General features: G+C 36.5%; 2 protein-coding genes and 2 long non-coding RNA genes across 6 annotated transcripts; 1 reads left to right on the top strand and 3 right to left on the bottom strand.

Annotated features, from left to right (window-relative positions):
• Nucleotides 1-830: 830 nt before the first annotated feature.
• Nucleotides 831-14,025, top strand: LOC127559567 (cytochrome c oxidase assembly protein COX20, mitochondrial). Of its 2 annotated transcripts, none has more exons than XM_051993457.1 (4): nucleotides 831-1,118; nucleotides 11,718-11,832; nucleotides 11,935-11,998; nucleotides 12,857-14,025. In XM_051993457.1, the coding sequence occupies exons 1-4, from the start codon at nucleotides 1,077-1,079 to the stop codon at nucleotides 12,996-12,998; spliced, it is 363 nt and encodes a 120-aa protein (XP_051849417.1). In that variant the 5' UTR covers nucleotides 831-1,076; the 3' UTR covers nucleotides 12,999-14,025. The 2 variants fall into 2 exon arrangements, with proteins under 2 accessions (XP_051849417.1, XP_051849416.1); XM_051993456.1 differs by lacking the exon at nucleotides 831-1,118 and adding an exon at nucleotides 7,177-7,650.
• On the bottom strand, nucleotides 3,006-11,722 carry LOC127559571 (uncharacterized). The gene is made up of 2 exons (XR_007953166.1): nucleotides 9,948-11,722; nucleotides 3,006-7,183 (listed from the first exon to the last, which is right to left on the bottom strand). It is a non-coding gene; the product is annotated as an uncharacterized LOC127559571 (long non-coding RNA).
• Nucleotides 14,026-22,433: 8,408 nt separating the features above from the next.
• Nucleotides 22,434-33,506, bottom strand: HNRNPU (heterogeneous nuclear ribonucleoprotein U). The gene is made up of 14 exons (XM_051993451.1): nucleotides 32,697-33,506; nucleotides 31,488-31,599; nucleotides 31,331-31,404; nucleotides 29,158-29,297; nucleotides 28,649-28,748; nucleotides 28,223-28,335; nucleotides 27,664-27,927; nucleotides 26,908-27,027; nucleotides 26,509-26,637; nucleotides 26,064-26,232; nucleotides 25,486-25,740; nucleotides 24,836-25,020; nucleotides 24,011-24,082; nucleotides 22,434-23,542 (listed from the first exon to the last, which is right to left on the bottom strand). The coding sequence occupies exons 1-14, from the start codon at nucleotides 33,424-33,426 to the stop codon at nucleotides 23,489-23,491; spliced, it is 2,517 nt and encodes an 838-aa protein (XP_051849411.1). The 5' UTR covers nucleotides 33,427-33,506; the 3' UTR covers nucleotides 22,434-23,488.
• A 17,080-nt stretch (nucleotides 33,507-50,586) lies between these two features.
• LOC127559570 (uncharacterized) lies at nucleotides 50,587-71,614 on the bottom strand. 2 transcript variants are annotated; one of them, XR_007953164.1, is made up of 3 exons: nucleotides 71,512-71,614; nucleotides 53,483-53,603; nucleotides 50,587-50,713 (listed from the first exon to the last, which is right to left on the bottom strand). It is a non-coding gene; the product is annotated as an uncharacterized LOC127559570 (long non-coding RNA). The 2 variants fall into 2 exon arrangements; XR_007953165.1 differs by lacking the exon at nucleotides 53,483-53,603.
• Nucleotides 71,615-72,089: the final 475 nt, after the last annotated feature.

Here is a 72,089-nt window from a genome sequence, read left to right as displayed (position 1 = left end):
CTGAACCTGCGGCGCTCTTTATCTCCGCTCAAAGACCATTATACCACCACCATTAGGAGTCGGCCATCTTACAATAATGGGCTCCCTCCTTCGTCAGGCCTGGTCAGGCCGGACCAGGCTCGCCCGCTTCTTCTTTCCTCTGCCCGGTGTTCAGGACCGGTGGACAAGGGCCCTGATGCATCTGGGCTTACAAAACACCAGCCTTCATTTTGTCCCCCAAGTCTCCTTCGCGGGGCCCCCCGCCTCGAGGGACTCGGACGCTTTCTTTTTTTTGTGGCGGAGAAGCTAGACAGAAGTGAGGAGGGAGGGCGTCTGCACCGTTTGGGATTTAATATTAAGCTGGTGCCCCGGGGGAGCATCAGGAAAGGAGGCGTGAAGGGGACCACACCGAGGTCTTGTCAAGGTGGCCCTAGAACACCCCGGGAAGCAGGTGACGTAACACGGGGAGGCGGTGAACCGCCCCTCTGCTGCTGCGGACATAGAGGACGCGGGTCGAGCCTCAGAGGACAATGCGCCATTATCTCTTCCCTCCCCCGCTCCAACCATCCTAGGTCCTTTCGCCGTTTTTCCCGCCCCGCGCGCGCTCCCTCTAACCACCCCCACATTCCTCCAGCACGCGCATACGCGCGCACGACGGTTAGGGAAGGAAGAGGGAGGGGGTAGGGAACTCGGTGGCAGCCTGTAAGACATCTCCTCCCCTGGCGTCTCTCGGGACTCTAATGGCGCGGTCGCTTCGAGACCTATTTCCCCTCCCTAGGCCCTTCCTTATAACGCGAGAAGGCGGAGTTAGAAAGCGTCCTAGGAAAAGGTGTAACCTATTTTAATGAACAAGGGAGTTGTCGGTCGTCTAGGCGGCCACAAATTCGATCACTTTGAGGAGCTCTGCAGCGGGATAGTGCAGCTTCTAAAATGGCGGATGTGGTGTTGGCAAGGGCGGAGGGAGATAAGGGGGGGGAGAGTCGAGGAGGACCCAAAGAGTGAGCTCACGGGGGAGCGCGAGAGCGTCCGTTCTAGGCGGCACTTCCTGTTTGTCTCGGTGGTAGCCAGTGAAGGGCGTGCGGCACGGGCTCGTCAGCATGGCAACTGAGACTGAGGCCGGGGAACCCGGGAAGGGGAAGGTAATGGGAAGGGCTAACCGAGCGGAAGGGGGAGCCCAAGCGCCGGCCCTGGGCCTCCAGAGCCCACACGAGCAGTCGCTTCGATCTTTTCTAGGCCCGAGGCTCGGAACCTCGCGGCCGAGGTAGGGGGAGGGGCGGCAACCGTGCCGGGAAAATGAAACGCCCGGGATCTGGGGTCGTGCAGGACTGCCGGTGCACGCGGAAGGCTAGGCCGTGGCGCTCCCAAGGTTTTAGCCATTCTCTAGGACCAGCCTTGTCTCCATTTTAAGACACTAATCACAATTGTCCGGTCAGAATTAAGACATATTTAAAGGCAACGCGAAACAAAATGGTGAAAATTGCAGGAAGGGCACACTGCTTCCCCACAGGTCTAAATTGTACGTAGTTTTGTGGGGTTTTACACAAGTTGGGGTGTTAGGAAAGGGGAAATGAGTCGTTACAATTTTACTTTTGTGTCTCCGGCCGCAGCATTGTCTTCACCTAGTAAGTACTGTAGGAATGGGGACTGGACGGTTGATTTCAGTGGGTACAAAGCTGGGGTGGTTTTTCTCTTCCCGGTGATCAAATTCCTTGCAGATCGGCATCTTAACAGTGAGCCAGTTAAAAATAAAAGTACATCTTAGGTGGCCTTATGTCTATCACCGCTGACCTAAGACGCTGAAGTTTTTCCACTTTGAAGGCCGGCCCCCAATACGACAGACAAAACTAGCTAGTACCGGCCGGGATCGGTTCTCTTTGGTCAGTAGGGAATGTTGACGGCCGCATGAAACATCCACTGCCGGGGCACGCATTGACCACTGGCCCCTCTGGAGAGCCGGTAGTGAACCCTGGCAGTCTGATGGGCGCCATTGGCTGTGGAACAGTATTTGAGGCTGTTAATTGTCATTCAGGCTGACTGACAGGAGCTGGAACCAGAGGGTGAAGGGCTTTAAACGCCAAAACTATTTGTATTTTGAAATTTGTTGAATGATTTAGAAATGGATAAGGATGCACATGCATGTGATAAGTCACATGCACCCACAGCAATTATTTGTGGACATTTTATCTTAGAGAAATCCGAGCCATATTGTAGGGATTCTTAAGTCCCACTAAATTGGAAATATTAATCTTTAAGGACAGACTGAGGAAATAGGTTCTGAATATAGTAAGCATGCTTTCCCTTATCAAAAATGAATTTTTAAAAAAAGCACACATACACCTTTAGTTTGTATCAAGCAATACAAATTGCATTAAGACAGTCATGTTGAAGAGTAATCTGCTGTGATCATGACCATCATCCAGTTATCTGTTGACTTTTTTTTAAACAGATTTCCTTGTTTTTGAACAGGAGGAATAATCAGGAATATAGACATTAGAAATATCTTTAGTACATTAAAGAACACAATACCAAAGGATCATGCTTTGTATATTTTAATCTTAATTTGATTAATAGGTTAAACATAAACACTAACATTTTACAATGAAATAACTAATATAGAAATGGTAATTTTATTTTTACTGTTTGATCAAATTTTATTATATGCCCCAAAATTTAAATATAGTTATTTAAAATGTGATATTCTTTACTCTGAAGCTTGTATACTTGGAAAGCTCATTGGAAATCTGGCACTTGAAATTCCAGATCCAGTTTTGTTATAACCTTGACTTAAATCAACACAATCTGTTTCCTCAACTCTAGACAGGAGTTAATAATACTGACATATATCCCAGGGGCTGCTGAATAAATTAAATAAGTGTTAAATATTTGGAAAATGTAAAAAGTGTAATTGTTTTAACACCAAACTAGTTGGTTCATTCAGTGCATACACAGATAAAAGCATGATTTAATAGCAATTTTTTTAGGTGGGTTTTCCTTCAGGGTTTTTTTTTTTTTTTTTCCGGGGGGGGGGGGGGTGGGGGTGGTGGTGACTTGTTTTAAATGTTTTTTTGGTAGTTATGTTACCCTTGGAAGTAAAAGTCTCAATCTCATAGTTATATTGAGGATAATCTGCAAAGAAAAAAAAAAAAAATCCAATAGCCATAGACTAGGCTTGGGCTTGTTTACAATTCCAAGGACTTTTTAATAACCAGTATAGGTTAGCTACACAAAAAAATATGTAATCTAGCAGTTATTTTGTCAAGTTCTAACTGATGAACTTTGCCCTACCTCCAAACTAATTAAATTTCTTATCTGTAATTTGCTCGAATATATAGCCCAGCAATACTTTATGCAAGTATCTGTTTTGTATGTAGTTGTTTTGATAAATCAATCCCTGGCTCTGATCACCACTGTTAAAATCAAGTTTTTGAAATGCAGAGCCAAAAAACTTATGATAGTGCACAAAAAATGTTTAATAGACTGCTATGTCCATACAAACCACCCTTTCCACTAGAACATTATCTTATATATACTTGAATTAGATGTGATTTAATTTGAAGATGTCTTTTAGATCTTAAGACCTTATAGCTTGAATAGTTTCATTTAACCAAAAACAAAAAACCCATGTTTGATGTATAAACGTAGTGATTATATGCCTACTGTTTATTTTCTATTAGTTATGTTTTATTCTATTTGCAATTTGAGAAGAATGCTAATTAGCAACCGATATTTTAGAGTATTTAGTTTTTCCTAGTTCCAAACAAGCTGTTTTCATGCGTCTGGGCTGTATTTCTTCAAATTCCACCCATTTCACAATAAAAAAAAATAGTTCATTCCATCAAGTATTTATTAAACATCTACTGTGTTCCATGTAGTTCTCATACACTTGGATACAGAAGCAATTGTGAAAGGGTTCCTGCCCCGCAAGCAGTTGACATTCTGATATGAAAAGCACGTTTGTGACAATTCTCATGTGAGCTGTTTGGAGAAAGCATCAGGGCAGAAATCAGGAAAGACCAGCAGTAGGTGTACAGGAGCCTCGGGAGTCTTGCAAAAAATCAGGGATTCTCCCAGGCAGAAGAGAAGAGGGATGGATTATTCCAGATTGAGTGGACAGCCAGTAAAAAGGCATTAGGAGTTGGTGGCAAGTGAACCAGTATGGCTGAACCCCTCTTTGCAGTAAATTGTGTGGAGGGACTTAATACCACTAGGCCATTTTTTATTCTGGCAAAACAGTAGTCAAATTTTAACATACATAGATTTTTTGACTTTTTACTATAATTACTATATGCAGTAAATTGCTGCCTAGCATGATTTAGGGTTATTTTTCACTTAAGAATATCAATATAAACCTCATAAAATAGCCACATTTTTTTCTTCATAAGGTTGTAGTTACTAAAGAGACCAGGGAAATATTAAACAGCTAGGCATTATAAATAGAAGTAACTCAAAGCAAGCTATTACTGGGTACCCTGTAACTTTGTTAAAAAATATTTAATACTCTTATGCTGAAGCTAGTACTGCTGAATTAGATTAGTCTGCCTTGCTTTAAATTAAGCACACTGATTTAAATGGACCTACAGTCTCAATAGAAGATCAGATGACTTATGAGTATTGACTTTAAGTCATTTCCAGGTGGCATACAAAAAATAGTGGCCAACTGTTTTCTATCTGCAATGACCAACAAAACCTACAAATTTGAAATATCATTGTGCCAGGCACTGGGCTAAGTGCTAGAGATACAAAGAAGCAAACAGCCCCTGCCCTCAAAGAGCTCACAATCTATTGGGAAAGAGACATGCAAGAAGTCATACAAAATAGAAAATAATTAAAAGTTACTAGAATCAAGATATTGGAAAAGATTTTTGTATTTCAACTTGAAGGAAGCCGGGGAAATGAGTATGCGGAGATGAGGGAGCATTCCAGCCTTGTAAATTAGAGAAAGTTTAGGTGAAGGGGTGAGCCTTAGGAAGCTGGCATTTTTATATAGAGCTTAAAGGTTTGCAACGCAAATCTTTACAATTATTTCACTGTATCCTCCTCACAACCTTGTGAGAGTTTACTGCTATGGAAACTTGGGTTGAATAGGTTAAATTATTCCTCTAGGTCACACAGCCAATAAGTATCTGAGACAAAATCTCCCATTTACAGGTCCAGCACCCTATCTACTGTACCATCTAGCTGATCCTAGAGCTGAAATTTCATTATTCTGTGTACAGAAGTAAAGTTTTAGTTTACTTAATCTAAGACCACTTTTTCTCAGTAAAGTCATAATACTCTTTTTAATTGGGGGGGGGGGGAGGAGGGGAGTTGTGGGCTATTAAAACTTCTCTGAAGGTGAGCACTTCTAATCTGCTGAAAGGAAAAATCTGAAACCAGTGAACATTAAGGAAAATACCTTGTCCTATTAGGATTTTTTGATCACCTCTTCGTATCTTTTACCTATTACATACTCAACCTGAAAGTGATTCTGCTAGGATGTAATAGTGAAAGGCAATTAATTATTCTGCCTGGCATATCAGGTTGGGCTAGATATCAATTAAAGTTTCACTGAGCCAAACTGGGAAATTGCCTATTCCTTGTACACACATTGTGTCTCCTATTGCCATCCCTTTATATAAGCACTGATCCTCGTCTTTCCTCACCTTTTCCCTCTCAATCAAAAAGGTTCAAAAGTTAACCTCTCTACAATACTCTTCTAAAAATTACTATGCATTTATCTAGAATTTCTGTATGTTTCCGTCCATGAGAACAGGAACTACTAATCCATAGCGCATAGTGCTTCTCATGTCTGAATATAGGTATGTTATGTTCATGCTAGGCCCTCAGAGGTTACAAGATAAAATATTTTAAGTATTCGTTACTCAAGAACAATGCCATGATAATTATATCATATACTCTTACTCAGTTCTGCCACTTATTAACCATATAACATTAAGTACATCACTTAGATCTCAAATTTTTGGACCAGATAAAGACCTCAAAAGTCCCTTTTACAAAGGTCTGGAGGAGTGGCTTGACTGAATTGGTAGGATTTATTAAAAGGTAAAAAGACAACATTCCAACTGGAAACAGTAAGTAAAGGCTTGGAGTTGAGAATTATTACCAGGATAGGATTATTCAGATTACATAGGCAGGTTAGAACTGGGACAACGAAAATGTGATGTGACAAATTTTCACCTTTATTAATATTCAGGGCTGCCTTCATCAATTGTAAATACAAAACATCTCAAATATATTAGTCTTGTTTTTTAAGGACCAGATAAGTGCTATAGAAATTTGTTTTGGGGAAGTAGGAGAATGTCACTTTAATGTTCTGAGATTGTGATAAGAGAAGCAAACTTTAAAAAATATAGAGTAGCCAGGAACATTTTTGGGGGGATACCAATTTTCCCAATGAAGGCAAGTCGACTATTGAGGTTTCTTTGTGACTTCAAAGGATAGGTGATACAAAATATGAAGGAGGCAGGGAGGAGCAGAGACAGACAATCCAGTGATGCAGGGAGTGGGCCAGTGGCTGGCTGAGGAGAAAAGATGAGCACCAAGAAAACCACTGCAACTTTTCAGAGAAAGGAATTTTCCAAATTCTAATATGCAGATTATGACTATGGAACTTAACGTTTGTAGTAATTAGTATTCCAATCTCCATTTTCCTAGAATATAGATCTGTATGTGTATAATTTATATAATATGCATATTTGGCAAGTATGTATGTATATAGAGAGAAAATGTAGAATACTGTGATATTAAAGTACCATCCTTAACGTGGATTTTGGGATCTTGGTTAAACATGGATGCCATGTTTATTGGGTATCTCTCGTGTAGGAAGAGCTTGCAAAGTAGAAGAGGGCTAGTGACACTGCTAGCTTAAGCTTCCTGGGAACTGCTATTTAACATATTTGTACATTTCTCAACCATTGAGCAGATATAAAATTATGCAACCATTTATAGATTCTTTTTATTGATGTATCACTGACAAAATTTGTAAGTATTGTGTGTCCTTAACCTCATTTCCCTCATAAGTCCTGTGGTTTATAGTTGCAATTTTGCTTTTTGAAAATGCAGGTATCAAATTATGGCAGAATAGATTCAAACAAGATTTTATACACACAACCACACCCGAGTGAATGATGGAAGGCATTCATATTGATGATCAAAGGACTTCTCATAGAGTTTTATCTGGGCCTTGAAGCTTCAAAGCCAGGAGCTAGAACAAGGAGAGGGGAGGCATGAGGAACAGTGAAAATGCCTGGAGTTGGTTAATATTTGAGGAACCACATTTTTCTGTTTGTTTGTTTGGGTCAGGTCTGTGCTTTAGGAAGATTGGGACCTCAGTGAAGAGATTTGAGACTTTTATGGCAGGGAGACCAACCAGCAGTTGGAAAAGTATAGGTGTGAGGTGTAAGGTACTATAGGCCTGCACCAGCATGGTAGCCAAAAGCACCAGATTTTACAAATTGTAAAATGTCAAACCCTGTCATATAGACATACCAAAAACTTTCTCATCTTCCCGCCCTCCTTCCCCTCTCAAATTCTTTCCAACTTTTCTGTTATTGACAGCAATACCATCTTCAGTCATCCAGAATGTATTTCCAACTACCTATCAAATATGTTCAGTTTGGGACTTGGACAAGTTTGATGCATTCTGGAGAATGGGAGATTAGGACTGCTAAGGTATGAGATAAATGAAAGCATGGGAACTGATGAGATAATGTAGAAAATGAATAGAAAGGGATTGTCAGTATCAAAGGCTGCAAAGGTCAAAAAGGATGATTATTTGGAGAAAAGATTAATATTAGGGAGAGCATTGAAATGGGTTGCAGAAGTACATATATCCTAGACAATATTTGGGAAGTTTAGTTAGAAAATTTTGAGACAAAAACTAGTGGGGATGAATGGATTGATCTTGGTCTAAGAGATACTAGAATGTTTGTAGTCTATATATAGGGAAGCATCCAGTAGACAAGTAAAAAGAGGGCAATGATGGAGGGGGAGATTCTTCTGGAGCAAATGGGATGGTTGCCTTTCATGTGTAACAGGGGCAGAGTACACCTGAGTGCTGTACTAATTCTATTCTAATTCACCTGCCCATTATGCTCAGCTTTCATATCACATTTTAGCCTTAGCCAATTCAACCAACTCAGAAAGTGCTCAACATTTTTGACAAGTGGTTATCAGTCTTTGAAACAAGCAGTTTCCTGTAAGATTTTAAGACTTTTAAAGCTTCACAAACATCTGAGTCTCAGAGCAAACTGTGAGGTAAGTGCTACAGTTATGCCCAATTAAGATGAGGAAACTAAACCTGAGGAAATTAAAACTTGCTGAAGAGATTCTAATTGGTCAGCAGAATTCCTTCTGGTCCAGCTATGAACTTGAGCCACCTATGTTGATAACAGGATAAGGGGAAATGCATAGTAGATACTTGACAGCCTTAAGTATTATTTCAATCAATCAGCAAACATTCATTTAAAACTCCTAGAATATTTCCTTTCCCTTAAACCAGGATAAAGATTCCTGATTCCTTAAGGGAATTTCATATGGCATAATCTCAAAGCCTTTTACCATCTTAGTTGGTGTCCTCAGAATGGTTTCAATGTCCTCCTTAAACTGAATGCAGAATTGTTTTAAGGGTAAAAAGTGATAATGGAAGTTAAGCTTTTGAAGTTAATTTAAGGGGGAAAAATTTCTTTTACTTCTTGACTATCCCATTTTTATACATTATACACACACACACACACACACACACACAGCTCATATAGGTTTTCCTTGGAATCTTCATCTAAATAAAAAAAGTTCTTATATCAGGATATTTTGAAATATACATAGCTGACATATTCAGCTATTTTGCTGTGTGGTAAGTCTTTATGCACAGGAAGAGTAATTAAGCCCACCTACAAACGAAAACACAGCTGTTAGGCCTAATTTTAGGACAACTATCCTTGATAGCATCCCTCAAAAGTTTTTATATTGCTATTAACATGAAAAGGTAATAGTATGTAGCTGACTTGAGGAGAGGGAGGGGTTCTCTACTCTGCTCTTTATTCTTCTCACCTATAATCAAATAAACTTGAAAAGATAATCCATTATTGTATTGTCTCATATCACACTTAATAGATTCTTATAGATATAGCCCTAAAAACTGATAGTAAATATTTGGGACTAGAACTTCCTATAATGGGGGCAAGAGAACTTTTTCATTTATTATTTTTTGTAAATGGCAATATCATCTAAAAGCATTGTCAAGTGTCTTAAGTAGAAGTTTCATGCAGTACTTAATTAGTAGTTTTCTATTTTGATCCAGATAATTTGTATTTTAAAGTTATTTGCATATAAATTATTACTGTTAATTTTACCTCAGTTCTCTAAATACAACTTTCGTGGAGGGTATTTCGAGTAGCTATTTCAAGCAATTTGTTAATATAGCAATTCAAAATATACAAGATAAATTAAGAGTGCTATAACTTTTTTAAATTCATGCCTTTCTTCATAACAATCCTGAGATGGACAGAATCCACCCCTCCACCCCCACCCCAGTTTTCTGAATTGCTATAGGGGATTCTAGAAATCACAGTAACTGTTCTAAAACTTAGTCTTAATAGAGTTGTCTGAGAAAATTCATAGGACAGTGACTTCTCCATATTATGGAGCCAGTATGTGTGAAGAGGCAAGACTTCTTTTAACTTCATGTAGACATATTGCCTTAATTGCCCACATTTTACACAAGGCTTAGGTGAAATGATGTGCCCATAGTAACTGATCCAATGCAGAGATAGAACCCAGGCCATTTAAATCCCAGGGCCCCAGTCACTGCACCAAAACATAATATATAATATAATAATACATTTTATCCAGCTCGACATAACTTCTTGTGTGAGTTAGGGCATAGCTCTGGGCTTCATATAGAGCTGAACCCTCATTACAGATTTAAATTAAGACATTAAGTATTTAATAAAATTAAGACACTAACAAACCTCTATTTCTGTGAAGTAAGACGTTTAGACTGGATACTGCCAAAAATCCCTTCTCTGAAATCCCATGATTCTTAAAGAGCACTTCATATGTATGTAGCTTGTGTCCTGTGTGTTTCCCAGCTAAAGATCAGGAACAAGAGGGACATAATAAAACTCATAAAACAATATAGTTAAAATAAAATATATATACTTTTTTCTAAAGTCTTGGTAACCTTGACTTTTTATTTTCCTTTATTCATTAGTGACTCACTCCTCACACAAGTTCTGGCATATTATTGTGGCACTCTGCCACTCACTAGTAAGAGCCCCAACTAGTGTGATACAAACCCTAGATTTTGGAGTCAGAACCTGGATTTTGAATGCTTTTGAGACTTTTTCCATCTGCACAATTAAATATTTCACTAGGTGACTTCTAAGATCCCTTCCAGCTTTAAATTTATGATCCTTTGATCTTTTCATATAGTGCTTCACTTGCATAATCTCATTTGATTTAAATGTCCACATTTTGGGACTTGGACTTTGGATTCCTCAAAAAAAAAAAAAAACTTTTAAGAAATAATCAGCAGTGGCTCTGGGTAAGTCACAACCCCAATTGCCTTACCAACAAAATAAACAGCATTTGTAGTTTTAAGAACATTAATGACCTAGGTCAATTTTTGGGGGTAATCTTCATGTCATTGGGCTGGTTAAGATTCTTAAGTTTGGCTATTCATAAAGGTATCTCAGAGTTAGGATAATCAAACATGCCTGTTTACATAGTTTTGACTACTCACCTGAGACTCAGTAAGTGCAGTCAGCTTTATACTTCTGCTTAGCAAAGCTGGTCACCCTAGTTGCTATATAACTGGTTAACTACAGGTTAAGTTATTTTTAACTTAGGTTAAAAATATTGTGATTTTTCGGAAAGGTGGACATAATCAGCTGCACAAAAACAAGAATAAAACAAACTGGACTATTCAAAAAAAAAAAAAAACTGTCCTTTCAATTTACTTAAATGTTATCCACATTCTAGATCTGCAGAGGTTTCCCAAACTATTCTGGTCCAATAGTGATAATTCAAGTTATTGTTTCTCTTGCAGTTAATCATGTACTGGTTTGTGATTTCTTGTATTTTATTTTTATATGCTTGTAATGTGTACTGCTATTTATTCTATACTGTCAGCAAAACAAAATTTTAAACTCACTGATGAGCATCCTAGAAGTCTGTCTCTTACATATATTAGGTACAAGTCACTTTCTCCGATCTAAGAATCCTCTCTTAAAAATCAGTTTAATAAGGTAAAAACAACTCGTGAGCATTTCAAAAACATGGAGGAACTGCAACCTGTATTGGTAAAGAAAACTAAAGAAAATTATGTCGGAAAAAAAAAATCACGACCTTTGAAAATTGATGTTTTTACTACTCTAACCTATTTTCATACAGAGTTAAGTACTTTTAAAAATCCCCTAATTAACCATTGTTTTGGTAAATCACTAACAAATTTATCTGAACAAGGCTTTCTGATCAAATTTTTCTCAGTGTCACACATTGTGTGCCATAGATTTATGGCTCCAATGATTATGAATAGAAAACCTTGTAGGCTTTTGTTAGCAACCCTTGAAAAACAAATCAAATATATATAGTGGTGGGTGAATTTTTAAAAGGAACAACTTCCTAACCCCCAATTTAAATTCAAAATGTGGAGGAAAGATGTGGTTTTGAATGCCATCTCTATCAAATAAATCTAAAATATGAAATGCTTTCTTTTTCTCTCCCCCTTTAAATCCTAGTCTTTTAAGCTTCTAGGAATTTTGGATGTTCAGAATGTACCCTGTGCAAGACACTCTATACTCTATGGCTCATTAGGATCTGTCATAGCTGCCTTGGGACATTTTCTATTTACTAGTGAGTATTTGCAGTTAAGATTTTATATATCCATATGAAAATTGTTCTAGTTGCAATAGTTTCAAATGACTGAAACTAACATGATTGATGTTTATTTAATAGGTAGAGTTAGAAGATCTTGTGACGTTGCAGTAGGAGTATTTATTTTGGGAACTTTAGGATGCTGGTATGTATGCTTATTTTCTGAACAAATCTATATGCTTTAGGTATTCATTTTTTACATGAAATCTAAGCTACTCTGTCATCCATCTTTAAGAAAATTCAAAAAGTTTAATAATCTGTTCTAGTTATTTTTTTTTAATGTAAATTCTTTTTCCTTATAAGAAAAAATGCAAACTAGCTTATTTTGGTTATTTACATACTTTAATAGACAATTTGAATTTTAAATAAATTGATGGGAAATTTCAATACAAGATTAACAAAATAAGGAACTGAGTGACTAATTTTATAAAATTGGAATTCTTGACATAGAATATGTGATCTGTATGTATCAATATCAGGCACCTCTTGGCAAAATCAAATATAAGAGCCCAGCTGTACTAAACTTTTAAATACCTGTTACAAGAAGAGTTTCAGCAGAATAGTTGGTATAAGAGAATATGGGCTGTGCTATGGGAATCCTCAAACACAGAAACAATTATTCTGTTTAACTAAAATGACAGGGGGCAGGAGAATGGGTAGCAGGATCCACAAAAAGCTTCAGAAGAAAATTAAGCCTATTTTCCCCTTGAAAAAAATATTATACTGCACATGTGGCCTACAGCAAATTGCCTTCTCAATGAAAGGAGGAGGGGAAGGAAAGAAAAGAGGAAACAAACATTAAAAATTGTTTTTACATGTAATTGGGGGAAAAATTAATTGTTAAGTATTTTTAATACATTTGCTATCAGAATTATTTCAATTAGGATTGTAAATCATTTTTTCAAATCATAGTACTGAGTCCAAGCACAAATTGAAAAAGAAATGGTAACTGTTATAAATTACCATTATTTCAGTAAGAATTTTTTATTACTTTTTCTTAAAGGTTTCCTTGTAGATATAATTATGCAAAGCAAAGAATCCAGCAAAGAGTTGTTCAAGAAGGAATAAAGAACAAGATTCTGTTTGAAAGTACCCACCTTGATCCTGAAAGAAAACAAATCAGCACCAAAAGCGACAATTCTTAATCTAGGCCACAAGGTTAAGGAACAGTTTAAAGCTTTCCTTGAAATTGCTTTGAGAATTTAAAGCTTTGACAGGGAAGCTTTAAAAAAATTAGAAAATTTTAAATATCTGCAGTGTGATAAAAGTGATTATTATTTCATTCTCTGTTAAATGTCAATCCTGATTGTGCAACACGGTAAAGAATTTATTAGTGTTGTAATGATGAAATAAATGATAAAATTTAAGTGTTTGGCATACTTGGAAATAAAAGCATGAAATTTTCATCCTTTTAAAAAAATTATGATTCTAAGTTAATGACTTTTCTAGGTTTCTGAATGTAGCTTCTAATAAAAGTCACATTCACTTTTATCTTTTGGAATACCTTAAGTTAATAATAATAGTGTTTCTGGAATTCAAAACTTTACTTCTCATTTTGATTATTCTAAAACAAAAAAAAAAAATCATTCTTTTTATCTTCCCAGTTCATCATCATAAGTAGATTTCATCTTAAGTATGATAATATATATTATTGACCAGAAAAAGATTTTGAGTTTAATGTCAAAATCCATCTTAAGTTGACAAAACTTGACTGCAAAGTTGTTAGATTTTAGAAAAATGGGGGGAGGGAATGTTTAAAGTTACTTACCCTTAGATTTTCACTTAGTCCTCATTTCTTTATCTCATTCAGTAAATGGTCCACCTCTAGCATTCACTAAATGAAGACACAAAGATGCATTTTTAATATAAATGTGAAAGATCATTTCAGGGGGAAAAAAATGACATTTTGCACCTTATTAACTTTTGTCATTCAACCAAAATGGTTTGAAAATATTAAGATGGTCTATCAAATTATTTCTCATATAATCAGCTATGACAATGTTCTTACAGAGATTTAACCTCTACCTAAATTCTACATTCATATCAGCAAATTTTTATTTTCTGGGGTATTGGGATATTGTCTACATCATTTATGTGTATGTGCTTATGCATATATAAAATATCTATCATGGATATATAAAATAAAGGACAAATGTATTTACATATACTGGATATAGAGTATTCCCATATTTTTTTTATTTTTTTATTGCGATCACAAGCAAGACCTCTCATCAAGAAAAAAAATCCTAGTTGGAACAGAATATTTTGCAAGGGTCAATGTTGAAAAATTACCCATGCATATATCTAGTTAAAAAAAAATCCTTATGCCTTCCCCTCGATCTTAATAATTGGGAGACTAGAAAAAACTTTAGGCATCATAGGAGTCCCAAACATGCTCATTTTGAAGATGAGGTATATTGTGATTTGCCTAAAGTAAGAAAAGAGTAAAAGGGGCAGAACTGGGACCAGATCTAGGCCAGGTTCATCCAAGTCCCCCCTCCCAATGCTCTTCTCATCCCACTTTCTTGAAGCTAGTTTTATTTTTAATGAAGCAAACCCCAATTTCCCTCTCCTTTTCTTTTTCCAAAGATTTCTGAGATTAGGCCATATTGGTTAAAATAAACGTAAATAGTATTTCCTGGCAGAGATAAGCCATCAATTGGTAGCAGTAAAAAACTGTAAAGTTTAAAAAAAAAAAAAAACAGTAGTTGATATCAATTTTTTTCCCTTGAGGTTGTAGAGGAATTTCCAAAACTGTTTGGTAGCCAAAGAAATTAAGGTAAGAAAGGGAAGAAATGAGTAACACATTTGTCTTAAAAAGTATACAACATCAAGGAAGGAGAAAATGGGATAGCACTTGAGGGGTAGAATAAAAATTTTAATAAATGCTTGAACAAATGGTTTTTTTTTTTCCCCTCTAAACAAATGTTTCATATCTTTCAAGTTTTCTGAAAGATTATTTCTATTGATGTTTCTGCTTGGCAACCAGATTAGGGAAAGGGTGAAAACAGCAAGTGTTCTAAAGAATACATTTGTAAGCACATTTGACTTTCTGGATTGGCCTACTTCACTCAAAATCAGAACCAGAACAATTCAGATACATGAAAGTGCAGATTTTAGTAGTGTATAGTAGAAAGAAAACTAAACTGGAAGTCAGGATCACTTGGGGTTTTGTTTCCAAATGTTGAATTAGATGATCTAAGCAAGGTAATCCAAGGAAATTGGGATGGAGAAGTCACCTTGCAAAAACTATCATAAGTTGGACATCAAAGTTGCACAATATGCACATATTTTACGAATAGGATTTCTTCTAAGTCTATTTTGAAAACGTGCACTAAAATGAGATTTTGATACCAATTTTGGACAATTATAACATTTCAGAATGAAAATAGCTACACAGCTATATATATATATAGCTAAGTATTATATATTTTGGACACACCTGCCAGAGTAGCTGTGATTTCTTGGGATTTTTAAGCCACTCTTTTTTTTCTAATAATGGCTTTAATTTAAAAAAAAAAAAAAAAAAACACCTACCTTTTAGAACTAAAAGGCCACCTGGGGCCATCAGCAGCACAATTTCCTCCACATTCCATTAATTCAGAATTCAGTCTAGGTGAAATGGCAGTAGGTACCAGCTAAACAGCTGATGAAATAGAATGGTGGCAATTAGAAGTTTCACTGCAAACTGTGGCTCATTATCTGCTAAATGTACACAAGTTGTGCTCAGTGCTCTTTGATGCTTGTTTCCTTTACCATCCCACTACTCAAAGTAGTATCTGCTTTTAAAACCTCAGAAATAGGACCAGATCACCCAAGGGAATTAAAACTAGAAAGCTTTTCGGACTGTTGGTTCTAAATAGGCAAAGGATGTGGCGATGTTTGTGATTTGAGTGGATGAGATCCTGTCAATTTTAAAGAGCTGGCCCCTTTCCATCTAATAAGGGAAGTTTTTTAATTAAAATACTCAGCAAATTTGGCATTAATATCTGAGTTAAGAATAGTAAGTTTACCACTATTTCTATTTTCTTAAATTGGTAACAACTGAGTTCTTTTTTTCATTTTGCGGCATTTCAGATGTTGTTATATGCATTATGGCCAAGATATAACATATACTGAGTACTAATCATCACATGGAAAGTCACTTCTCTTGGTTTATTGCATTATTTTTTTTAAAACATTTTTCCCTTAACATACTTTTAGAAATTACTCATTTTAGTGACACCTAATGTTGTGCTAGGGAGAAAATTATTCTACCTCATTGGATTACTTTAGATTTCATAGTAATCTATAATTTGATCTGACTTCTTCACATAAATACCCAAACTTAAAAATGTCACAAAAAATATTCAAAATCTCCTTTAAAATTGCTTCAGATGTAAAATAGCCTGTCACATGTTTGAAAAAGCCTTGGACAAAATTTTCAGATTTTCATTACCAAATAATTAATTTAACTTGTAAATTAATCTGAGATGTTCCTAAATGAAACTTAAAATTTCATATTTTGCTTTAAATGTGATCATTTAAAGATTTTTGATGAGCACAAATCTTTTTAAAAACATTTGGCAATATTAAAATGTTAACTGGTATATTAAAATAAAACATGGTATATTTTGATTTTTTTTTTCTATTTTTAGGAAGCATTTGTTTTTCATATGGTTTTCCCCAACGAACAACTGGTCAATAGTATGTGCAAATGTAATCAGGAGCCAATGGAACTTGATGTTCTAGGCTTGGCCAACTATTATTTTGCTTCATTATGGTTGGTTGACTAGATGATTTTCTAAAGTTCCTAAACCTTCTGGTTCCAAAGTTCTGACCTAACAAAGGAACAGCACAGCACTTCATTTTAGAATCATGTGCTCAAATGACTGCCAAGATACTTCCTCCCCCATCCCTCCCCATCTTGATATGACAATTTACGCTCACTTGCTTTGTAGTAAAAGTTATCAAACTATTTCTTTACCTGGATGATGGAATGTGAATTATTGTCAACTTTTAGCACTCTTAAAATACTAATAGGCATTCATTATGTATAATAAGTAACATTTTTAATTTCATATTTCAAAACAAACTTTTGAAATAAAAGGTTTTGCTAAAAAATTCTTCAGCTGTAGTATTTTACTTTGGAACCAAAAAGGTGTGTTTGTCATTTTTAAAATGTCAATTACCTTATCTTGGAAGAAAGGCTGCTTCATCCAGGAATATGTGAAAGTTACATGTGGAATCAGCACTGATTGCTAACTTATTCAAAAGATCCATGATTTCCTCCATGTGGATATTCCCTCTACCAAAGGAGATCACCCAACTCAGTGCCTCAGTAGATGGTGTTCATTAACTGTGGGCAAAGTATCACCTTTCGGACAAACTTCCGGTGAACAATCTCTCGTTTTAGCTAAGCTGGTCCTCATATAATAGTTTTCCTAGCTTGGTAGGGCCTGCTAGAGCATGTACCCTAGTGGCATAGCTTTCAAGGACCCAGCTTCATCTTCATGCCAGGATTAGGCTTCAGCATAAAACCTTTTTTGGGAAAACTAAGAAGAAAAAGGCCTGGAATAAATGCAGTTAGCCACTGTTTACAAATTCCTCACCTGATTTCAAAGATTACCACCTCCCATTACAGAACCCAGTAATAAAGCCTAGCATCAAATACAGCCAAATTTAACATCTAGCTAAAATTCTTAGTTTTTATTGCTAGTAAGCCAGGTTTCCTTAACTATTCTTTAACTATTTGTAGGCTTTTAAAATTTAGCTCTATTCAATGGAAACCCCTTAAGTATGAACACTATTTTTATACAAGACAGAGGAAAATAAACAAGTTAGAATTCTACTGCTGCTAATCAAAACAGACTATCTCCAACATGTTCAACAATTCTATCAAAAAAAAATTCCAACTGCTGACTGAAAACAAAACATTTTATGTTAAATCTTTAGATTGCATTTTAGTTACTAAATTGTTAAATAAACTGAGAAATGTACCTGAAATCCAGTATTCAATGGCAATTTCTTCAGTATCCTCATTCATAAAATGAGGTTGGAGCAGCTTATCTCTAAAATCCTATGTTGTGTTCTGATGCACCATTGACACTTGATGATTGAGAAGTGCTTATACATGGGCCCTTTAGGTAGATGCCTTCAAAAAAAACTAGGCCATTTGCCTGACATTTGCTTTTTGATTTATAAGTGCCAAGTTCTCCAATTGATGGTGTAATGTTTGGATTCTAGGTGAAAACATTTAAGACCTTTCCTTAACTGTTGCTTCTTAATTATCTGTTGTCTAATTATCAAGGTTTGTTGTTTGTTTTTATTTTATTTTATTTGAAGCCAGCATATTTTACATATATCCTGAAACAATTTAAAACTTAACATGACTTAAAAGTCCATTTAATTAAAAATTGTGTCAATCAAGTCACCTAATCAAGCAGTGACTATTTAGTTGCAAAATCCTATAAACTTATTTTATGATACATCTCAACCCAAAACAACGCTGGTGTTTCCTCCCTTCCCCCAACCCTCCCCCCCACATTTATTCCCCTCTGGGGAATGAAGTGTCCCACATAAATGAACTCTTCAGATGACTGAAGTTTACCCTCTTAAAAAGTATCAAACCTTAAACATGCTTTGATGAAAATTCAAAACATAATTTCCCTATCTCAATTAACAGGGTATATTTAGTATTTTAAAAACTTGGCCCACTGTTATGACTTAAGCCATATTTAACAATAGTGCTCTCAAAAGCTAATGAGCTAAGCTTAAAAGGCTGTTTGCCTTTTCCTGTATTTCTCCAATTTTTTTAATCATTCTTGTGCCTTTGATGTCAGGTGTTACTTCTCAATGAGTTTCTAGTATTCTCTCATAACTATGACCTATGAGAGTTGAAATTTGTGAGAGAAAAATCAAAAGACCAAGTTTGGAAAACTTGTTAACCCTATTTTTACATTTGATTATGTCAATATATTTGTTTTTTCCCCTACTTTTGACAAAAACTTCGTCACTTACATAAAACTAAAAGGATATGTTTAGTCCCATAATAAACAGATTCTGTTGAGTAAAACCAATTCAGGGAAGGCAATAGCTAGAACCAATAGACTAATTTTGATACAGAAAACTGCAAAGCTGCAGCCTGAATTTATTACTGGGTCCTATTTGCAAAACCCATTATGCCTCAAAGCGCTTGACACATTGACAATTGTCATCTTTATTTAAAGAGTATGAGAATGCTTAATAACTCAAATTCTTGAAATTTGCTGCCTTTAATAAAACTTATAATTTTTGGATATAAAAGCATGACAGATGTGTCCAGAAAAGTACCTAGAGAGAACTAAACCTTCACTTGGTCAGAATAGTTGAACACATCCACATTTTCTCTCCGCCACCCACCAAAAAAAAAAAAAACCTACAATCTAAAGCAAAAGTTTTAAAAATAGGACAGCAATTGGGATATTTTCAGTGTACTTTAGTTTTTCTATTACTACTTTCTAAGCACTGATTGTGTTATGTAGCTTATTGAAGGATCCTGGGTCTGAATAGTGGAGGAACTACTTTTAAGTTCCATCAGACTGTAGACAAGTAGAATGGCTCAGGAGTAAAATCAAAGGCCCCAAACCAAAAGCTATTCCTTGCTGAGTCATTAGCTCATTTTGACCTTGGAAAGCACTCCCAACGGCATTGTTTCCTTTAATTAATACTTTGAAGAGAATTTTTAAAAGACGGGATAACAAAGGCCTTAAGAAATATCATCTTGATTTGGTGTTGAGCCAGAGTCTACATGTTTTGAGGATGTGATTATTTAACTAGAACTAAAATAAATGGGAATCCAGTAATTTGTGTTTTACCATTGAAACTATGTCAAGTATACAACCCATTATGTTCATCAATTCCCACAACACAAAGGTAGGAATGAGTCATCTACCCAAGATTTTATATGTTAGGGATACAGAACCCTATTCTCTAACAAAACTATAGTGCCTTTATAACAAGGTATTCACAATTTTCATATTTAAACAGGGTAGCACAGTGGAAAGGTATGTATTGGTATTAAATTAGAATCCTGACTGGTCCTTGGTATGTTTAACTTGGGCTTATCGTTAAACCTCTCCAGCTTTCCAAAAACCTGAATAAAGGGATGTAAATCAGCTCTAAAGTTAGGATACTAAACTCCTTTTTAAAAATTACTCTTCAGATAAACTTTTAAATAATGCAGCCCACAAATTTTGTTAGGAACTACTTAAGCACTGTTTTTTACTTTTCTATGGCCTAATAATTTAGAAGCATAAACTCTTTTCTGATCAGTTCAGATAATAGCACTGATAATACTTTCTGATCACTTCACACTAGTCAGAATAGGAACTGCTTTCCAGAGCAAAACCTCAAAATTAAGATACCAGTATGCTCAAAAATATTTAAGGTTTTCTGACACCTTTTCTAAAATAAGCACAAAATATTGCAAAGAAAGACCAATCAACTTTCCACAAATAGGCTTGTACTTGGTGCAAAGAACTTCAGGACCAATTAAACCATTCCAGGAAAATAAACCTAGATGCTTTATGAAAAGCTCCTAATTTTCCTAGATCACTGAAACTTTCATGATCAATCTTTCTGGGATTTTTCAAGGTATCATGTTCACTTTAAATCCCTTTCTTCTATTATCCTTAACATATAAGTAGCTAAATAGTCCTTTGGTTAAGTGTTCCTTAACATATCTAAACATTTCTTCCTGTTCTTTAAAAAGAAATCATAGATGACAAAGCTGCTTGTTGAAGTTCTGAAAAATATTATGTAAATTGATGATCATTCTGATCAGATAGTTTCTTTAGGTATTTTCTTAGGTGTACTGCTAAGTTAAAACTATTTTATTTTCAACTTTTCTTGTCATATTTACTATCCTTTTTAAATTCTACACAGTCCTTAATATAAGCTCATTGATTGACAATTTAATCTCATTAAAAGTTTAAAATAATTGCCTCCAACCTACTTTACTGAACATTTTTAAGATTAGTAACTACATTGGTTTGCTATTCTATTTATCACTTTGCTTAAGAGTAGAAAACTCTCATCACAAACTTGACTTATTTTGATATAATTTGTCCTCTATTGGGAGGGAAAAAGAGAAAAGCCATACTTAAATTCTCAACATTTACAAAATCACTTTCAGGGTTTCTAATATTACTTTGATTAAATGTCAGATTATAAATCCTTAATTCTTATCCAAGTAGGATTCTTACTGTAAAAGACGCAAACCAAAGTTATAGGTTTTTCTGTTTGGCAGTTGCCTATTGCTCCTATTTGTGAATAGCATATTATCAAGCACTAATTAGCACCAAAGTTTCAAGTCAGAAGGCCCTATTCCGTGGCTATTATTTGGGCAATTTCCTCTTTCCTCCAAGTCAGATTCCTAAGTGTTTTGAGGATAATAGTTCCACTAGCTATTTTAAAACATTAGTCACCTGGTAAACTGGAATTCATAGAAATCTGTCTATGATCCGTTTCTGAAAAGAAAATGGGACAATAATGTTCGATGACCTGATTGGTACTGTGATGTCTTCTAATTGTGATTAAGTACTTTGTGAAAATCTGATTTGCAACTATCAAATCTTGGTTAAGACATCACATATCTATTAACAAAAGGACACATAAGTCATTGGGCTTTTTACTAAATGGGGAAAATACTAAGAATTTTAAGCCCTCCTCCCCCAAAAATTTAGACAGTAAATTAACAGTGAACCAATTCCTCTTTATCTATATATAGCAATATCCCATTCTTTCATTAGCTTATTCCCCTTACCATTACACCACATTTAACTATTAGCTGGGGTCTTATCTCAACTACAACATTTGATTATAGAATTGTTTTTCTTCTTAACTAATTTTGAATAAACCCTAATCACCACTTAGCTTAAAAGAATTCTAAAAGGGATTCCTAGCCTTGGAAAATGCAAAAGCTTAAAGTTTTATATAAAACAACTAATACCAAAAAGCTAATAATTAGAAAATCCATTAAAGTAATGCTGATTAACAACCTAACCTGGGAAAGAAAAACTTGAAGTCAAGTTTTAGTTCTACAGTTTGACTCCTATTTCCTCACTTCATAGTGAGAGTCCTTTAAAATTTGTGTTCTGTGCAAACCCAATAAAATTACAATTAGGGGATCTAATTATCACATAGCTGTAATATTAAGTTAGCAGTGTTGTGTAGTAGTGAATCAATGAAGACTGGCTCATATGATCAATAGCTTCTAAAAGCAATTGTTCCCATACAGCGGGTTACATGTACTATAAATACATTTGTGGACAGCAATTTTAACATCTTTTAATATGTAATGATAAAACAGTATTAACTTCTCCCAGCCAGTACCCTTTCCCCTCCTAACATTTTAAAGTCTTGGGGGCGGGGGGAAAATACAACTTTACATCAGTATCTCTAAATAAATCAGTTGCCAGTACACATTTAAGTTTTTAAAACCTAAATGTTCCAAGTGCAGAGAAATGAAGCTGTCCAGAAAGCACACACTTATAAATTCTCCCCCTTTGGGGAGATTTAAAGGGATTTTGGACCTTGATGGCGAGAATCCCAAACAAGAGTAAAATGAATTCATTTTATTGCAAACAAAACGTCTAAATTAATTTCTCCACCCACTTTCTTTAGAAAGAAAAAGAAATCAGCAGGCTAAGGAGATACCCATTCAAGAACTGACATGATTAAAAATTAGATATAAATGGGTGACTCACAATTTCATTAGCTTACAAAGATGGTGGAGTTAACTACTACAAGCACACTAGGTATACAGTATTTTGTGGGAGAAGGGGTATACAGACATAGCTAACTTCATATAGATCCCATTAGACAACTGGATTTACAACAAGTTTTGTTTAATAAGAAATGGGCAAAGCCAGCTTTCTTTTCAGAATCAAAATGCAGAACAAATGGAAAAAAATTATGGTGTTGTACCTTCACAAGTTTGAGCCTCCACAGATAATGCAACCGAGTTTTACATTTTAAAGAGCCCTTCTACATACACTCCATCTTCCCTATTTGGCTCCAATTTTTACCTTCAATTCCCCAGCTATGCCAATTCCATCGTTATAAAAACCCATCCCAGTTATTGCCAGGAACTACTGCTTAGTTTACCCCCTCCTCTACCCACCAAACTACAGAGAGGATGGAGTGTAATGTGAGCAGTACAAAGTCGTGAAATTCATGAGGACCACTAAAGCCCTTACATGAATCTGGTTGCTAACATTTCTATTGTATTGTGACATATGACTCCCGACTGTTATTCTCGGTGAGAAATGGGGGGAGTAAATCTTAATAAAAGACACCAGGTACAAAGCAACATTTTACTTTTGTTGTGGTAAAAAAAAAAGTCACATTTTACAGATAAAATGTAGAACCCTGAAATACTGACACATTCTCTTATCGTGCACAATGCTGAGGTTCTCTTACGATTCACTTTAAAACTGCAATTAAAAATGTACAAAAAAGAAAAGAAAAAAATCAACCCACAAAGCTTCTAAAAAAGGAACCCGCAGGCACTTCCTCTTGTGGAATGTTTAAAAAGTTAGCCTACTAAAGAAAACAGTCGACTTCTTGTGAAGGTTTTGGAGAAATATGTATCAGTTCGTTTTTATTTGGGTATTCAATAATATCCTTGGTGATAATGCTGACTCCATGGCTTCTGACCCCAGAATTGCTGCAAGAGAAAATTTGTTTTTTTTAAAGAAAAAACACATCAATAAGCCACTCAAGTTGCTTTTAGGATATGACATTGAATCTAACGCAGAGCAATGTGTCTGCTAGAACAGTTTAGACCTGTCTTACCTCTGATTTCATTAAAGCACCATATTTAATTATAACATTAATATCCCCAAAATGATCAACACATTACAAAAGGGCACACCAGGACCTGATTAGCTAAAACTAAATACCATATATTACATAGTAATTTGTTAACTATCAAATTAAGCTATCATTTGTTGTACCTGGAGATGAATTTTGGGCAGGAAGAACTTCCACAAAACACTGGCTAGTGCCAGTTTGGGACACTTCACCATTTCATTTTAACATTTTGTAACCAGTGGAAGAGTTTTCAGGACTGATTTCTTGTTTCCAACTCAAGATACAAATAAATCTGAAGTGTAAAGTGCATAAAATTACTTACACCCTGCTGCCACTGGTTGTAGCCCTGAGATTGATTTTTGTAGCCACGATTGTTTCCTCGGCCTCTGAAGTTCTACAGGAGAAAAAAATATAATCTAAGTACTGCTAACAAATAACAGCAATTTGTCCTTGTACAATTTGTTCCATTCTCTAAAATGGGTGGAAGGATGTCACTAGATATTAAAAAATATTATATTAACATCTTAGAAGACAAGGCCTGGGAGGGGCAGTCAGAGAGATAGGTCACCTAACCAGTCTTCCTTATTAACTAAAGAAGCTTTTTCCCTACTAGCATCTCCTACTAGGTATCTCAAATGATTATCAAAAATTGGGCAATCTGATAACCTTTTAAAGATGTAAAATTGGCCTCAATTGCCAACTGTTTATAACTTATATAGAAGATATTTAATGATTCCATTTTGTAATTACAACTTTCAGAAATTATCTCAAAAAATTTGAGATTTTAGAAACACTGGATTTTAGAAGGGTAAAAATTATCTTTGCATATTATTTTGAAAATTAAGACTATTTTTAAAAATTATCTCAAAGATCCTAATAGGAAATTAAGTTCCTTTAACATCTAACATTTTTATATTCTGAAGAAATTCAAACACAAATCTCTTATTTATGTGAACGCTGGATTGCAAGAGTTTCTTAAAGATAAATTTAAGTTTAGAATACCTGTACCAACAGAAACAAAAATCTCAAATATACTACTTTCAACCTTCATTGATGCATTTTGAAAGTTCCAACTATCCTACGAAAATACCATATAACAGTATCAAAAAAAGCCAGTGTAGTGCCTCTAGTTCTTAGTAAAGATTACCTGGTTGTAGTTCCCCCTGTTGGGCATTCCACCTCTGTTGTAGTTGCCTCTGTTTGAATAACCACCTCTGCTGGGAAAGACAGGGCCACGAGGGTATGGGTAACCAATTCCTCCACTTCCTCCACCACCACCACCACGCTGTGGCATATTTCCCCTCCTATTATAACCACCACGATTTCCAGGAGCTAAAAAGAAAAGGCTTATTTTAACATCTTTGTAACATCCACACAGAGCAAACTAAAAATTTATCACAATTTAAATAGAACCTGAACATTGATCATATTTTAAAACTAGACCACACAGATTAAGGTTCAAATAAGCTTACTCATTTATTTACCCATTATTTCTATAAATTTTAAATTTAACGTCAAATCACAAATGATCAGAAATTCCATCTTCCAATTCCCAATAGGGATACAGACAAAATTTCAACATGACAACTTTATTAAATACTTAATCTATATTCAATTGATTGAAAATTAATGTTACACGCACTTTGATCTATTTTGTAGTTAGCATAAATGCCCATTTAATTTCTGTAGTTTAGCTCAAAATGAAAACAAATTTCTCTTTCAATTTGCATTACTGAAACATTTCATTTAACCCTATTTAGAAATGCTATGAAAATAAATCAAAAAATTCCAACTTACCACCACCTCTAAAGTTTCCACCACGCATGTTAAATCCTCCACGACCTCTATGTCCTCCACCTCTATTAAACTGGTTTTTGCCACTCTTATTCTTATTGCTCTTCTTTGAGCCAGTATTTTGTTTCTTTTCTGGAGGAAGAGATTTTTTACTTTCTTCCTTATACTGCTCCAAAAGCTTTTGGGCTTCTTCTTTTTGCAGCTCTACATAGGTTATCTCATCAAAACACTCGGCTACCTCTGGCAGTGTAAAGTTCCCTATGAGCAAAGAAAATAAATTGTATTAAGTATACAAAATAAATTGTATTAAGTATACAAGAAGTATACTTCTAGGCTTTGACTAGAAATAAGTGATTTCTTAATTTCTATGGTTTTATCCTCTTTAAATAACACCCCCTTCTTCTAGGTTATATTCCTAAAAAGACAAAATGCTACCAGAATGCACACCAGGAGTCAATACTATATTAATAACTGAAAGTAAACAATTTAAAATGTGTTCTGGCTTTGAAGATTCTGAACAAACTTGTAAAGACCTAAGCTTCTGAAATGGCCTTTAAAAGATAGCAAAATGAGTTTCATGCCTTTCATTTTGAGAACTGCATGTTCTGGAAGATCCTTCCCCTCCACCTCTGCCTTCTTCTGTGTTCTTTGCTTGTAGTCTTCATCTTTTGGGCAAACTACGACAGCTTTGCGCTGAAAGCCTGCAAACAGGCACATTTTTCTCCTCTGGGCAGCTGCAGACACATTTGTCTAGAACAGAAATTATATAATAATTTGATAGATATGGTCAGCTGCAAAGAAAAAAAATCATTTGTTGTGAACATAGTGTCTATCAAGCGATTGTGCAGTTATGAGTCAAGTACCTTAGAAGATTAAAATAACTTTTACCAAAATATCACTAAAAGAAAAAAGTATGCCCCCCTCAACTATTCCAATTTAGACTGCTAAACAATATATATGAAAAAAACCAAACCTTCATGGTACTATGTTTTATGAACAAGTACACTAAAACAAGACACACCATACCTGATCCAAAATAAAATTCCGCTTCTTACGAGCAGCTATCTCAATGAATTTTCCAAGACATTGTGGGGCTCTCTGCAACAGTGTGTTCAATTTTCCAGTATCAGCCATCTGTCTCTTAAAGCCTGCCACCTGTAAGGAGACGTTTTCTTATAAGTATGTGACAAGAACAAGATTAACTTTAAAGATGAATATAGTTTTAAAATTATAAGCATCAACTTCATCTTTTAGGGTACTTTCCCTTTAAAGGACTTACAATTATGTAATTTAGAACTAAAATCGAAATAATGCAACTAAGATAAACCCACATCAACCAACAGATTTCAAGTGAATCGATCAGAACCAAAAAAGTCAAAGATTTAAAATGAACAAGTCAGACTTTCCAAATTCTAGATATATTACCATCATTTTATCCATAATAGTGTTTGTTCCAAGAATGTTGTATTTCCCAGGATTTTCTGCTGCATGCTTAGTAACCCAGGTGGTTTTTCCAGCTCCTGGCAAGCCAATCATCATCACAACCTGCAATCAAAAGAACCATTTTATTTTGCTGTCCAACCATGCCCCAGTTAAACTGACTACTTAATATTAAGTTGTTTTCAAGAAATTAGTACACTATCAATTCTCCATGCCCAAATACATGGCAAAGGATTGTATGCATTACTCCAATGCCAGCCAGTACTACATATAAAAGGATTTTTGACTATTTGGGTTTATGGGACTTCTTTTATGAAGTACACTAAAAATAAAATAAAATAAATTCCTAATATTTTTCAGCACCCTGCCATGGAAAAACTGTTATACTAGTACACGCCAAGTTCAAAACTGACATTAAAACTATGTTCTTGGACAATCTATTTATCCTGTTTCATCTATAAATTGATTAATACTTGTCAAAACTTTTTAGTTTCAGCATCAGGACCTAAGGAAAATGATTACCAAATGATGAAAACTTTTTAAGGCTTTTCAACAATGAAATAAACAAAGCTAAAAGAAGCAAAAAGGCCAAAAAGCATGTCAGAAATACTCCTTTGCCCTTGAAACGCAAAATCGCTCACACCCATATACATTACTACCTAAACAAAGATGAATATCCCATAAGAGATTAGAGCAACAGCTGCACTTGGAGTTCAGAAATAACCTGATTCCAAAACTTACTTCACAATCTTTCTTCTCATCTGGTCCTTTTGGCCCTCTCACTCGATCATCTAAGGAGACATTCTGGATGAAAGTATATTCTTCAGGTATTGGGAAATATGGCTCTTCCTTCTGACCAAAATTAAATTCAACTGCACAGTTATGGCAGAGAACATGAGGGAAAAGAGGTCGTCCAGCAAGAACCTCCTTGTTGATTTTGAAAGCAACACCAAGATCTTGACCATTCTTTGCATAGGAAAGCTCCACTTCTTCACCCTCAAAGTTCTGTTAAACAAAGATTTCAGTGACAAGTCTATTTGACATTTTTCAAAATCCAATGTAGTTTCAAAAGTAAAATTTTTAATAGTGTACTAACAATTTAATGAAACTGATAATCAGCAGTTTTATTAGCTCATTATTTTACTGATTTCCCATTTCTGAAAAATGTCTAAAAGTTACTTTTTATAAAATTACTTATCTCAAAGTGTTAACTCACTTGTTTAGTATTAATCCTGAAAGGTCACACATTCTGAGCACTTTTTTACTAATTCTAAAAATTATGTTTATAGTTAAAACTTACTGCAAAACATGAAATGACATCGTTTTCATCAAACTTTTCCCCATAGTCTTCAGTCTCACAGTTGCATGTTTTTATTCCTTTTAGAGAATATCCATAAGAAAATTCTTCTTCACCTAAAAGTAGAAAACTTTAATTAGCTTGCAGTTGATAGAAGGAAATTCATTAAAAATCCAATAAACTTTCGTTTTAATTGATTTAGGTAGCTCTTTCAAGGTTTGTGTACTCTAGAACTTTGCTTTATATTAATTCTAGACAGTTCTCTATGAATAATTTCCTCAAAGCAGACAAAAAACTGAGTAAACAAGAATATTGTTGTAGAAAGCTATTCTTGTTGTATGAATTCAAATTTTAGCTATAAACGTAAGCTAACTTGTGGTGAGATATATCTTAGTTATTATCTTAAGAAACCACAGATGATGGTCTTACCAAGTAACATTCCACTTGTTGTAAGTGACCAGCCAATCCGAACTTCATGTATATCAATATCTTTTGTATATAAATGTCTTACTGGGATCTTCTCTGTAACCTGAAGGGGAGACAAATCACCAAGTCTGTTTTATAGACTAGGAGTGAGAAATTTCTGATTCTGCTAGTCACTGCTGACTATTGATGTGATGCAGAGACTTTTCCCTAACTTTTCCAAAACAGCCAACTGTGGATGATAGGCAATTGCAATGTGGCTGTGGCTTTCATTTTCTTTTTAATCAACCTAACTTTTAACTTAAATATTTTATGTTCTCCATTCCTATTGTAAAAAACTAAACTTGGTCCAATTCTAGTCCCACCAAAATGATTCCCCCCCGCCCCCTCAAATCTGAGTTTATACTCATTTAATTAATAATGATTTTATAGTACATTTCTTTAATGGCCCAAAGAGGGGGAAAAAAATGTCAAAAATTGGGAGCAAGCACATTTATCACAAAATGTGGTCTAACCTTCATCTCAAAGCAAACTTTGCCTTTTGAAACTCCATAAGAAGCTCTTCCTCCAGCCCAAAGAAAAGCAAAACTCTCCATAGTAAGTGAAGAAGCACTGAGACGATCTCTTGAGATTTTAAAATGTAGATCACAATTATCTGCAAGTATAACAAATATCTATTATTTTCTTTTGCCCTATTTTTCAAGTCTAAGGACCATAAGCAAACCCCCCCCAAATATTATAACTTCGTTGATGCTGCATAAAAGACTTTATACTGGGATGAATCATTACTCTATCTGAACTACTTAAGAGATTAAATATAAGCCCCACTCCCACCAAAAAACTCGTGCCAAATTCTGAATCGGAAGGCGGCAAATCAGACAAAAAAAAAAAGATAAATCTCCATGGTTTTATATATGTACACTTTAAAAAAAAAACCACTTAAGACAGGTAATGAAGACAATGTGATGTTCATACATACCTGCTCTGCTCTTTACCTTGATTTAGAGCCAAGCAGCAGAGGATAGCAGGAAATCACAAAGTGAAGCATGCCAGAATCAGGTAGAATATACCAGTGCCACAACACAATTGAAGGTAGGGAAGGCCATGACCAACTGGTTTAATATAGGGTGTGAGTTGTGGGTCTCAGCCGTTGGTAAATATTAAAGACTACCTCCTAAGTTTTCTTCAAAGATTTGTGAATGAAATCTCAATATGGTCAAGGTATTTATAAAAAGTCACTAAGTACCTCCCCCTCAAGATCATAAGGATATAGCTACCTCTCCAGTTATTATGCAGGACCAATTTTTTTCATGCAATTTTTTGTTTCAGAGTATTTACTGCTTATTATCACTTTCGAACTAGTCTTAGAATAAATTCCTCTCAAGGTAAAGAAACTCAAGTTATTGGATAATATAAGTCCTTAAATTTAATTTTTGTACATATTATTCCTCTATACTTTTATACCAGTGGTATAAGATGGCTTTTCCAACTGACCTGTTTTACCTGAACTTTTTTCTTTACAAAAAGGCATAAAAAGTAATTAATGTGGTCTTAGTAATCCTAATCTTTTTAACTTTTTATTTCATATCATAGTTTTCTAAGGACCATTTTGGGCCCAATATTTAAAAGAAACCAAAATTCTGAATACATCAGCTTTAAAATGGAAGACTGTCATTAGTAATGTTCTAGGCAACCTAAATCCCAATCCCCTTTCACTGCCTTCTACTAAAAATTTGCCTTTGAGGGCAAAAACAACCCCAGATTTAAAAAGATTTACAGAACACACCTTACCTGCTTAATACCAGTTCCTATTTCTACCCTTTGTTTCAATTAGACGACCTACATTAGCAAATTTTGACCAAATAATTTATATCAGGTATTTCTTAGACACACAACCACTAAAATTTAACTGAACAGACAGCCAAGGCCCACTTCTAGGTTTGGAATGCTTTCACATAATGAATTACAACCCAGCTGGGTAAAAGTAGCAGCATTACAGCGCTGCCCTTGATACCATTCGCTGCTGAAGAAAGCTAGTGGCCCAGAGATAGCCACTGCTGCTGCCCCAGGTCTTTGGAAGACACCAACTTATGTTAAAGCAGCAGCTACTGAACTGCAATTGAGAACAAAACAGCAGTTATTGAGAAAGTAATGTTACAGTTTAATTGTTAGAAAAAGGGAATATACTTGTGAACTAAAGGGAAAGTTATTAGTAAAGATAAATCTGGTAATTCCCAGTACGAAAAATTGAACAATGGTCCAAATTAATGAAAATTTAAGAGTTTACAAATAAATACTAGTACCAATAGGTCAACTATTAAATTTCCCACCATGAATAATTATTACATTTCCTTATAAACCTCTAAGTATATTTTATAAATTACCTTTTCTATTCAAAATTATTCACCTAAATATTCCATACTTCAAGGGAAAAAAGCACCTCACGTTGCTATAGGTTGCCAGACCAGAGCATATGACTAAATTTTAAATTAACATTGTTTATTGTGCCTTACCTAGTAATTTCCAAGTGGACTGCGGTAGCCTTTATTTTTAAAAAACCGGCATATAAGTTATTAATCAGGTTATTTCTACACTTGTACAAGCTATTTTACCAAATTGCAAAATTTCCCAAAGCAGTAAATTTTTGGTCCTATGCAAAATTGAGAAGATTGGAGGATATCCACTTACAAGTATCAAGACAAACCACTGTGTCATCAAAATGTTCATCTTCCTCTTCAACCGGTGGCTGAGGAGATTTAGCTCTGAAAAAAGAGAATATCTCCTGATATAGCTTCCTCATTATTTATGATTCATTTGTTAGCGAAGATCTGATAAACTTCCCTACCTGCTGTACTTGTTTTCTTCAATGTACTCAAAATAGCCCCGGCCATGATCTTCACGAGGTCTTTTAACACCTCTCTTTTTGTCTCCACCTTTCTGTTCTGTTTTGCCATCTCCTACAAAGGTTAGGACATATTTTTAAATTAAAAGAAAAAAATAACCCGCTGACCCAAAAAAATAATCGTTTCATTCGTAATCTGGAAAGCCTAAAAAGCTTGCCGTTTTAACCTGCCATTTTCTCCCGGTTTCAATAATCCCTTAATTGGCCAACCATTTATTAATTGCAGGAGCAGTAGGGTTGGAAAAGGATTGTAGTTCGTGACGCAGCGTAAAGATAGCACAAATCTCCCAGGCTACTCGATGGTTCCAGCGAGCGCCACATAGAATAGCGCGGAATAAGCAGAGCCCACGTGTATCCCAATGAGAGCACAGAGAAGAGAGGAGGAGGGGCTCCGAGCTTTTTCTCTCTCTCTCCCCTCCCCCCACTCCGGCTGGGCCCGCGCTCCCCGCGGCCGCATTGTACGGATCGTCGTTCTAACTCTCCCCTTACCCCACCCCTACCCCCCTCCCCGCCGGGACCGCCAACCGGAAGTGACGTCACGCCAGAGCCCCAGCGCTCCTTGCACAATACGGCGGCAACGTGAGAGCTCGAGCCGCCACCGCGCGCCGCCCCGGGACCTCGATCTCCACCCCCCCCCCTCCCATCGTCCTCCCTTTTCCCTCCCCTCCCCCCAGTGCGGAGACATGTGCCCGCACCGCGCGCACGCAGCAGCGCGGAGGACAGGGGGGCCTTCTCCCGCCGCCAGCGGCCGCTCCTCCCCCTCCAGCGGCAGCTGCAGCTCCCCCTGCCTCTCGAGCCAGATAATGGTGGCGCCGCCGTCACACACATACACACACACACACATACACACACACACATACATACATAGCCCGAGACCTCACGGCTAATCTGGGATTCCCCCGCAACCGCCCCCCCATTTCCCCCTCCCCCAACCACGACATCGGCCACCGGGAAAAGCACTGGGGCCTCCGCCCTTTCCTCGCCCATCGACTATAGTGCCCCTACTCCTTTCCTCGCCGCTTTTCCACACCCCACACATCCCCATCGTCGGGGTACGGGTGGAGGTCCCGGGGCACGATGCCCACCCCACCCCGAGCCCGCGGCTTTCGCTCTCCCCCCCCCCCCACTTTCAATTCACAAAACACGACTCACCCGCCGCCGGAGCCCCGGGGCGGCCGCCGCCTCCGCCGCCTTCCGCCTTCTTCTTGCCTCCCGCCTGCTGCTGGGCCTGCCTCGCTGCCGAGGGAGGCGCCACCGTCACGGCGAACAGTGAGGTGGGGCCGCCGCTCTTCCCCGCGGTCTCCTTGGCCGCCCCGCGCTGCTGCTGAGGCTGCTGTTGCTGCGGCGTAGTCGGCGGTTGAGACTGCTGCTCCCCGTGTCCGTTCTCGTCTCCCGCGCCCGCTTCCTCCTCCTCGTCCCCGAGCTCGTCCTCCCCTTCCTGGAAACCCTGGTCGTCGCCGTTTTCGTCCTCCGAGGAGCCGCCCGCCTCCTCCTCCTCCATTGGGCCCGAATCCGCCGCCCCCGCGGCCCCGTTTTCTTCCCCTAGCTCCATCTGGTCGCCATCCAGAGCCGCGATCCCTTCCTCTTCCTCTTCTTCCTCCTCCTCCTCTTCCTCGTCGGCCGTGGTCGCGGCCTCCTGCTCGAGGCCTGCTCCCGAGGGCTGCGTGTGCGAGCGCCCGGCGGAATCCCCGCCCAGGTCCAGGCTGCCGTTCCCGGGCTCCAAGGTGGGGCGGCCTCCGGAGGCCTCTTCGTCGTCTAGCGCGGCCTGGAGCCGTTCCATGAGCTCGGCCTTGAGGCCCTTGTCAGAGAGGCGCCGCTTCTTGAGCTCCTCCTTTAGCTCCGACACCTTCAGCTTCTTCACGTTCACTGGCGAGGAACTCATCGTGAGGGCCCCAATTCACCGCTCGGCGCTGACTGCGACTCGGCTCCGCTCACACGGCCACTGGCGGCGGCTGCTGCGGCTGCTCCTCGGCCCCGGGCGGCGGCTGCGGCTGCGGCTGGAGGGGGGTTCGTGCTGCAGAGCGGACCCGCCTGGAGTCGAACGGCGCCAATTCCTTTCACCGAGTTCGCGAGGGAGACGCGGAGACTCGCCTGGCGCGAGCGAGCACGCAACGTCCTCTCGTCGGGGCGGCGTCGCGCACGTAATATACCCGCCCCTCCTCCTCCCCTACGGTAGTTGCTGCGCAGTGGAAAAGCCCGCGCGGTCGCTGCTGCTGCTGCTGCTGCTGCTTCTGCTGCTGGTGCTGCGCAGGGGGCTGGCCCAGGCCTCCTCCTGCCTCATTACCGTAGTTATCCCCCACACTACCTTTCGGGAGCCGAGCGCCAAAGGCCAGAGTGCCCTTCCAAGCGGGACTGGGCAAATGGAGGCCGGGCAGAAGGCTTGCAGTGAAAGAGACTCGGCCACTCAGTGCCACCCTTGGAGTTTCACCTCTTCCCCCCCTTCCTAGCTTGAAGCTCACTTAGATTCAAAAGCATCCATCGCTGCAGACATGTCACATCCTTTTCTACCCCAACTAAATGCATCGGTATTTTTCCTATTTTCTTTTCATGCATCGTGCCTATCATGAATTACTGTGCGTTTTTGGTCTGTGCCTTGTAATCCATCGGCTAAACAATTTCTTTTCTAATTATCCAATCTTAGATATTCTGACTTCCCCCTTAGATTTTTTAAGTTTTTCTAGGATGGACAATGTCTTTCTTTACCCCACAAGGCCCAGCACAGTGCTTGATATCCACTGAGCTTGAATCAAAATGTTAGGCCTGCAAATCCAGAAAGGTGCCTCTCCAGGCTCTCCTTTTTACTAAAGGAAACTCCACTGGGGCGTTTTAGAATCCTGCCCATTTAATAGGTTTGATCTTTTAAGTTTTTTTAATCATCACAACAGTGGCTTAATTGACATGAAATTTCCCATCTGGAGAAATAGTCCAGAATGATTTTCCTGCACCCAGTGTGATGCCCTCGGATTCTGCTTCTTAGAACACTTAAGTCCAGTCGAAAGCTACAAGTAAAAAACATAGTCCTACCTACTCTTGTGAAAAGGAAAACAGTTATGAATTGGTCGGCATTAGAGCTCTAAATACCATTTTAGAAATCCCTTCTTAGTAGGCCTGGCCTGCTGCTTAATAAGAATCCAGTCTCAATATCCTTTTTTTTTCTTTTAGTGTGAGCTTTTCAGAAAGGAGTATCCATTTTAGGTGAATGTTTTAGAGCTTAAATTTAAACTTATATGTACACACTCCTTCTTATCCTTGCAGATCACAGCCTATGTCCTCTCATCTGTCAAATTTCTCATCAGAGTTCTACTTGAGATCCTTCACAGAATCTCTGCCCATTATCCTGGATCAAGGCCTCTAGGCCTTTTTACTTTTTGTGGAAACCAATTGTTAGTGCCCACCTCCTTTTTTTTAAAACCATATATTCTCTCCATAATATTTCTTGTAGCATCTAGGTGAACAAGATGCTGCTCGTACACCATGCATGTCTCTTTTGTCCTTTTGGGTCACCTGCAACTGATGCTTTGGAAGCAGTTGTTCATAGGGAAATGTAAAGATAACATGTTTAACATTTGTAAAATGACCTGAGCTTCATGAAGGTCAAATTGTCTCAACTACATGTGGGGAGGAGTAGCCTGGATAATAAAAGCCAAAAGAAATTTTTTGGAAACATTTTAGCCATTAATTTTCATTTATATAATGGTTGCTAACAAGTAGTAAAACTGGAGCAGGAGCTCTTTTTGCTTTTACATTGCATCTGATGGTGGGGGGGGGTCTTAAAATATAAAAACTAAAGGAATGGTTGGTCAGGAATGGAAATAGAATAAAGTCCCTACTTGAATAATCAGTCCTTGGAAAATCCATATTTGATTTTGAATATTTATAATTTTCCTTAAATGTTATTCATGGTCTTTGTATTATTAAAAAATAATATAGTTCCTTACTATGTAACTGGAAATATAAAATTAAAGCTTATGTGTCTAATATGTTAAATGCTTAACTGGAAAAACAATAACAAAAATACAAATATTTCAAAATGTGCTTAAAAGACTTTGGAAAATATTGAGGTAAGGGGATTTGTAAATAATTAAAGCATAGATTATATCTTTATAGATTCCTTTTGATAAAGGAATCAGGAGTAGGAATCATTCCCATAATCTTGTAATTTTTGGTCTGAGCTATATGATTTACTATACACACACACACACAGAGTTTTGAGTTTTTAAAAAACACAAAGGAAACAAACACTTATGCAAATTTTAGTAGTTGTGATGATTCTACATATTATAGCCCTTATGTGTGAGGCATCATGGCATTTATTGAAAAGAACTTTTGAATTAAATCAGAAGACCAAATTTTTAAACCATAACCCTGCCATATCCTATGACAGAGCTAGGTCAAATCATTTTACCTTGTAATCTTATTTCCTTACCCAAATAGTGAGGGTAATAACATCATTATCTATCTCACAAACTTATTAAAGATCAAACAGGATGAAAGATAAATATATACAAATATTATCATATATAGACATTTCTCATATATATCATATATACACATAAATTGTATACAAACTTGCAAAATATAGTAAGGATATATTTGAGTATGCATATATGTGTACATGTGTGCATATATACATATGCAAATATCTCTCACACTTTTTAAGTACAGTTCCTTCACTTTACAATGAGGAAACAGAAGCCTGTTTCTCAATAACAGGTTATTTAAAAATCAGGACAATTCTGAGTCTTTTGCTAATATAAGGTCAGTGCTAAGGTTCTAAATCTTGCCCGAGTTCATACATGTAGGAAATTTCAGAGCCAAGATATAATGAAACCTATTCCTACTACACTTTCAGGAAGATCTATTGTGTTGTAAAAGCAAAAGCTCAAATAACTCCCTCTGAAGAAGGGATACATAAGGAACTTGAATTGCTTGCTCACTGATTCTAAAGCCTACTAAAGACTATTTGCAGGGGGAGGGGGAAGGGAACACGAAGGAAAAGCAACTTAAAATTAAGTAACAAAGGAAGAATATTAACAAATTATTTACAACTGATATCTCCGTGGCAGATTATTAAAAACTATTCTGAATGTCTTGCTAACCTGAGGTCAATGCTAAAAAGACAATTATGTTTTTCCATTTGAATGCCTGTTCATGCCACTATCAGAATACAGTATTGGATTAACTCAATCATAGCATCTATTAAATTCATTCATTTGTCCTTTTAATGTAATACAACCCATCGTTTTAGCCAAATACCAGCAACGGGGAATGAGAAAGAAATTTAAACTAGCCTATACTCAAAATATGCTTCATGATTTCCAAGTTAATATTTTAATATTACTAAAACCCAGTATGGCAGACTTGTAAAAAAAATGGAATTATACAGGAAAGTTTCAGCATGACTCAGTGATTCAACTATCTAGACAGGTAGTCACATAGAACATTAAAAGGTTAAATGATATGCCCTTACTCTCACAGCCAAAGATAGGATATGAACCAAGGACTTCCTGACAGCTAAAATTAGCTGTTTTTAGTCACTGTACTATACTGCTTCATGAAGTGAATATTTCAGGAATTTTATAGGGTGAAGTGACATGCTCAGGGTCACATAGCTAATGAGAGTGTGAAAATCAACTCCTGAAATCCTTCTGACTTTAGGGCCTGTGCCCTATCTACTGCCATCTAGCTGCCCCAGGAATTATAAAAGGGAAATTTAAAGTATTCAAGCAAAAAACCCTTGATTATATTGTAAAGAAATTGTAAATAGCTGTTGGTAGACTCCAAAGACTGTTACATTAAAATAATTCTCATTCCATGCCAAACTGTTATTATCTATAGAAACTTCAAAAAGCTCAACAAGCATGACAAATACCATTGCTCTCTGTCCAAAATGGCATTTTGGCTTCAGTGCTGTAGGTATGGGGTTTTTAAACATCTTAAAATGCTGTAATTTCCTTGAAATGTGCATAGCATGATGTCCTTCAAGTTTTAATATAAATGACACCTTTCTGGAAACATGTTATTCTAAAGGATGATATCAGTCTTTCCTTTCTATAATTAGATTCAACTAGGTAAATTTTGTCTCTTTGGGAAAAGATGAAGTATTAGATTTTAAATGATTTACAAAGTAAGTACTTAATAATGCTTGTTGACTGATTTAAATTTAAGTAAATCTACATAAGTCTGAAATGATTATTTTAGTCAATGATACCTCAAAATTATAATCTAGGATATCAAAGCATCTCTGATAGCTAAAAAATGCCTGCCAGGAAAAAGATGATATTCACCCCAAACTACTTGACATTAAGAAAATAATATAGCATGGAACAAGAACATTCTAGTCTTATTCATTCACCATTGTGGTAAAAGTGTTATTCTAACTAGGAGACAGTCTCAAAGTGATTTATCACCCCCTACCTACAGCAAATATATATGTGTGTGTGTGTGTGTGTGTGTGTGTGTGTGTGTGTGTGTGTGTCTATGTAGCAAAATTGAAAAGCAGAAAAATTGTAGTCCTTGGTTTCCTAATCTGTAAAATGAGATCATACTAAATGACCTCTGAGGTTCCTTTCAATTATAAATCTCTGATCCTCTTGATAGAGGCTATGAAATAATAATTCAGAAAAAGGGTTGCTCACTTGTACAAAATAGCTAATATTAATATAAGACTTATTTTGTGCCAGGGATTGTGCTAAACACTTTATATTATTTCATCAAATCATCCCAACAATCCAAAGAGGAAAGAGCTATTATCCTTGTTTTACAGATGAGGAAAATGAAGTTGACTTGCCTAGAGTCCAATAAAGTATCCTAATGCTGAATTTGAACTCAGGTTTTTCTGGCTATAATCACCCTATCCACTGAGCCACCTAGCTATCTAATGAAACTTTTAAGTTCAGAAATATCAAAATACATAAAAGGGACAAATCATTTGCAAACCCAAACATCTAAGAACTTAACATTAGAAGAAACAATATTTAAAAAAAACTTTATTGAGTTAAAGGAACTGAATTTAAAAACGATAAGAATTGTTTTTAATTCTATTATGTATATGTAAGTGTATATATGTATATGTAAGTTTCTATATGTGCATAAATACATCTATGTATATTTTAGAGTCTATGGGTGTATATGCACATATATGTGTTTGTGTATGTGTGTATGATATTTATACTGAGAATTCAGTAAGGAGGACTTGATAATTATCCAAAAATAAATATACAATAAATGTGGACTTTTAGTGATGGCCAGGCTACATAAGAAGGGCCCATTCTTAGAATAATGTTGAATGATTACAGTCATATTTGATATGAAACACCAGGTCTCCCAAAAATCTTGTTGCTTTAAAAACTTAAAACTCTAAAACTTTTGGAATACCCTGTAATAGACCGATCATAGAAATAATTAACACTTTACATATTCCTTAGCAGAGTTCAAAGCACCTATCTGGCAAAACCTCATATTTCAGGAAATTGCAAACCCAAGAATTGTATGACAACTCAATGAGGTGGGGGGGGGGGGGGTTTGAGCACTGGATCCCCAGCTATAAATAATCCTGGGAACACTGAGTTGACAACCTTTTTTTAAAAAAGTCTACCATGCAGTAATTAATATCATTGATGCCCATTAGTAAATTCTGTCAGGATTAATTTATGAAATTCTATAGTCACCAAACAGGTTATACAGCTCAAGGAAACTCACAAAGATCCTTGGATGCAATTGTATCTTTGTTTTTTGTTTTTTTTTTTTTAATTGATGGAATATTTTGTTTGAACTGATGGGATTTCCTATAATCCCTAAATTTATTTACACTTAAGATCATTGCAGCTAGGAAATTTTTCCTTTATTGATTTTCTATCCCATTTCCCCCCAAAATTATTCCAAAGTAGCTGTCCTTTTCTCAAATCTCTCATAGCTCTCCCTTACCCTATCTTCTCAGCAGAAGGATCTTACCTTGTATTTTACTGAGAAAACAGAGGTCATTCATAACCAGTTTCTTTTTACTCCTGTTATGCGCCAGAATTTGAAACAAGGTGCCAACTTACTGGAATTGATAGAAACAATGCTTATGTACTTAAGTTCGTACCTTTAAGAGTTCACACCTTAGTGTTGGAGATTCACAAGTCAGGAACCCACAATCCCACTCTCTTGAAGGAGTCAGCCTTTGAGTTCACACCTTTAAGAGATCATATATAAAAAGCTCTTGGAAATGGGTCCATGATCTAGGCATAAAGAACAAGATTATAAATAAATTAGAGGAACATAGGATAGTTTATCTCTCAGACTTGTGGAGGAGAAAGAAATTTGTGACCAAAGATGAACTAGAAACCATTACTGATCACAAAATAGAAAATTTTGATTATATCAAATTAAAAAGCCTTTGTACAAACAGAACGAATGCAAACAAGATTAGTAGGGAAGCAACAAACTGGGAAAACATCTTTACAATTAAAGGTTCTGATAAAGGCCTCATTTCCAAAATATATAGAGAACTGACTCAAATTTATAAAAAATCAAGCCATTCTCCAATTGATAAATGGTCAAAGGATATGAACAGACAATTTTCAGATGATGAAATTGAAACTATTACCACTCGCATGAAAGAGTGTTCCAAATCACTATTGATCAGAGAAATGCAAATTAAGACAACTCTGAGATACCACTACATACCTGTCAGATTGGCTAAGATGACAGGAAAAAATAATGATGAATGTTGGAGGGGATGCGGGAAAACGGGGACACTGATGCATTGTTGGTGGAGTTGTGAACGAATCCAACCATTCTGAAGAGCAATCTGGAATTATGCCCAAAAAATTATCAAACTGTGCATACCCTTTGATCCAGCAGTGTTTCTATTGGGCTTATACCCCAAAGAGATACTAAAAAAGGGAAAGGGACCTGTATGTGCCAAAATGTTTGTGGCAGCCCTGTTTGTAGTGACTAGAAACTGGAAATTGAATGGATGCCCATCAATTGGAGAATGGCTGGGTAAATTGTGGTATATGAATGTTATGGAATATTATTGCTCTGTAAGGAATGACCAGCAGGATGAATACAGAGAGGCTTGGAGAGACTTACATGGACTGAAGCTAAGTGAGATGAGTAGAACCAGGAGATCATTATACACTTCGACAACGATATTGTATGAGGATGTATTCTGATGGAAGTGGATTTCTATGACAAAGAGACCTAACTGAGTTTCAATGGATAAATGATGGACAGAAACAGCTACACCCAAAGAAGGAATACTGGGAAATGAATGTGAACTATTTGCATTTTTGATTTTCTTCCCGAGTTTTTTTTACCTTCTGAATCCAATTCTCCCTGTGCAACAGGAGAACTGTTCGGTTCTGCAAATATGTATTGTATCTAGGATATACTGCAACATATTTAACATGTAAAGGACTGCTTGCCATCTTGGGGGGGGGGGTGGAGTGAGGGAGGGGAAAAAAACGAAACATAAGCGAGTGCAAGAGATAATGTTGTAAAAAATTACCCTGGCATGGATTCTGTCAATACAAAGTCATTATTAAAAAAAATAAAATTTAAATTAAAAAAAAAAAAAAAAAGCTCTTGAAGCCTCAGCCAGGAGTCAGTTGAAGAGATTGAGAAAGCCAGAATTCAGTTGGGAGATTCAGAGCCAGGATTCAGAGAGAGCTGGAGGCTGAAGCTGACAGAGGCAAAGGACTAGCAACAAGAGCTCTCAGAACCAAGGAAAGCTAACTGAGCTATTTTGGAAGAGACAATAAAGGACTGGACTTTAACTCCTGGCTGCATTTGGGGTGATTATTACTCTGAACTAAAACGAAGGCTGCCTCCAGAAGCTCCCCAAAAAATCTGCTCCCAAAGAACGATCATATTTGAGAAAAGAGAACACTACGTCATCATTCCCTCCTCTCTTCTCCCTTAATCTAGCCTCAGATGATTTTTCTTGATAAAGCTATGAACTCAAATGTCCCATTTTCCCTATTTCTCCAACAAATTACCTTCACTTTCACCACTTCATCCAATCTAAGATACAATATCTATTAGTTCTTTCTTTGTGACCTACACATATACCTAAGCCTTGCTTCCATTAGAAACCCTAACTAGACCCTATCATTCTCTCAAGCTATTTGTCTTATACTTTTCTCTATCAGGCAAATTCCTAGGAGGAAAAAAACCCACAACTTTATATAGTCATCACTTCTACTTCCTCTCACTCACTTCTCAATCTTTACCAACTTAACTTTCTGACCTCAAAATCGAATATGAAATCCATGACTTTTCCTTGATTTTTTAATCCTTAACCTTTCTGCAACATTTGCACTGTGGACCATCCTAAACACTCTCTCCCTTCTGAGTTTTTATTTTCTCTCCTGATTCTCCTTCTCCCAGTCTAGCCTCATCATGCATGTCATGTCCTTTAGATTCCTAAGCATCTTCTATATTCTCTCACTTAAAGAACTCCATCTTCTCCAATGGGTTTATAATAATCTCTATGCAAATGAAAATGCCTCCAAGATCCAAATATCCAGCTTCAGTTTCCCTTCTGAATTCCAGGCCGTTAACACTAATTGCCCATTGTACTTTGCCAACTGAATGACCCATAGATGTCTCAAACTCAATCTGTCTAAAATAAAACTGCATGTTTTCCCCCCAAAAAAGCCCCCTTTTCAAAACTTTTCTGTTGGAATCTTTACAAACTGCTAACTCATTAGAGTTGATAGATTATTGATCTGATCTTATAAGAAGATGTTTTGGGCCAGAACCTGAAACAAGGTACTAAGTAGAACTAATTGATACAATGCTTGTGTTCACACCTTTATTCATTGGAGTTCACAAGTGTGGGAGATTCACACCTCCCTTGAAGCTCTTAGGGCCAGAGCACACTATGGGAGGTGTGAATTCAGATATCTCATACTAAAACCTGAAATTTCCCAAAGATGTGAACTCCAATGAGTAAAGGTGCAAACACAAGCATTGTATCAATTAGTTCTACTTAGTACCTTGTTTCAAGTTCTGGCCCAAAACATCTTGTAAGATCAGATCAATAATCTATCAACTCTAATGAGTTAGCAGTTTGTAAAGATTCCAACACTTTTCTATTTTATTCTTGGCAGCACCACCCTTTCCAGTCTCCCAGCTTTACAAACTCAATATTATCCTGTATTTTTCACTTTCCCTCAGCCCTCACCAATTACTTGCCAAATTTTGCCATTTCTCACTTGAAATCTCTTAATCTATTCTCATTACTCATACTCTATTGTATGGCTTTTAAAGTTTTTTACAATGTGACCTCACCTTCTCTTCCTCACCTTTCTTATTATTCTTCCTCTATGATCTAGCTAAACTGGCCTTCTAAATGTTCTTCATACATGACACTCCATCTCTAAACTCTGCTTTTCACTAATTGGTCCTCATTCCTGGAATTTACTACCTTATTTCACTTCTAACTCTATAGAATCTTCTTTCAAGACTCAGTTTGAATATCACCTTCTACCTAAAGACCTTCCTGATTTGCCCTTGTACTTACTAGGTGCCAAGCACCCTGCTAACCCCCTGAGGGGACAAATAGGGGCAAAAAATAGTTCCTGTTCTTCAGCAGTTTATAGTCTAATGGAGACAAAGGTAAACTGCTATGTAAAAACAGAATCTATATAGGATAAATCGTTAGCTCCCTGTTTCATCTTTGCAATGAGATTATAGTATTCACATCAAAGGCAGAAGAGGTCTTCTACGAGTAGATAATTTCTAGTAGTATTGGTCATAGATGAAGCAGGCATTTTTAAATACTTGTTTACCCAGCTTAGACTACATTTTCAGAACTCTAGGGTAGACTTCCAACTTAACAAGATTTGCCATTTTGAAAAGTGGTCATGGTAATCTCTGCTACAGGAGAAGCTAAGGCTGGTGGATTGCTTGAATTTTAGAGTTCTGACCTGGGGTTTGGGGAGGACCCTGGGAGGCCTAAGGAATTAACTGGACCAGGTCAGAAACAGAGATAGTTACAGCTACTCTATCCAAAAGTGAGATCAGAATTAAGAGTGGAAATCAGGCCTATGCAAGCGGGCTTTGGACTTCAAGTTGAGATGGAGAAATTCAGCTTCCAAAATAATAACAGAATTGTCAGATGACTTTGAGATGCTTACAGAATAAAGATCAGACTCCATAGTCCATTAAAGTCTCTTTCAAGCCAGAACCAACCTACCTTTGTAGTCCTGGCTCCCATAATTCTACTTTATGTTTCAGACAAACTGAATTACTCCCTGTTCCAGGAATGTCCTATACTTTCTCAATTATATAACTTGGCAGATGTCTTTCCTTACTTCGGGAATGTAGCTCTTCCTACCCTCTCTGTTTCTCCCTTCCTCCTCCTCCTTCTTCTTCCCCATCTTTTGACAGTGCAGAGACAGCTAGTTAACAGAGTTCTGGACATGAAATTAGGAAGATTTGGGATGCATCATTTACTTTCCCTAGTCAATTTCTTCATCTGTAAAATAGCACACAATGCACAAAGATGTGTTGTATTATTCAGATAGTATAAGAAAAGGATTTGTAGACCCTAAAGTTCTATATAAACGCAAGTTACTTTGGCTTTTGTTTTTAAATACCATCTTGTTCATGAAACTGTCCCAATTCTCTCAAAAAAAAGCCCCCCCCCAATTTTTTCTTGCTCTTAAAGTACTTTATATTTTTCTTGTACACTTAGGTTCTACTTTATATTATAGATATTTTACACGTCATTATTTTCACATTCCATTGTAAGCACCTTAAAAATCAGAGATCTATTATTTACATTTGTATCTCTCCTGACTCCCAACAGTTTTTTGCTTATAGTAGGTTCTTAAGAACATATAGTTAAAAGATATCTAAAAGATCATGAACCAGTCTATAAGTCAAGAAGACTGGAAATTGATAATATGCTAAAAGATTATGGAAGGCCTACCTGAACTTACACTGTGGAAATCCTAGACAAAATGGTTTGGCAGCTGAGTAGTCAGTGTATATATACACACATTTACAATCTAATCCTAGTTTTTTTGGATGTGGTCCAGAAATATTTCCCCTTTACCTCAAGGGATACCATGGAACTTCAGCCCCTCTACTACAGGAGCTGTAATCACTGCTGCCCAGTTGATTAGTTATTACATATGTATTTCCTGGTTGCAGGTCTACATGTAAACACACACACATTTGTGAAAATACAAAAAAAAAAAAAAAGGAAATAGATGATGTCTGTAAAAGTTATTTTGCTAAGTTTATTTTATATCACTTATTTCATAGATTTAGTATAGAAAATTCCATAGACTATAGAGTGTGTGTGTGTGTTTGTGTACATATATACGTGTGTGTATGTATATGTATAGTATAGGATGGTAGTATAGTATAGAAATATCTCTTACAGCAAAGCTCAGGATAAGTCTTATTTAAAAGTCCCTCCTGATTTGTGCCCAAGGAAGGCCAAAGCATTCCAACATTCTCCCCAGGCCTAAGGCACTTTAAAAAAATTGTCTCCTCCCTTCACTTTGTTCTCTCCAGACACATGGTCAATCAGTTATCTTTCTGTTCCTCCTTCCTCACACTTCATGTATTTTTCCACTCTGATTCCTCCTATGTATGTTATGCTATTTCATCACATTCATTCTATGTCAAGTTAAGGCACTTGACTTAATGCTTTAACTAAGTCAGTTAAACTGAGGCAAAAATTATAGGGACCATACAGAGGGAAAGGAAAACTTCTTAAAACTCATCCATCTTAAAACTGATTACTAGTTAATATATTTTTTCTCTTTCCTTATACCATTTCCCTTCTTGAAAAAAACAAAAAACAAATTTCTTCCTTCTCCTTTCCCTATTCCTTATCATTATTCCACTTCTAAACTCAAAACTACTATATCTTGCCTACTTTCTTTAGGTTCTACCTTTTCCTTTTAACAAATTTCCCTCAAGACACCTAGGCCTCTCAGTAAAAAGAAAAGTAGAATCTGAGGAATAATTAACTCTTTAATGTGAATTACTTTATTGTGTTAGGCTTCTTAGAAATGTTTATACTTTAAAGACCAAACGAAATTAACCTCTAATGTTAGAATTCTTGTATTATGGCACCTTAGGGAGGGGAATTTGGTGGGGTGGAGTAGAAACAAGTTTTCCAATTAACCCCAAAACCACATCACACTCTTGGCCCTACAATACTACACGACTTCAGATTCTAGCTCTCAAGCAACTGAAGTTTAAAAAAAAATTATTTGATCTTCTTGGTTAAATCTAGAGTTAGAATTGATAGAAAAATACAAAGTAATCTTATTCCCCTGAAGCAAACAAACAAAATAACTTCCCAAAAGGGCTTAGTGTAAAGATACTTGGCAAAATTAATTGAGTCTGTTATCGGTGGAGGCAAAAAAAAATACAAACCTCACTGGACAGTCTAAATTGAACCCTATTTCCTAAAAAAAGAAATCTTAATTCTTTTGAACTTGGAAGGATGCAATCAACCTACCTTTGTAGGTATAAGAAAGAGAGATTCTTAACTTTGCCCCTCCCCTGGAATCTGGTACTGTGCTATAGGCCAAGACTTTTAAAAGGTCTGAGGAAAACTAGTCCACAGATATTTGTGTAATGAGAGAAAATGGAGCTAGAGAATATTAAAGAAATACTGCTAAAGCTACATTTTCCTTAATTGACCATTTCTACTCTTCCCAAGGAGAAACACCACCAAATACACAAAATGGTCTGTAAAACTTGAGAAACAAATTAGAAATAGAGTATCTTCTGAGTCTAGAGTAAATGCTTCTGTGTAAAATCAAGATGGGGGGTGGGGAGGACAGTCTCCTTTCAAGTGCACCCCGCAGAGAGCCCTAGGGATTAAGCCCTTGGCTTTGTGTTGGGCTGTTAGCCTTGGAATCCAAGAGGGGCCAATCAATCTGCAATTTTAGTGAATCTATTTCCCTTATATATAAAAGCAAACTTTTAAAGCTTGAATCTGAAACACTGGTCATCCAGGAAGAAAAAAAATGCCTAAAAAGTAGTTCTATCTTACAGAAATCTAAGTTTGTTTAACAAAACAGAGCTCTAGTTCAGTTTGGGAAGGCTAATAAAAATAAATCCAATTAACTCTTCAACCGTAAGTGAATCCTAAGGTCAGGGGAAAGAGGGGGAGGGGGAATCCTGGAAATTAATTCAAAGTTGCAGGATTGGCCAACAAACAGCTAAAGGGATGTCTCCACATCTGACTCCTGGATCTTTTTCTTTCTCTGAATAGCAAAGGGAATATGGACTTGGATTGCCTAAGATTCCTAAAGTCTTCTTGAGTTTCACTGGTATTTATATGTCTTCTGTCACCGCTAGCTAGTCTTGGCAAACCATCTTAGTTAATTTTATGAACTGTATTGCCTTTAGTGAAGAGATGTAATATTTTATGGAAGCAAGAGCATTTTTTTATAGTAGAAAACACAAAAGATTGTGTTATGTCTGTAGCACATTGATGGTTGCAGAGTAATAGATCTGGCATCAGATTTGGGCCCTGGGTTTGAATTAAAGCCATAACTAGGTCAGGACGACAACAGTTTGATCCAAGGTGCCAAAATTTACAGAGTGCTGACAGCATTGTGATTCTTTTAGCTTCATAAAAGTAATTGAACTTAGCATCTACTTAGCAGGAATAATCAGTTAAAATAAGAAGCTACCAGATAGCATGCTGCTATGTCTCTCTTTTTTTTTTTTAATTAGTCATTCAAAACATTTAGAATCTCAGAATTAAAAGTACAACAATCAGCCTTTAGAGTTCACAGCTCATATCATCCCATATCCACCGATGGGCACTGTGGTCCCAAGTTTTTTGTCTCTCCTAAAGTAATGTAATAGGATGTTGTTATAGGGTCTTCTCTGACCCCAGTCCAAAGTGAGTTTCCTTTGTAAGTTGATTTAAGGGCTATTTGCACCAGACTTGCTTTATGTTGCTTGGGCTGGATGGCAAACTTATTAGCTATATCTCTGATTTTTAAAATTGCTTTGGTAGTTACTACCTATATGTTGTTGATCAAGTCACTTAAGCTCTCCACATCTTAGTTCCCTCATGTATAAAACGACAAGATTGGACTAGATAATTTCTCATTTGGCTCCAAACTATGACATTGTAATATCCTTCCTTTAAAAAACAAAAACAAAAATCTTGGCCAGCTATAGATTAAATAATACACAAACTGGATAATGAAGTCAAGACCATTGTAAAATCCTTGAAGGGTTGAGGGCAAATCATTATGTAATCTTTATTCTTATGTTAAAATCAGGCTAAAATGAACACCTATGTTTTGCAAGACTTCACATGTATGATGGAAATCATATATTGCTTGCCTTCTCAATATTGGGAGGAGGGATAGAAGAGAGAGAATTTGGAATCCAAAAAAAAAAAAAAGAATGTTAAAAAATAAGCATTTTTTTAAAAAAACAAAAACTAAAATAAACATTAAAAAATTAGTTACAGAAGGAAAGAACACTCCAGTGATAATAAAAGTGGAACTATGATGAGTAGTACTTTTCTTTAGCATTAGAATATAGAACTTTCCAGCTGGCTCTGCAGGTATCCCCAAAACATGGATCAAAAAAATTGTTCTAATCCATTAAATAATTCAAATGGTGCTAAATTAATTTTTGTAAGATAACTTTTTTTTCCAGATCTCTAGAAACCCTTGCAGGAATATCTTCCTTGGTCATAAAGGCAACACTATGACAGGTATATTAATTATGACTAGGTATCACTGTGAAAATCATCAATTTGTTTATTGAAATGAAGGGAGAAGTATGCCTATCTTAAGTAATAATATATTTATTTAAAAAAACTTTCCGGTGTGTCATTCTATTACTAAAAATTAGAGAGAGCCAAGAAAAAGAAATAGTCAGAAAGAGAAATTATTGTGAAACCAAGACATCGTTCTTCCTGTTAAAACAAAAATTGAAAAGACTAGTTTGATGATAAAAGTACAAACTGGCAATAATTGCTTCTTAATAAGCTGCCTTCTTTGATTCTTTTGAGAGCCCATTATAGGTTGTTCTCAGGAAGGCAATTCATAAATCTTTTAAGTGCCAGATAAATGTGAGTTATCATTATCTATTGTTAACTTATATATAATTAAATGAGGAACTCTTGAATAGATACATCTGTATATAACTTCCATACTTGCTAAAAGAAAAATATAATCTGATCTCTCATTCTGGTTGCTGGTATTTGACTAGTAATATTATTATTAGTATTAGCAATGACAAAAACAATAACACATTTACATAGCACTCTAAGGTTTGCAAAATGCTTTACAAATATCTCCTTTTTTCACAATAACTCTCTGGAAGTAGGTGCTTTTATTATCCCCATTTTATAAATGAAGAAACTGAGGCATACTGACATTAAATGATTTGTCCAGGATCATACAGCTAGTGTCTGATGTCAGATTTGAAATTAAGACTTTATGACTCCAATTCAAATCATTATCTATTTGACCATTAGCTGACTACCAGAAAGCTAAAAGTATTCATATATGAAGATAATGTTATTGACCTGTTCCCAATAGGACATTTATTGGAAGTGGTCTTCTAAGTAGTGGAAGTCGATTTTTTAATTGTCATCCATAATCTCACCTGTGCTCCCTTAACCATTTCATTTGACATCCTGTGGATCAAAATCTGGGCAGCCTTTCTTGTAGTGGCAAGAACTGGAAACGGAGTGGATGCCCATCAGTTGGGGAATGGGTGAATAAGTTATGGAATATGAATGTTATGGAATATTGTTTTGTAAGAAATGACCAGCAGCAGGATGATTCTAGACAGGCCTGGAGAGACAAGAACTGATGCTGAGTGAAATGAGCAGAATCAGATCATTGTACATGGCAACAACAATAAGATTATACTATGACCAATTCTGATGAACTTGGCTCTTTTCAACAGTGAGGTGATTCAGGTCAGTTCTAATAGACTTTTGATGGAGGGAGCCATCTGCATCCAAAGAAAGGATTATGGGGATTTTTTTGTTTGCTCTTTGTTTTCTTATTTTTTCTTTTTTGATTTGATTTTTCTTATGCAGCATGATAATTGGAAATATATATAGAAGAGCACATGTTTAACATATATTGGCTTATTTGCTGTCTAGGAGGGATGGAGGCAAGGGAAGGAGAAAAATTTGGAGTACAAGGTTTTGCAAGAGTGAAAGTTGAAAACTATCTTTGCATATATTTTGAAAATAAAAAGCTATTTAAAAAGAAAAATCTGGGCATAGTCCATCCAGGTTTCAAATTACTTATCATTACTTTATCATTAATCACAATGGTTTTTAATTTTATCACAGTCACCTGCTAATCAAATGAGCTAACAATTCAGAGCTAACCATTTAGTACTACAAAGAAAATGTATCTAAGGGGTAACATCAATTAAGTAAAATGTTCCTCTCATTTTCTCATTCATACTGTTTGTGATTTAGTTAGATTACTCGGTATAGTGGGAAAAGGCAGGATTTGGAATCAGGAGAGACCTGGATTTAACTCTTGACAATTACATTTGCTATCTAAGTGACAATGTGCAAATTATATTTTATCTCTTTAAGACTCAGTTTCCTCATCTGTAAGTTGGAGATAATATGTAAAGTACCTACTTTACCTAGACTTCTATTTAAAAAAAAAAAAAAAGTGTTTTGCAAATCTTAAAGCAAGAAATATAAGTTTTTTGTTTTCATAAATAGGATCTTTATTTGCTCTAGTTAAGCAGGACCTAAAAGACGTTCTTTATCCTAGGCCTTGACTCTCGGGAAGGCAAGAACCAGCAAGTTCAAAGAAAGAAGCCAGCTATGCCTTAGGCTTATGCTTTTTATCAGACGGGGGATATCATACTCTATTACTAACCTATGAGGAATTGAGCACGGAATTAGGCTGGAAAAATAGGAACAATTTCTTGGTTTTTTTCTCTGTCAAGCTGGTTTTACAATTTTGTTTGAAGTTTCTGTGAATTTCCAGAAAGAATTACTCATTTTCAAATATAAGGGAGGCAATCAACACAGTGAAAAGAACATTGGAGACAGCAGTATTGAGTCTGAATCCCAACTCCCAATATATCATTTATTGTGTCTGGAACTCAGTTTCTTTATTTGGAAGATGAGAGGTTTAGATTGAATGATCAGGAAGTTCTCTTCTGACTCCACATGTTATAATCTGAAATTAAAAAAAAAAAAATTCTGAAATGAACTCTATGAGCAGAACCAGGAGAACATTATGCACACTAACAGCAGATTGTGTGATGATGGTCAATTATAATAGACTTAGGTCTTCTCAGAAATACAGTGATCCAAAACAATTCCACTAAATTTAGGAGGGAAAATGATATTCACATCCAGAAAGATAACTAAGGACACTGAATGTAGATTGTTATTTTCACCTTTGTTTTTTTCTTTCTAGTGGTTTTCTTCCCCCTTTTTGTCCTAATTTTTCTTGTACAACACAACTAATATGAAAATATGTTTAAAAGAATTGTACATGTATGACATGAGAATGCTTGTTGTCTTGGGGAAGGGGAAGGTAAAGCAGAGGAAGAGAAAAAGGATTCAGAACACAAAATCTTACAAAACTGAATGTTGAAAACTCTCTTTAAAAACACTTGGAAATTAAAATACTATTGGAATAAAAATATAGAAACAAAAAACCCCCAATAAATTGTACACACACACAAAATGTGAATTCCAACTAATTTTTGAATTATATCATTTTTATCTTATTGGCAGAACAGCTTTCTAAAAGTGATAATAAATAATTAGTAACATTTATTAAGTGTGTATAAATAATTTTATATTAATAACCTTTTATGCATGTATATCTACATAACTATATGTTAGCTGCCATAATGAAAATTAACTAGTTCCTGTTAAGAGTGCTATATATGTACACACATATGTATGTATTATATAAGATAAATATATTTGTACAATACATATCTATTTCTATATCTCTATCTATTAGTATCTACTTCTCAGGAAAGGGATTAGGATCAAATGAGATAATTGTAAAATATTTAGTACTTTAGTGGTACATTGTCTGTACAATTCTAAGTGCAATATAAATGTTAAGTACATGCACATATAAATAAACAATTATACATTACATGTAGTAATAAGTATTTATTATGCATAATAATTCTCCTGATTTTCTCTCTATATATATATGTTATATATGTGTTGCAAATGTATCAGTTAATCTTCATAAAAAACACTGAAATGTAAGTACCTATAATGATCTCCATTTTATTGTTGAGGAAACTGAGGCAGAGGGAAGTGAAATGCCCAATATCACATAGCTAGTAAGTGTCTCAAGTGTTTAAGTCTAAGACCAATTTTGAAATCAGATTTACTCCAGGACCAGCACCTATATACTGCTCAATCTAATTAATCTACTTTTAATTTTTGGAAATCATAAGTAGTTCAATTTTAGTTATCTTTTTTGTGACATATAATCCAAATAATAGGCCACTGATTATGTAGAAGTACTCTTTAGTCCATTTCTCACTCCATGGTTCTGTTGGCTTCTATTTTCCTTTTCCCTTTCTTTTCTTTCACTTCAATGCTTAGTAGCCTTCCTCCATTTTTAACAGCCTTTACTCAGCTCCAGGGGCACCACAATTTTTTGAGTTTTCTTTTTCCTTGTCCAATTGGTCATTTTCAACTGTTCTAATCCAGTTGGTGCCTGGCAGGTGTTAAGTTGTATTTGACTCTTCAGGAGCCTATATACTTTTTATTCTATGGTATTTTCTTGGCAAAAATACCGGAATGGTTTGTCATGTCCTCTCCAGTGGATCATTTTTTTTTTTTTTGGCAGGGGGGTCAGAGCTCTTCATTCTGACCAGTTCATCTTGGCCTGACATACTTTATAACTTAAATAAACTATACAAAGCCTTCTGTCACAATAAGACAGTGATCCAGGAGGGGATTTTTAGGCAAATGGGTTGAGCAACCTGCCCAGAGTCACACAGCTAGCAGGTTTCTGGGGCTGGATATGAACTCAGGACTTCCTAGGAGCAGGGCTCTATTCACTTTGCCTTCTTGCCATCCCTAGCACTAACAGGTGCTTTATAAATGTTTATTGATTGATGGATTATTCTAAGTGCCATTTCATACCTCCTCCTTCCCAATGTTTAATTCCCAAATAATAGTTTAGGAATATAATTGGTAAAAAGCTTCATTTTCTCTTTATTTCTTGGAGTGGGAAGACATCTACCTAAGAAGAACTATCTCAAGCAGACCTGTGGAAGATGGCTTTCAATACTTTAATGTTTAGAATACCCCCACAATGCCATATAACCTTCTAGGCCTTCCCAATTCCAATGTCTACTGTCTTATGTTTAAAGTAAATCTTACATTGTTCTTCCATCTCCTCTACCTTGATCTGGGGTCATGTCTCACTCTCTTGAGACCCTTTCCCTCTGCATCAGATTTTATTTGCTAAAGCTGTGGTTTAATAGCCATCCCATGAAAGAGTTCTTCCTAGTTAGACTTCACCTTGTAAAGTATAAGCCCTTCTGTGAAATGGGTGAGAAATATAAAATATTAAGTCATTGATTTGTGTTTGAAAAAGACAAGAAAATAATTGATCATCTCATAGCCCATGAGTTGTGTCTATATGCTTTCCCCCGTTTGAGACAGGATTAAAAAGCAAAAAAACAAAACTGGAGAGACTTAATAGTCTGGGGAAACTGGAAATCTGATGATTAAGCAAATGGTCATAGCATAATTACGACCTACTCTGCAGAATGAAGACTTGTGGAAATGTCCTGGATCATCAGTGCAACTAGGTAGCCCAGTGGATGGGATCAAGAAAACTCATCTTCCTGAGTTCAAGGCAGGCCTCAGACACTTACTAGCTAGGCAAGGCACTTAACCCTGTGTGCCTCAGTTTCCTCATCTGTAAAATGAGCAGGAGAAGGAAATGACAAACCACTTCAGTGTCCTTGCCAAGAAAACCTTCTATGGAGTCTTGAAGTGTTGGACACAACTGAACAACAACTTGGATCATCACCGGATCTTAGGATGTCATCTCCTATTGGAGGGACCCAGACCTGTACCAGAAAGAGTAAACAAAAGGCAAGGCCAGTCCTAAAGGATGACCCTAATTACCCAACTTCTGCCTGTCTCAGAGACAAGATCCTAAGGAAGTAAAAATTAGAAGGGTTCTGCAAATTCTGTGATAAAAGACCCAAGAGCACAGTCCAACACTAGAACTAGTTGAGTCTGAAGTTAAATAAAAAACATATATTTCCAATAAAGCACTTTAAATAAGCTCAGGATTGAGGAGGAACCCAATCTGTATCTATTTTCATCCCTTGGGATGTCCAATGAGGAACTGAAATATTTTTCTCTAGGACTATTGAAAGTCTGTTTATTTTTCTATATTTAAAATGTTTACTTGGTCTTTATAAACAACATTAACCACAGACCTGCATACAGTCAGGAAGAGGCGATTGAGAAGGGAGAATCCTCCCCATAAGATTTAATTGCTGAATTGTTTTGACAGAGCTCTGTCTTTAACTAGGGGCTCAGAACTAAAAAATAAAGATAATTATAAATACTTTTGATAGAACTTCCCAGAGAAGAGAGAACATTTATAATAGGAAATGTATCTAAGCAATGAATCAGTAGTAGAATGAGAGGGCATATAGGAATGGCTGAACTCAGATTATCACTGCATCTTATCATTGCTACACTCATATTATCATATAATATTACAATTAGACAGAACCTTAGAGGACATCCAGCCCAAATCCAGAAAGTGAGGGATAGAAAGGGAAAGACAAGGTAGGTACTAGGAAATGATTTAAGGGAAAGAAATTTTTAATCCAAATACTTCAAGAAATGGTAGTCCAATCAGAAGTCTTCTCCCTCTACCCCACTCCATAAATATATCTCTTCAAAGAAATGCTAATTTATAGTTCATCCATCCACTTCATCCATCATTCAGTTATCAATTATTTCCTTTAAGCACAGGGCTGAACCATACCACCACCACCACCACCATCACCCCATCATTCAAGAAACTCTGATGATTTTTCTTTTACCTCCAGGATAAAATATAAGATCCTACGTTTGGCTTTTAGAGTCCCCTTATAACCTGGTTCTCTCCTACCTTTCCAGTCTTATACCTTACTCACCCTTCTTTATTCTGCCATTCAGTGACACTGACCTTACTATTCCTTCCTCAAGATTTTCCACATATGAATCCCATGCATTTTCCTGCCTAGAATACTAAGTTTTTGCTTCTTGACTTCCCTGGCATTCTTTTCAAGTGCCAGCTAAAATCATGATTTCTACAAGCTAATTTCCTAATCTCCCTTAACCTTAGTGCTTTCCCTGAGATTACCTCCAAGTAATCCTGTATCTATCTTATTTGCATGTTATCTCCCTTCTTTGACTGTGAATTCTTTGAAAACAGGGACTGTTTTCACTTTTCTTTGTATCCTCGGCTTTTACCTTGGCACATAGTTACATGTTTAATAAATGTGGATTTAACTATCCAGGGTGTCCCAAAAAGTCTTAGTACAGTTTTAAGCAGTAGCCTAAAATTTTGGGTACACTTTTGGGACAATTTGTACAAGTTTGAGCTTTTGTTATCTTCATAGAATAGTTAAATTTTCCTCCCCATCAGCAATTTTATTCGAAAGATGAACTCTTGGGGAGAAAACTTCTACCAATGTACATCTGCAACTATTTTGCAATTTATATAGTCTTTGAGAGTTGAGAAACTGAGAGGTTAAATGATTTTGCCAAGCTCACACAGCCCAGAGAACAAAATTTTAAATTAAATCTTAATTTAAAGGATGGTTATCTACTTATCCATGTAACCTCTCAGTACAACACACAAGTACCTAAATATTATTTGAGGATGATAATGATCAGAATTACTTTCTACTGAAAATTTAAGCACAATAATCTCACCAATGATTTGGCACATGGCATTCCCAATCTCTTCATTTTCTACTTCCTTTGACAAGTCTATCTCTATTGGTCTATTGGTCTCTATTGTAATTTAAATCCCTTTATGAAAACTAATTCTAAGAAATGATGTACAATATAAACTATATAAGTAGTAACTAATACTGATCCCAACATCCACAGATTAGAAGTTAATGTGTCATTAACCCAGAGGGAAATCCTCTATTGGTTTGCATAAGAAGAGAAGAATTCAGTTTTCCTCCAGATCAGAAACCACAGAAAAGGTGTATTCTTACCTCTGCAGCTGCAGAGGGAGCATTGCACTTTGTCTGAATCTGTGTGATTCATTTCTAGATTATATGTAAAGAATAAATAAGACACTTTCTTTTTCTGCTGGATATTTTATTTTAAAATTAAAACTTCATTCATTTAAATTCATAATTTTTATGTATCTAAGATTGGTCAGGAAGTTTTAACACACTAGGGAAAGAGGAAAGAAGGAGAAGGTATAAGAAAGGAGAGAGTAATAATAGTAATCAAAGTAACAGAAAAAAATCAAGGTTTTACTACTCACGACCTCCCTGACATTAGGCAAGTCACTTAATCTTTTGGGGCTTCAAAAAGATGTCTTCATATATATATATATATAACAACCAGCTTCCCACTCCCATCCCCAAGGTACCATTTCCTAATAGCTCTCTAATCAGTGGTCTGTGGTTCTTTGGGGACATTACAGACTTAAAGAAAACTAAAAATATTAAAAAGCAGGAATTGTCAATAATAAACATCTATTGAGCACCTACTATGTGCCAGGCACTGTGCTAAGCACTGGGGACACGCAAAAAAGGCAAAAGACAAGTCTCTGCCCTTGTGGAGCCCATGAGCTGTTAGGATAAACAAACAATATGTCCAAACAAGTTACATGCGGGATAAATATTAGGATATAGTTAAGAGAAAAGCACACTGGATTAAAAAGAGTTGGGAGAATCTTTCTGGAGAAGATAGAATTTTATCTGAGACTTAGGAAAAAAGAGTATATTCCAGACACAGGGAAGAGAAAGGTGGAAGACAAAATGCTGAGTTCAGTGAAAGCTAATAAGCCATTTTAGTGAAGGAGAATAATATTAAATAAATCTAACAGGTATATTGGAGCTAAGTTGTAAAGAGTCTAGCTGAAGAGTTTTTATTTTAGTCTAGAGGTAATAAGAAATCACTGATGATTTCTGAGCTCTGGAGAGTAAAGCAGTCAAACCTGAGCTTTAAGAAATTTATTGTGGCAATTGTGGGTAGGATCAATTGGAAAAGATTGAGACTGGAAAAAGGGAAAACAAATAGTAGGTTATCATAATAGTCCAAAGAAGAAATAACAAGGGCCTGAACTAAGGTAATTATGTGATTGTAGAGAAGAGAATGGGATTCAAGGGATATTGAGGGACATTTTATAAGACATGACACCTATTGGATTTAGATTGGGAGAAACAGAGCAGGAAAGAGGACTCAAATGACTCCAAAGTTGTAAAACTGCCCAAAAGGAGGGTGGTGATTTCAACAGAAATATGGAAGTTGGGGCATAGGATCAGGTTTGGATTAGAAAATGAGTTCTGGGGACAGCTAGATGGTACAGTAGATGGAGAAAATAATGAATTCTGTTTTAGATGTGTTGAGTTTGAGATTCCAGTGGAACATTCAAATGGAGATGTCCAATATCTAATGTGATCCCTTTTGAAGTTCAAGAAAGACATAAAGACCATGGGACGACTCCCATATTTCAGGAACAGCATTATAGATTTAGAACTAAAAAAGAACTTGGAGATCTTTTAGCTTATCCCTCACCACCACCCCTTTAAAGTGACCCAACACATTAGCTGTGTGACAGCTAATAGGTTCCAGAGGCAAAATTTAAACCCAGGTTCAAAACCAGCATTGAAGATTGAGGAGAGTTAGGTAGAAGAACCAGGTGAGAGCGAACCTTTGTTCACAGAAGCAGGTAGAAGAGAGAGTATCAGGAAGAAGAGATGGTTGACATCGTCAGAAGCTAGAGACAAGGCCTGAGAAAGGATTATCAGATTGAAGCGGTTAAGAGATTGCTTATAACCAGTCAGTTTTGGGGAGGAGTGTGGCTGTGGAAAAAGAAAAAGAAAATAAAGAGACTATGGCAAGGTTAACTGTTTTAAGGCTGGGGGAGACATGATGTGCTTGAAGGTAGCAAGAAAAAAGCAAGCACATATGGAAAAACTGAAAATGAAGATAAAGTGATTGTTGGGCCAAGTTCTGTAAGCAGAAGAATAGGATAGCTTGCCACGGCTAAGAGAAGGGCTTCCTCTTCCTCTGAGACTGTAGCAAAGGAGAAGAGAATGGAGACCAAATGGATAGATTTTGAGCTGTAGAATAATGGGAAATGGCTTCAATTTTCTCAGCAAAATAGGTAAGGTGCTCTGAAGGGAGGGAGGAGGTGCAATAGAAACATTAAGCAGAGAAGGAAGTGTGGAAGTGTGGAACAGGCAGGGTAAGCAACAAGATTAAAGAGATAACAGGGGAGAATTAAAGGACTCCCAAAGTAGTGGGAGCCCAAATAAGACCAGACAAAATTAATTTATAATGGATCCACAGCATTGCATAACTTCCTCCAGCACTGCTCAGTGACACAGGCATGGGGCAGTTGTGTTGGGAATTGGGAAATTGAAAAAGAGAAAGACAAAGGACCAGGAATTCAAGAGTAGAGAAGGAGATATATTTGGTTTTTTCTTAAAGCTTTTTATTTTTCAAAACATATTCATGGACAATTCTTAAATATTAGCCCTTACAAAACCTTGTGTTCCAGTTTCCCCCCTCCTTCTTCCACCCCTCCCCTAGATGGCAAGTAGTCCAATATATGTTAAACATGATAGAAATATATGTTAAATCTAATATGTGCATACATATTTATATAATTATCTTGCCACACAAGTAAAATTAAATCAAATGAAAAAAAAAATGAGAAGCAAAATAAAATGAAGCAAACAACAACAAAGACAGTGAAAATGCTATGTTGTGAACCATACTCAGTTCCCATAGGAGGTGGGAGTATATTTGAAGTAGTCATCTATAGAGTTAATATTATGAATGTAGAGACTGGAGCATGGATTATTGACAAGAAGGGCAAAGAAATTTAAAATGAAGAGCAAAAAATAAGTTTAAGCAATGTCATGCAAAGTAAGATGCAAAGTGAAGGACTGAAGATCCATTAGGGGAATTTCAGAACTCAAAATCATGAAAGTAGTATAATGATGGGTAATATGGATCCAGATCCCTATGGCAACTGAAGTGAAACTATAAATCATGGGAATTGAAATTGATGTATTAAGGGACCAAGACATTTTAGAGGGTATCAATTAGTGTATTAAATGACAGCGAGTTTCTGATTAGTACCAATAAGAAATACTCTTTCTGCCTTTGCACAAGCTATCTGTTCATTCTGCCTGGAATGCTCTCCCTCCTCATTTCTAACTTTTAGGAATCCCTACCTTTCTTCAAGACTCAGAGTAAGTAGAACCTCTGATAAAATGGCTTTCCTGATTCCTCTCTTCTTCCTGTAATTGATGCTTTCCATTTTCCATCCCTCCCTCACACAATCTTGCATTTAAGTTCTATACATTTTGTATTTATTTCTGGGTGTTTTTCTGTTTCCCTATTCCCCCATCCAACAGAAAGGTAAGCTCCTTGAGGGCATGGACTGTTATGTGTTTTTTTGTCTTTCTCTCTCTTGAACCAGCAAATACTTCTTAAATTTTTATCAAATGGACTTGACTTGGAATGAATCATCTGGATCCCTCTTTTGCTCCTTTCTCAGTCTACTTTGTATCTGATTTAGCTCAGGTACATATCTTGTTCTACTCCATACCCCTCTTAAGAGAGGGATGGATATAATTTTTCATCTGTATCTCTCTTGCAATTTAGCTCAGTGCTTTCCACATAGAGGGTCTGTGATTAATATTTGTTGAGTTCAATGGGATTGAATTATAATAATTTCTCTTGATATTTAGATCTCTGTGAAACATTCTGCTGCACAGCATTAAACTAAAAACAGATATGTTGCTTTGATAAAAAGTGAGGGCTATTTAGAAACAGGTAAGTTTACAGGTTATCGTAAGTTATCACCCTTAGCTTCAGAGTGTTATGTGGATCTCAGTGGAGGTGGATGGTGCCTGAGAATTGACAGCCATGATAAATGGATTCCTAGGTTCCTGATACAATAACTTAACATAAGTTCTATCAATCATTAAGCTGTTCTACATAAGTGAATTTTCCACATAATTATAGCAATTAAAAAAAAAAAACTCAACCACTCTGTATAAGTAACAGAAGTACCAGACAATTCCCAACAAAAGTTTTTTTTCCCCCATATTTAGAATAGGTAGTAGGGGACTGTAGATTATGGAATTAGAGGACCTTAATTCCTGTTCTGGCTTTAACACTAACTTGTATGACTGTGGGCAAGTCATTTCATCTCCTTTCATCTCTCAAGGTCTCAATTTCTTACCTGTATTGTACTTAGAAAGTTGGTATGATAATGCTTACATTGCCTACCTCATAGAGTCATTTTGAGGAAAATATAAACTTTATAGTGATATAAAACTGTGATTATTATGCTAAACAATCTCAAAAAGCTATGCTTTTTGAGTTTTTGTTATTATTTTTAATAATTTTTCTGCCTCTTTACTCTCTAAGTGGTTATTACTTATGATTTTTATCAACATCTCTGCCTCTAATGAATCCCTCCATTTCACTCTTTCTGATTTGCTACTTTTGGTCAGCTGTGGGCTTGTTTTCATGGGAAATAAAATTAAAATCAAGTCAATGAACTTTTTTAAAAATGACATTTTGTTTTTACTTTATCTAAATTCTCTCTGCTTCCAAACTCACAGAGAACCATCACCTCTATCAAATGATATTTTTTAAAATAAAAGAAGTGTTTATATTTAAAAGGGAAAAATATTAACTCTGGAAAAATCATCTTTCAACTTATTTGTAGCTATGGAGAAGGGAACCAGATGGTAAAAGTGCCTGAATTCTTTTTTTAAGAGTAGGGGGGATGCTGGGCAACACTAGACTTGGGGGAGTGGGCTGGAGGTGGGACAATTAGACAGAGAAGTGGATAAAGCACTGGGTCTGAAGTCATGGAGCTACTTCCTAGCTATGTGATGCTAAATAGGTCATTTATCTTCTGCCACAGTTTTATCAAATAGGGATATAAAATGAGAACAATAATAGCACGCACTTCCCAGGATTGATATGATATGAGGATCATAAAAAATAATAATTACAAAGTGCTTAGCACAAGCCTATTACATAGTAAATACTCTGTAAATATCAGTTATTATTATTATACTTGTACATATAGCTGCCTATTCCCAATGGGACTATCACCACAATATGAAAGAGCAAGAGACCCTAGACCTGGTATTCTACTATTACAGTGAATTATTTGGAAGGTGTAGATCTGATATGAAATATATTGTCTGTCTTTCGGCAGCCCCAAGTGTATATCCCTTCTAAGGGGACTTCCACCAGTAACTTAATGCTAAAAGTCTAGAGAATTACTAGAGTCCCCATGGAATATAGGACTCAATGGAATGCTGGGAAAGAGCATCATTCTGCTGGCAACCTCAAATTTATTTCACTACCCAGAGAAATCCAAACCACAATGTAGTGTTATATCTGGAGGACTTTAGATCTCTGAGAAAAATGAGACCAATGTAGCAGATGGAGAATTGTATTATTTATGCGCCACTCTGATAGGATCACTATCTACCAGGGTTCCCCTTCTGCCTTGTGTGTCCTTTTAGGTATTTTTTTCAATTTTCTGAGGGGTGGAATAAAGCCTATCTGGTATCTGATATATAGTAATGACTACCCTGAGTGGTTATGTGGGGTAGATCTAGAAATCCCTTAATCACATATAGGGAGACCTAGATATAAATTAAGCTTGAAATTTCCAAAAGCAAATTCTGAGAGGGGGTTATAACCCTCCAAATTTCTCATTTCTTTGGATGTTCCCCCAAATCAGAACTGAAAGCCTAAGACCTATGATTTTCTTATAATAATAGAATCTTAGCTATCCATCTTGTTCAGTCTTCTTATATATAAGTGATTTGTCCAAGGTCACATAGCTAGTTAAAGACAGTGGAAAAAACATTGAATTTTAAGTCAGAAGAACTGATTTCAAATCATAGAATCATATATTTTAGAGCTAAAAGGGACATAAGAGATCATTTCAGCTCTTCTATTAACTCAGTTGCATTGTCTGTAAAATGAGGGATTTAGATTTTTAAGTCAACATTGAAGGCCTTTTCCATCTTTAGATAAAGAACATTTTTATGATTATAACTTTCCTTGATTTCTACTGCTAAGTCCACATACTTGATACTACAATTTATAATATTTTCACTATGTCCCAAATAGCTGAGTTCCTCGAATAAGTAAAACTACTATATAGTGTTAATGCTGTAACTTTTTTCTCTGCTATGGGTTACATCCTGAGGGCCAAAGCACCTGAGCACAGAATTCTGTGTACCAGAAACAGGTAATAATTTAGAAAGGTATTTAGAAGTAGCATTCCTTGTTACAAATCACCAATAATTAAAGAAATGCAACAACTTTGAGGTACCATCTCACAACCATCAGAATGGCTAAGATGACCAAAAAAAAAAAAAAAAAAAAGACATGCTGGAGGAGCCATAAGAAAAATATGGACATAAATGCATGGTTGGTAGAGCTGTGGACTAATCTTAACCATCCTAGAAATCAATTTGGGGAGAATTATGGCCAAAAAGCCATTAAACTCTGAACATCCTTTGACCATAGGGATGTTAGGTCTGTACCAAAAAGAAATTAAAGAAATAAGAAAAAGATCTATATGTTCAAACATTTATTTATAGCAAAGATTTTTGTGGTGGCAAAGATTTGGAAACTGAGGCAATTACCATTATTTGGGGAATGGCTGAATAAGTTATAGTAATATGAATGTGAGGGAATGGTATAAGTGAAAAAGATGGTTTCAAAAAACATGGAAAAACTTGTATGAACTGAGAAAGTAAAGTGAACAGAATCAGGAGTACAATTTATGCAGTAATAGAAATAGTATAAAGATAATTAACTGAGAAAGACTTGGTAACTCTGATCAACACAATGACCAGCCACAATTCTAAAGGACTCATGATGAAACATGCTATCCGCCTCCAGATGGAAAGCTGATGGACTCAGAGTACAGATTGAGGAAGCATATTCTCTTCTGTTTCTTGCTTTTTTTCCCCTGAATATGGCTAATGCAGAAGCTTGTTTTATATAACTATAAAATTAAATAAAATCTAAGTTAGTTTATAGGTTAAAAAAATTAGGAAGTAGCATTCCTACTTGGGGGGTAAAGCTGGCAAGTTTATAGAAAAGATTGCTCTGGTTCTCTAGTGTTTGTGTTTTCTTTAAGTGATATAGTAACAATACTGAGTGCTAAATAACATTATCTAGGGGATTGGGTCTAGGCCTGTGATTTCAAAGGTATAGGAAATTCCCAGAGGAGCAAACTCCCTACCTTATTTGTAATTTATATTCTTAGAGGGTTGCCTAGAGTTTAAGTGATTTGCTCAAGGATCATACAGCTAATATGTGTCAGAAATTAAATAGGATTTGTCTTCCTGGCTCCAAGAGGGGCTCTCTATCCCACTACTCCACTTTACCTCTCCATATTCTCTGACTTGAAAATAGGATAATCTACACCCAGAGAGAGGACTTTGGGAATTGAGAATGGACAATAACATAGCATTTTCACTCTCTTTGTTGTTTGTTTACATTTCATTTTCTTTTCAGTTTTTTTTTCTTCTTGATCCAATTTTTCTTGTGCAGCAAGATAACTGTATAAATATGTATACATATATTGTATTTAACATATATTTTAACATATTTAACATATATTGGATTATCTGCCATCTAGGGGAGGGGTGGGAAGGAGGGAAAAATTTGGAACACAAGGTTTTTCAAGGGTCAATGTTGAAAAATTATCCATGCATGTATTTTGTACATAAAAAGCTTTAATTAAAAAAAAAAGATTGGAAAAAGAGTAAAAAATAAAATAAAATGAAAACAGGATAAATTATTAGCTCTGGAAAATGTTTCTTTCTGCAGACAAATACACAGGCTTGATTTTAGTTGCTAACTAAGCATGGTGGTACATGCCTATAATCCCAGCTATCTAGAGGGAAAATTGAGGTTGGTGGAGTTCTGTGCTTCAGTGGGCTATGTTGATCACATATCTGCACTAAAATTCAGTAATTAATATGGTGAACTCCTGGGAGGAGGTAGGAATCACAAGGTTATCTAAAAAGGAACAAACAGACCCAGATCAGAAACAGAACAAATCAAAACTTCTGTGCTGATCAGTAATGACATCAGATCACCTAATACTTCCTGCCTGGATAAAATAAAGACACGTGGTCTTAAAAAAAAAAAAAAAAAGTCTTTTTAAAGTAACATTATTTGGTAATTTGGGAAATATTTCCAAGGTAATGATTGAGTGTGGATATTCAGTGTTTAAAATTAAGATGACAAAGATAAGAGACTAGTGCCAAAAGAATACAACCTCCTCCAAAGACTCACGAGAAAATCCAGGGTTATACCTGACAGTGTTTTGTCTTGCCATGTAATAAAAAGGAGGAAAAAAAAGAAAATGAAAACTAGGATTTTGGCAGGGCTCAGCCTCCCCAGACATGAGTGTTTGAGCACAAGGGTAGAGGCAGCAAATATCCTGGCAGCTCTCATGTTCCATCGGAACACCTGCTATGCTAAGCAGCTGGGGAAAGAAGCCCTAAAATAGCTTAGGCTCACCCACTCGCTCACAACAACACAGGAACTCCCCTGCACTGCAGGGGAAAAAACCCTTAAGACAAGAGGCCTAGAAAAGCTTCTTTGGAAAAATTACTCAATGCGTTTTCCTCCTTTGGCAGGAGGTTGGAATCCACTATCTGTGTGGTGTTTGGGTCACTAAGGCTCTTATTGGTTCAGGTCATTGGTCCCTGGAGTCAGCAAGGGGAGCAAAATCAGAACTCCCAGGAGAGAGATGCACTCGCTGCACGACCAAGTCCTAAAGGATTCCTGGAGCGCCATCATGAGTGCCTTGGGGTGGGGCAGGGAGGGTAGAATACTTTATACTGGCTTATTGGTGTTCCCCGGGGACTAGCACACCGCTCTGGCTCTGACCTGGAAGCATTAGCAACAGGGTTTATAGAAACCAGAAATCTTAATGGGTTAGCTGTCCAAATCAAAGTGTAGCTTGGAGCCAAGGGATTTGGAGGCAGCAAAGGCACCCGACGGAAGGTCAAATGCTAGTGCAATTTTAAAAACCTGGGGAGTAGAAGCAAAAAAGGAGGAAAAAGAAGGATCAATATATTGACCAATAGGAGAGGATTGTTAATAAATCTAGATTCTGGACTGAGGTCCAGACACAGTATTAAGATTCCTATTTTAAATGGTAAATAGAATTATTTTCTGTAACCCAGGTTTCTAGCCAAGTTGGGAGCATTTTGAATCAGAATCTGCAGATTGGTGGAGAAAATGATACTTTGCAATAGGCCTTCAAGAAAGGAATAAGAGCTTTGGAAAGAAGAGACACATGTGATTCCACATTGTCTCAGGACAGACTCGAGGGAGAAGTAAGGGGAAAAAATACTCTGGAAGCAGCAACAGTAGATGAAACTATCCCTGCAGCACATCCCTGACTTCGGCTTGCCTCCCCAGAGACTTTGGGGAATTTCCTCGTGGGTGAAATTGGGATCTTTCTCTTAGCAGAGTGAGATTTCAGCTCTTTCTCCTCATACTTGTTTACATTCTGTTATTTTCTAATCTGAGTAACTTCTCCAATTTTAGTTTGCTATTTACCTGGACAAATGGGTTTGGTTGGTATTTATTATTTGTGAAACTAGTATTTGGTAGGAAGGAGTAAAGCCTGTTCGTGTAAATTTGGGGTCTGCTCTCTTATTATAAGAAAGTAGTTTGAATTGTAAACTAGTGTCCATAGACCAACACTCTATAGGGGAGCAAATAAATATACTTCTAGTCTAGGACACCTCTCTTTCAGAGAATAGCGTGATCAGCTTCATGGACAATAACAGGGATCTCAGTGTCCCTAAAGTACAAGATTTCAGAGATATTCTCTATAATCCACATGGGCAAATATAACCTACATGCGCTTAGAGCATAGACTCTACATGTAAATTTTGTGCTTACTTTTATGTCTTCCTCCTGTTAGGAGAAAATTTCATCAGTTTCATATTAGCCTTTATGCTAGATCTTGTGTTATTGCAATGGGAATAAGAAGACATATTGTTATAGCACCTGTGCCCTTTTGTTGTCGTATCTCAAATTAACCCTTCACAGCCACCAACCTAGGGTTAGAAGGGGAAAAAATGCTCCAAAAAATACTCATTACCTCCCTGGTTTTTATACTGTATTTCCATTTGAAAATTATTAGGTTCAAATGTGTTTTTAAATATTCAAAAGGAAAAAAAATTATTTAGTCCCTTTAAGAATTAAAGGCAACTGGCAAGAAGAGACCATATTGTAACATGTGAGAGAATCTTTTACAAGACTTAATAAAGAAACTGCTGTTAAAGAAATCAAACATTCATCAAGAGGGAGGGGATAGTTAGATCAAGGTTCAAACTAATTGAGAAGTTTCTAGTTAGAAGACTTCAGATATGGTCATGAAACTTCAGATACGCTTGTACAGACACGATATTCTTTTCCCCACTGAAGCTTTTCAGCTCAAGAGCAAATAAAGGCTCTGAGGAAAATTTCTTTGTGCAAATCTTGGAAAAATTGTAAATAATTGGTTAAAGGCTGGAGGGAAGAGTTTTTGTTGTTTTTGTTACAAAGCTTACAAAGAACTTTGGAAGCTAAAACTAGAGTTAAGGCTTCAGGATGAAGAAGATTCAGGTTGAGTTTCTATGTAGGTTTTAAAGAATACCAGAATGGGGATAAGCAGTGATTGAGGGTCAGGTAATAAAATGCTGAATTTATATTTAACTTGTTTCTCAAAAGTTTGTTCTGGTTTTTGAAGGATCCTGCTTTTGAAAGATAACTTAAAGGTAATCTAGTCCAACTTTCTACTCACTTCAGGAGTCCCCTCTATGATTTCCACTCATTAAATATCTATCCAGTGATCATTGTGCTTAAGATAATGGACTAATAGCACTGACATTTAATCTCAACTGGATATTTCTAGTGACTAACAAGGGAACTAACAAGACAATCAATTCCTTTTTGGGAAAATTCTTCTCTTTCTCTTCTCTGTCTCTATAAGTATGTCTCTGTCTCTGTCTCTGTCTCTCTCTTCTCTCCTCGCCCCGCCCCCCTCGCCCTCTGCTTTTCTCTTCCCTCCTCACCAATATTTTTCTTCTGAGTACCACCTCCCTTAATCTGTCTTCCCTTTTATCAATCCTCTCCTTTTCTTATCTCCCTCCTCTCTTACAATAAAAGGACACACAAAATAAAACAAGCAATGGCAATTAGTCACTAAAGACATTCCATGAAACTAGTACTACTGGGGACATCTTTCCCACCTCAGGTCCTAAATAGAATAGAAATAGAATAATCAAGGCCTTCCTTATCTTGCTTTTTTGATAGAATTAATTTCACAGTTCTTTCTGTAATAATGTATAGTTCAGTACAGATGCATACCTGCAAAGTATGCAGGTTAGGAGCAAGAGAAAAGAGTAGAAGACACTAGAAAGCTGGATAGGAAATAAGGCTACACAGTTCTTTCCCATGACCTTCTTGTTCTTGATCCCTTTGTGTTTTTTTCTGACATTTTTTATTTGATACTCTTTCATTTTCCTTAGTTCCTATAGGGCCTCCCTCCTTTCTTCCTTCCTATTCCCTTGACTCCAAGGATTACATTCCATGACAAACTCTTGGAATGATAAAACAGAATAATGGAAAGGTATAACTTTCCATTTGCCTACTGGACATTTCAAACTAGTGTTCTTGAGATATCTTAAACTCAACATATGCTAAATTGAACTTTACCTTAAACCTTGTCTTCTAAATTTCCCTATTTATATTTATTGCCATCTTTCTAATCTCCTGGGTTTATAATCTTGTCAGTATCCTCAACTCTTCACTTTACCTCATCCTACATGTCCCTCACTTGCCAAATTTTACTTTTGTACCTTCACATCTGTAGCACCAACTCTTTTTCTCTATTTAACAATCACCTTGGTTCAGAACCTTCTCATCTCTCACTGAGACTATTACAAGAGCTTCCTAATTATTTTCCTTGCTTCAATTGTCTTTCTCATCCTACTTAATATTCAAGTAATTTAATTTATTAATCCTTAAACACAATCCATGGGATCCCCCTACTCAATCAACTCCAGTGGCTTCCTATTGTCTGTAGAATAAAGCAAAACTACTTTAATTAGCTTTTAGAGGCAATTAGATGGCAAAGTGGGTTTAGGACCTGGCTTGGAGTCCTGAGTTCAAATATGGCCTCAGACATTTATTTACTAGCTGAGTTTGCCTTAGTTTTCTCATCTGTAAAATGAGAAGAAAATGACAAAGAACTCCAGTATCTATGCCAAAAAAACTCCCAATGGATTTTCAAGAACAATCTTTCAAATCCATATATATATATATAAAACACACCTAGACCCAATTTATCTCTCTAGCCTCAGTAAACATTATCCTTTCTCTTAGCCTCTGTGATTCAGCTAAATTGGTCTTTGTTTTATTTCAAAACACAAGAACTTCATATCCCTTGTCTGAATCTTTGCACTGGCCAGAGTGATCATTATATAAAGAATAAGTCCCTCTTCCCCTAATTAAATTCAATCTCAGAAGACTAGATATTGGATTGAATCAGCCAATCAATCTAAACTAAATGTAAATAAGTCCTTAAATCAATTTGGAAAGATCATAGGGGTGCTGAGTAATTGGATGAAAACAGAATAGCACATAGGAAAATGTGATTGACAGAATGAATCAGACACACCTATGGGTCTACATATACAAGCCAGTTTGGAATTTTGTATTCCATCAACAAGCTGTTAGGTGGTTTGAATTGATTACTAAAGGACATCTGGGAGCAAATGGTTAACTGCTTTAGTAAGAATAGAGTTTCTCTCTCCCCAGGTGATAACATTTTGAATTTTAAAAGATTAGGAGATCTGGAATTCACACAGGTGTCAACAGCAATGTCCCCCTAGCAACAGTGGCTCTCGGTAGAATTTGCACCAAGAGCTGAGATACCCTGAGGAAAGACAGCCACTGGACTGTACAAAAACAAGGAGCCTTGGAGGATGGCAGTAAACTAAGCCTAGGGTCACTTAATGACGATGACTCTGTGATGGAAGGACAGGACTCCAGTAACCAAGAGCTGGGAGTTCACCTTTTTTTGGCCTAAATTTGAGCTAACTCTTCCCAGGAAATTTCTGTGAGCAAGGAAAGAATATGTTTCCAGCTTGGGAGATTTGCTTCTGTAATAACTGGTTTTGCTACATCTATTTCATAAATACCCTTTCTAAAAGCTAATTGAGTCTATAGGGTGATAATCTATGGGAAGCATAACAATGGGAGTTTATGAATGACACTATTAGAACATGGCAGGAAACCTCAGCGTTACCCTTAGAATCCTGAAGATAGTAGTCAGCTTGGGAACCTGACCTGTTAATTCCAGTGCGATTTGGGGAAATGAACCCAGAAGGGGTTCTACATTAGGATTATAGATTTAGAACCTTAAAATCTGTTTTCAGATGAACAAATTGAGGCTCACAGAAATTGAAGTGATTTGTCACTGATCACATAGTGACTGAAGCCAGTCCTCTTCCTGAATTCAAGTCTAGCACTCTATATAAGGACTTCTTATACTTTTTCCACTCGTGACCCCTTTCTGCTCGAGAAATTTTTATACAACCTTAGGTATATGGATATATAAAACAGGTACACCAATCAAACAGCTATTGATAATAAATCATAATTTCCCAACTCCCACATGGCGTTGTGACCCACAATTTAAGAAGCTTTGCTCTAGGTTCTCAAAGTGTGGTGCAGTGAATCCTGGAGGGTCTCTGAAATCCTTTCAGAGGGTCTACAAATTCAAAATTAGGATTTTTTTCCTATTTATGATAAATATCTATTATGTAATCCATATAAACAAAAACTTTTTGGACATATTCTCAATAGTTGTTAATACTGTAAAGATACTGAGAAAGAATTTGAGAACCACTGCTCTATACTATAGGGTCATATAAGACAAGTATACCACTGTTTTCAAGGTGCACCCATTATGTTTATGAGAATAATTTATTAGGGATGTTGTAGAGATAATGATCCTCTTGATGGAGGAGAAAATGATAATATTGAGGTCTAGATTTGGGGCACCTAAATGAGATTAGGGTTTAGTTGAGGTCTAGTGGCAGGTTCAGGGTACAAGGAGCATAAGGAGATAGGTGAAGATAGCACCGGACAGAGGGTCCAGTAGACAGAGGGTCCTCGCATGGCTAGCATGTTTGGAATCTCTGCCAAGGAGTCCCAGGGTCTCCCTTTTATAATGGGAAATTTAGCTCGAGGGGCTTTTGGGTGTAGCTCCAAAGTTGGCTCAAATCCGGGTGGGGCTGGGACAGGTCGGATTTCTATTGGAATTCAAAGGGACCAGGATTTGTGAGTTAAAGGATAATTTACATTATTAACTAGGAGAGGGTGGGAATCTAGAAAGGAATTTTTCCCGCATCAATAATTGCTAAGAACCATTACTGGAACAATTAAGTGATCCTGAATTCATCTATTTTTATAAGTGAAACACAGACAAAATGTCTTTTAAGATGTTCTGTTGAAGAGGAATAACAATACAACAGACAAAATAGGGAGAGAAGTTGGTGCTTGGGACAGATCATGGGATGATAGACTTAGATTATGACCTCATGTAACAGGATATTGAATTGGAAAGGACCCTAGAGCACAACTAATGCAAACTCATTTTTCAGATAAGAAACCTTATTGCTAAAGAAGCTAATTGGCTATCATGTAGATACTAAGCATCAGAGACTTAATTTTACCCAAGTCTTCTGACTCCAGAGTCAGTGTGCTTTCCACTGTGATAGAAGGAAGTATGATCTGGGAAGCTAGCTTTGAGGAAAATGTGAGTAGGAATTGTAGGAACACACAGTGGGAAAGTGCTAAGTGGTTCTCAATAATTCCACAATAATATGATGTGGTCTCTGTGAACCTGTCTCCTAGGCTGAGGTTGGATCTGAAGAGAACAGTGAAGTTCTGCAGAAGATGGGAGGCAGGACTACGCGATCGCCAATGGAACATACTACAGGAAGAAGCTTCTGCAAACTTTTCTCAAGCGACAGCTGCTTCTGGTGAGTGGGTGGGGATGGACCAGGGCAGGCTGGTGTGGCTCAGGGTGGAGATATTACTTTGCTCCCTTTCAAAATTGGCTTCCAACCACTCTATGAACAGTACCCTGTTACTATATTGGCTTAGACAGGCTCCTCTCCATTTGTTCCAATAGAGTTTAGCTTATCTCACACACAATTAGTTACTTCAAAACTAGCTTACCTCTCCATTCACATATTGCAGAGCCTTAAATGCAAATCACTCTAGCTCTCCACTGATTAGTCAACAATAAGTCCTAAACCGAGTCTCATAGTCATTGTTTAGGCCCTGATTTTTTTAAAGCTATATTATTGTTTTTTAACATAAGTCTATGATAACTGTCAATACCAGATTATTTTAAGAGATGAAAAAAAATTAAAAGGAGAAGGGAAGTCAATTGCATCATGTTTTAGAAACAGAATATTTATGGAAGAAAATTAGACTAAGGAACTCTCAGATGTACTTTATTCTTAATTTTTCTGGGCCTTTTCACAAGCTGTTCCCTGTTCCCCACCCCCACCTCCTATAGTGGAATGTCCTCTCTCCTTTCTCTAACCCCTTCCTTTCAGACTGAGTTTAAATCCCACCTCCTGCAAAAGGCATTTCCCAGGTTCTCCCCTCCCCCCCCAGTACCTTTCTTTTCTTTGAGATTATCTCCCATTTGCCTTGTATGAACATTGTTGTTTGCCTCCTCCACATGAGACAGAGGGCCGGGGACATATTTTTTGTCTTTCTTTGTAACCCTAACCTTTTAACACAGTGCCTTTGTTTATGTAAGCCCTTATAAATAGGAAGACCTTTGCTTGCCATCTAGGGGAGGAGGTGGGGGGGGAGGAGGAGAAAATATGAAATACAAGACTATGCAAGGGTCAGTGTCAAATTATCCGTGCATATGTTTTGGAAATAAAAAGCTTTAAAAATTGTAAATAAATAAGTAAATAAACAAACAAATAAATAGAAAGCCCTTTTAAATAAATGTTTGTTCACTGATATTCAGGATTGCCAATCAAGTCTAATTACTGTAGGCATTCTTAAACCTGGGTCAAGGGCCACAAACTGCATAGGAGGGGAGAGAATTGAAAAATACCCTTCATTTGAGCAGGTGAGGATGGAGGTAGGGATAAATATCATTCCATGATACCATGAAACTGCTGATGGGGAAGCCATCTATATCCCATATACATCACCATCCCACTCTTTAGAAGAAAGCT

This window comes from Antechinus flavipes, chromosome 4 (assembly GCF_016432865.1).
Source record: "Antechinus flavipes isolate AdamAnt ecotype Samford, QLD, Australia chromosome 4, AdamAnt_v2, whole genome shotgun sequence".
In the NCBI taxonomy this organism is placed as follows: Eukaryota; Metazoa; Chordata; class Mammalia; order Dasyuromorphia; family Dasyuridae; genus Antechinus; species Antechinus flavipes.
Note: the sequence above shows the minus strand (reverse complement) of the source record. Positions and strands in the feature narration are given on the sequence as shown.

Coding starts and splice junctions, on each gene's coding strand:
- HNRNPU (XM_051993451.1), bottom strand. CDS start 33,426: ATGAGTTCCTCGCCAGTGAACGTGAAGAAGCTGAAGGTGTCGGAGCTA. Junction 26,638..26,907: donor CTATTATGGATAAAATGATG/GTAATATATCTA, acceptor GTCTCCTTACAG/GTGGCAGGCTTTAAGAGACA. Junction 25,741..26,063: donor TGCAGTTCTCAAAATGAAAG/GCATGAAACTCA, acceptor CTTTGCTCATAG/GGAACTTTACACTGCCAGAG.
- LOC127559567 (XM_051993456.1), top strand. CDS start 7,561: ATGTATTTCCAACTACCTATCAAATATGTTCAGTTTGGGACTTGGACA. Junction 7,651..11,717: donor GGGAGATTAGGACTGCTAAG/GTATGAGATAAA, acceptor TTTAAATCCTAG/TCTTTTAAGCTTCTAGGAAT. Junction 11,999..12,856: donor TTGGGAACTTTAGGATGCTG/GTATGTATGCTT, acceptor TTTTTCTTAAAG/GTTTCCTTGTAGATATAATT.